Source organism: Heliconius melpomene, chromosome 18 (genome assembly GCF_056956725.1).
Source record: "Heliconius melpomene rosina isolate 202511_hmr_F chromosome 18, ASM5695672v1, whole genome shotgun sequence".
NCBI lineage: Eukaryota > Metazoa > Arthropoda > Insecta > Lepidoptera > Nymphalidae > Heliconius > Heliconius melpomene.
Window position 1 is genome coordinate 2,346,039 of NC_140406.1, and position 51,134 is coordinate 2,397,172.

At 32.3% G+C, this 51,134-nt stretch overlaps 6 protein-coding genes across 7 annotated transcripts; 4 read left to right on the plus strand and 2 right to left on the minus strand.

Annotated features, from left to right (window-relative positions):
• The first annotated feature begins 3,964 nt into the window (after positions 1-3,964).
• Positions 3,965-6,682, plus strand: LOC146529154 (uncharacterized). Its single transcript, XM_085202335.1, has 3 exons — positions 3,965-4,936; positions 5,254-5,546; positions 6,481-6,682. Exons 1-3 carry the CDS (start codon positions 4,156-4,158, stop codon positions 6,619-6,621), a joined length of 1,215 nt encoding a protein of 404 aa, XP_085058461.1. The 5' UTR covers positions 3,965-4,155; the 3' UTR covers positions 6,622-6,682.
• A 740-nt stretch (positions 6,683-7,422) lies between these two features.
• Positions 7,423-15,903, minus strand: LOC146529155 (zip homologous protein 2-like). 2 transcript variants are annotated; one of them, XM_085201892.1, is made up of 8 exons: positions 15,705-15,903; positions 15,563-15,627; positions 15,377-15,496; positions 13,883-14,012; positions 10,723-10,832; positions 9,736-9,804; positions 8,293-8,357; positions 7,423-7,627 (listed from the first exon to the last, which is right to left on the minus strand). In XM_085201892.1, exons 1-8 carry the CDS (start codon positions 15,808-15,810, stop codon positions 7,492-7,494), a joined length of 801 nt encoding a protein of 266 aa, XP_085058018.1. In that variant the 5' UTR covers positions 15,811-15,903; the 3' UTR covers positions 7,423-7,491. The 2 variants fall into 2 exon arrangements, with proteins under 2 accessions (XP_085058018.1, XP_085058019.1); XM_085201893.1 differs by lacking the exon at positions 9,736-9,804.
• Positions 15,904-16,169: 266 nt separating this feature from the next.
• Positions 16,170-37,716, plus strand: Tsf1 (Transferrin 1). Its single transcript, XM_085201620.1, has 14 exons — positions 16,170-16,325; positions 16,592-16,694; positions 19,164-19,303; positions 25,105-25,223; positions 28,574-28,733; positions 31,261-31,418; positions 31,629-31,833; positions 32,201-32,369; positions 32,639-32,765; positions 33,610-33,794; positions 35,673-35,836; positions 36,177-36,272; positions 36,356-36,615; positions 37,549-37,716. The coding sequence occupies exons 1-14, from the start codon at positions 16,241-16,243 to the stop codon at positions 37,636-37,638; spliced, it is 2,061 nt and encodes a 686-aa protein (XP_085057746.1). The 5' UTR covers positions 16,170-16,240; the 3' UTR covers positions 37,639-37,716.
• On the minus strand, positions 37,702-38,911 carry LOC146529157 (succinate dehydrogenase cytochrome b560 subunit, mitochondrial-like). The gene is made up of 3 exons (XM_085201622.1): positions 38,753-38,911; positions 38,431-38,663; positions 37,702-38,252 (listed from the first exon to the last, which is right to left on the minus strand). Exons 1-3 carry the CDS (start codon positions 38,773-38,775, stop codon positions 37,966-37,968), a joined length of 543 nt encoding a protein of 180 aa, XP_085057748.1. The 5' UTR covers positions 38,776-38,911; the 3' UTR covers positions 37,702-37,965.
• A 234-nt stretch (positions 38,912-39,145) lies between these two features.
• LOC146529158 (acylphosphatase-2-like) lies at positions 39,146-44,329 on the plus strand. Its single transcript, XM_085201623.1, has 3 exons — positions 39,146-39,353; positions 39,530-39,639; positions 44,079-44,329. Exons 1-3 carry the CDS (start codon positions 39,207-39,209, stop codon positions 44,197-44,199), a joined length of 378 nt encoding a protein of 125 aa, XP_085057749.1. The 5' UTR covers positions 39,146-39,206; the 3' UTR covers positions 44,200-44,329.
• Positions 44,330-45,802: 1,473 nt separating this feature from the next.
• Ktl (BTB/POZ domain-containing protein Ktl) lies at positions 45,803-47,940 on the plus strand. The gene has a single exon (XM_085201621.1). It carries the CDS (start codon positions 45,934-45,936, stop codon positions 46,735-46,737), a length of 804 nt encoding a protein of 267 aa, XP_085057747.1. The 5' UTR covers positions 45,803-45,933; the 3' UTR covers positions 46,738-47,940.
• Positions 47,941-51,134: the final 3,194 nt, after the last annotated feature.

The window sequence follows — 51,134 nt, forward strand, 5'->3', positions numbered from 1 at the left end:
AACGATACCCAATATAGAAACTTTAACTAAAATATCACAATACACGAACACAATTGAAAGTTAATTTTAAAGAAAAATAAATATTAGTTTTAAAAGTTTTGCACTTTCTATAGATCTCGGTGAACGTTACCAAAATATCATATTATGATCGATCGACAGCTTTCACTTTATACTAAGTGACAATCTGAGATGTTAAACAATACGAGAGGTTTTTGTTACAAGTTTTTTCTAAAGAAATTCAGTTAATCACGAAACTGGGTTCTTTGAAAAACGTGATTTAAATGAAATACCTACTATTTGTTTAGTATAATGTACGAACAAGTAAAAAGAAAGTGTTTTGCCAATTTCTATTGCAATAGAACGTCTGTATTTTTGTATTCAATTTAATGATTATTTACTAAAAGATCGTGCCAGATGATTGATTTGTTAATATAAATGAAACTATTCTAAGGCTACGTTTTTAATTTATTTGTAAAATATTTGTTGTAGGTGTTCTTTAACCTACATGTTATTGCAATTATTTGGTACGTATGTATTTTTTTATTTATAACAGCTTCACGCTGTATCCCGCATGAAGCAGGAAAGGCAGAGGGAGCCTAGTGGTGAGTCCCGATTCCTCTCCAACTTACCGCCAAATTCTGAAGACAGACATGTTGAGTGGCGGAACTAAACGCCGCGCTTCGCCTCTACACCAGAGCGAAGAAAAGAATATATTACATATTGCATTTCCTCGAATGGAAGTCGAACCCACAACTTATCGCGTTAACAGTCACACTGCGACACGACTGCGAACTATCTAGGCACTTTGAGTCTCGCAATATAAAAAAAGTGCAAATACGTGAATATTTCAGCAAATAAACTATACCTACAAATTTTATAATTATTTTAATAATTTTATTGGTTACTTAAAGATAGCTTCTTAGTAAAAGTTCGTCTTAAAAGCAAAATTAAATTTATAGGAAACTACTATATTATATTAAAGTATTTGTACGATCTCGTTAAATCTGCAAAAATCTGAATGTAGGTGCTCTTGAATTCCTACGGGACGTGGAAAGATGGGATTTTATGTAAAAGTTAAAGAAAATAAAGTTGTGTTTATATCCATACGCTCACACATGCAAATGATCACACACTCATTTGTGATCACACATCCAAAAATGTAATGACACATCCACACAAGTGTCTATACCCCCACACATTTGATGACACATTTACAAAGCTTCAGTTGAATACAAGCGTTCTGCAACAAACCAAAAAAGGCTCCACAACAGTAGAATAAAACAGAATAATACTCGTATATTCCGCAAATGTAATGTATTCAAATCTATATTTTTTACAATATTTTCTTCGCATTGTTATAAATGACAGATCTATATTATTCTAAAGCGCGTCGAAAGTCAATATCATTACGGGTTTATTGAGTCGTGCTGTTATTTGAATCTCGCGATTATTACTCGCAGAAATAATGAAAGTAAACATATCATTCTTTTAATACTTGTAGGTTGATTACATTTCAACCTATAACCGTTGGAATTAGTCTATCGAACCTACTACCCTCAATTTAACAGAGTTAGTCTAGTCAAACCATATATTTAAGATCACTTTTTATTTCTATGGATTTAAATCTAAAACTAAATTAACAAACATAAAAAAACATATATTACGTGTATAATTCTTAAAAATCTAAGGAAAGTTTAATTCATACTTTTTAAGTACATACTTGATTAAATTAAAAAGCCTTCTAATAGCATCTTCGGCTGTTTAAATAAATTAGCAATTGCTTTAGAAAACTTGTTGCTAAGAAGTTAGGGCAGGCGCCAGCTTGTAAAGTATTCACAAATGCCTCGTTCCGTTATTGAAAGTGAATAAATAAAATCTTTAAGTAGAAGGCTGATATTTTGTAACATTCGTCCCAGTTATAACATTATTTAATATATAAAGGAACACAGGATAAATAAAATTCTAATATGATAAACTTATTATTTTTTTTATTCATTAAAAGAAATCTCTAATATGTATTTCACAAGCAAATGCATATTAGCGCCACAAATATGATCTATTCAGCCTTCATTATAAGCTTCACGCGGTATCTTGCACGTTGCAGGGTAGGCAAAGGGAACCCTATGTTAGCCCTCTCCATTCCCCATTTTCTGGAAAAAAGGAACTCTGGAGACATTGTGTGTTGAGTGACAGAACTCAACACCGCGTGATACGTCGACATCAGAATGAAGAAAAGAAAATGGTAAATATTTCATTTGCCCGAGTGGAAATCGAACCCACAATCAGTCGTGTTTACAGTCACACACACACCTGCTCAGCGACTAACCTCATTACGAAACTATATATCTATATACATATAATAACTTTTAATTAAGCGTTAAACCAACTTTACAAAATTAAACAGCAATTAGCAAGCAAATATAGACTTGACGCGCTTGAAGCGGTCATACTTCCATCTCACCTGTACCTGAGTAACTTTAAAATTTATTTATCGTATATTCTTAAGTTAATTACTCGTGTAAACTAGTTCGGTTAGTACATTTATAACTATGATGAATTTATAATTTATTTTTGCGTTATAAATTTAAAAAAATTAAATCACCTTCACGCTGTGTCCCGCCCGCAGCAGGGTAGGCAGAAGAAACTTAGTGTTAAGACACTCCGTTCCCCACTTTCGGCCGAATTCTAGAGGCATTGCGTGTTGAGTGGCGGAATTCAACACCGCGTTTTACCTCTACACTAGAGCGAAGAAATGAAAATATAAATTTAAATAAATATTTCATTTCCTCGAGTGCTGCACTTTGTGCCCCTGCGCAACGACTGATCTCCACTGCTGCAACTGCGTTATGAAATGAATATAAACATCTATTAATAAATAACTATATCACTAACTCTAATAGCGGGATTTTATGTGTATACACGGGATCGTTGTGGGTTTGATCCTCATTTGCGGAATATAAGATTTAATCTGTCTTTACGAAATGATTCACAAATTCAATAAGTAAATGTTTTAAAACAAAACTCAATGGAATAATTATAATTAAATTGTTAGCTAATTATTAGAAGGTTATATAAACTTCATTGAATTGAAATAAATCTTAATTTTAACCCCTGGTTCAAAATCTCTGATTTCTGTGCAAGTATTAGAACAGTATAAAATATGATTGAATTAAGGCTCTAGCACTTTATCATTCAACTTTTTGCGTTCCTCCAATAAACACTACAGACAGACATGACAATAACAATTGTTTATATATGCAAAAACTAAATTAGTAATATGATACAATTATTGGAAAAATAATAATTAATTATGGCATTATTAATAAATTTAAAAATTCTTATAATTGAAGTAGCTATAACGCTTATAAAATATTTGTAATCTCCAATAGAGTGCCACTCAAATTACTCTCAAAGCTCGTCCTTAATCACGTGCTCAAATTTTCCAAAGATTAAATTTAGGTAAATTTAGGTTAAATAATACTTGGACGGTAACCTTTGTTGGAGCCCTCGACATATATTTTAAGCGTAAGAAAACAATTACGTGAAATCGCGAGGTGAAACAAGGTCACAATGTAGAGATATTTGACGCCAGTTAACTAATTTATTAATTAAATACTTATATTTTTTTTATTGAAATTGTAATATGCCAGTAATTACAAGCCCCCGCTAAACACACACAAATAGAATGATTTAATTTATTGAAGTCTTTGCTGCATAATTTCACCGTTCCTGAAGCAGAGGACAATAATAAATTGAAAAAAAATCTAACGTATTTTAAGTGTTTAAAACTTATGAATGCTAAAGAATATTTATGGATAAATTTATTTATTATTACCTAAGAACGGTAGTGTTTAAAGTCAGCGAGAAAACGTATGACCCATAACGGGTTGCGTAAACCATCGGCCCACTGCCGGCTCTAGTCAAGTGGAAAGCAAGGTCCCCGGCAACTTATTGTATTTGACAGTGTTCTCATTAGGTCCAGTAAAACAATAACACAGGAAGGAAACGAGCGGGCATGAGCTCTCATACCGCGTGAAAACTATCACGGCACAAAGAAACCACTTCGTTCCACTGAATTTAACATGACTATAAATGAACGTTGCAGTCGCAAAATGACATTAGTCGAACGCCGCCGGTGACAATTACATCAATAAGATGTTGACATCAGTTTTCACTCTCTTGCTTGCGTTAATCGGAACGCAAGCGATTAAAGTTGAACTATCTGACGAGAAGACTCCTTACGATTACGTAAAGGAACGTTTAGATGCGATCGGAACTGACCCCAAGTATGGCATACCGTTGTCTAACTCATATGAAGTTGAAGAAAGTGAAGATTATCCTGAGGAGATTGAGGGAGAAGCGTCTAATGTTTTGAATACTGTGACTGGTGTTGGTGGTATTGGATTGCAACAAGGTGTTGGACTGCAGCAGGGTATAGGATATGGTGGACTCAACGGATTAGGTGGAATCGGAATCGGTCAAGGTTTAGGCTTAGGATATGGCGGCTTAGTTAATGGAGCCGGTGGTGGTATTGGTGCAGGTATTGGAGGGATCGGAGGTGGGGTTGGACTTGCTAATGGTGTTGGCATTGGGAATGGAGTAGGTCTGATTAATACTGGCTTAGGAGGCGTTGGAGGAATAGGACTTGGCAACGGTTTATTGTATCATCCACTCTTGGGCGCTCAAGTAGGTGGCGGGTATGTAGATAAAAATGCTTATGACGCCGCACAAAAGAAAGGAGCTGATGAAAATATTGAAAAGGTAGAGAAAAAAGCCGGAGAAGAGGCAAAACATGGTCAAGAAGGTTACCAACAAGCCGCTGCAGCCGCTAAAGCTGAAAAAGGAGAATCAAGCTTTTATAAAGGCGAAGAAGCAAAGAAGAAAGCAGCCGGTGATGAGAAATTTTATGAAGGCGGTCAGAAACTTGACAAACAAGGTATTTATACATTTCTTTCCTATTTCTTTCGGCAGAAAGTGGGGAACGGAGTGCCTTAACACTAGGTTCCCTCTGCCTACACTGTTGTGTGCGGGATACAGCGAGAAGCTGATTATATTTTTTACTTCTAATAATGATAGTTATAAGTATTGTCCGCATAGTATGTATGGCAGAGATACTCTTTTGTAAATAAAATACAGAAAACACAAAATGATTACAAAACAAAAACGAAAATGTAGTGATTTATAATAATGGTGATTTATAATACAAATACCTCCTAAATATTAGCCTACTAAATATTTAATATTATTTTACAGGAGCAAACGAAGAACAATTGAAAAAAGCTAAGAGTCACAAGAAGGGCCATGTTAGCAAAGGATTTAAAACATCAAGCAGCAAGAATGAAGAAGAGAAATCAGAGAGTTTCTACGACGAAGCCCATGACGAATCTGACCATAAGGTTGCCGGACACAATGCTGGATCATTTGGAGAGAACTCGAAGCACGGATTTAAGGGAGCTCACGAGGAGAAGGTGCTTGATTCTAATGCACAAGGCAAGGAAGGACACCATGCGTCTGAACAAAAAGTCGATGACTCCAAAGCTAATAAGGTAAGAAGAGCTTTTTAGCATATTTATTTTGTGAAGTACTGTTTAACGATTTCCACAAATAAATAATAATATTAGGTATCAATTTTATACTAATATTATAACATTTATACATTGAATTGCTATATCAGAGGTTTGATAGTGGACATATGTACAAGTTTTTTAAACAGACATATTTCAGTTCTCTCGTTTCGAGGGTATACAGACATACTTATCACGTAGTTATTCTAATATCATGACAACCGCGAATTCAAATAATACAATATCTAATTGTATAACAAATAGATTAGTATTAATTTACAGATGGATACCAGCAAACAGAAAAATATAAAGTAAAAACAGAAAAATATAACTAAAACAATTAAAATTATCTGTTTATTCACATACACTCACGTTTCTGCAATGCAAATATTTATTATGCAAAATTTGTTATTTTTGCGCACTAACTTTAATGTCACTTCCATTAAAAATTACTTCCAGTTGACTTTTAAGAAAAAATTGCTGTTACATAATTAATGAGTGCTCTTTTGTAGAGAGCTAGGAGGAAATGGTATTCATTGTGCAGCACTTAAAATATGAGAAACGACTCTCATACTCTTTTTAAAAACGTGCATTTGAACGTAATACTCAGCAGAAAAAAGATTACTGTGAGAAAGAAGATTTTGATAGATTATCCGAATTAATATAATTATGTACATACATAAATATTTATATAAATGAATACGAACATTACACTTAATCTAGGGTACGTGCTTGGAAAAGCATTTAGCATTTACCTGACATTTCATCTCGCGTCAGACAATCTATTTGATGTTTTGATACCGTACTATTAAGAGATTTATTAAGTAAAATATATATTGATTTTCAGGAAACACATAACACTAAACTAAAACTTATATAATAAAAAAAAATAATATCAATATTTTACTTTTTACAGAGTGAATTCTTGCAAAAGGGCTTCAAAGAAGGCACGGAGTTGTTAGAAAAGTTCAACAATTTGGGTGCTCATGCAGTCCACGGTCACCAAGAAGCCAGCGGTGGATATCAACAAAATAAGGGCATTCTACCCATACATTGATTTCAAAACGATTGTTAACTCTCACCAACACTATCACGAAATACATATTATTCGAATCTTATCGTTATTTTTTTTGGTTCTAAACTCTTAATGAGTAAAGTTAGTCCAACTTTTATTGGTTTGGGAAAGTTTTTAATGACTTTCTCGTTTTCTTACCAATTCTCATTATCTTTTAACTCAACAGCATAATGTGAGAGGTATATTATTAATCAGAAGCTACAAATCTGTCTGTTCTACACTTTCGATCCGCTTAAAGAGACATTTTGCTTATTAAATGGCAACTAGCCATAGCTTAGCTCAGTGATTTGTCTAATATAATCGAGAAAACGGAAATAACTCGATGTAAATGTTCCTCTGAGTAGACTTTAATAAGCCCAATAACGCATCCTGGTAGCGTACAACATAGGTTATTATAATTGACGGCCTCATGGCATAGTACATAAATATGCTACTAATACTACAGCTCCTCTGTAGATTAGTGTTTGTCTTTTCAACTGTTTCAAAGTAGGTTCAAATGCGACGCTTACCGTGTGAAAAAGACCGGTCAAATATTTATATTATAAATATAAAACTTGCTATATAGGCAAAAAAACACATAATTAGTGTTAAAAAATTGTAACACTACTATAACTAATTATACGTTTGGCAAGTCTGCTGTAATTTTTCTATTAGTAAAATCAAGTACATATAATCAAGTATATAAGGTGAACCACAGATTATCTGAACACAATTTTGTTTTTCTTAAAAAGGGTGGATATATAAAAAAACATAAGCGATTAAAAATATAACAACGAAAATGAGACAAGACATTTAATCAAAACAAATTAATACATGCTAATGAATGAAATTTCTTAAATAACATTTATTTGTTCAATTATAATGCATTTTCTGAGATCTGTTCAAAGAACATTTCTTAGCATAACCATTACAATACAAGATATTTGGTGATCTCATTGAATTGTTAGACGAATATCCAGATTCAATGCTCGATTGACTAAAAACAGATCTAAAATAAAGAATATTATAGAATTATTATATTATATAATTATATATATACGAATCTTTAAGTACTTTGATTTTTTACTTCACGCTATATCCCACATATATCTCAGGGTAGACAGAGGGAACCTGGGAGCCAAATGCTAAGACACTTCGTTCCCATTGAGACATTTCCGTTCCTCACTTTATATCGCGCGGAACCCAACGCCGCCAATTGCGTCGTTACCGAAGAGAGTAAATGAAACTATATAAATACTTAATGTCTTGGAGTGGGAATCGGACACGCACTCACACGGCGCGCGCTTTTGCTCCTGCGCCCCGACTGGCCTCTAGTAGTTTGATTATTAATAAATATTAATAATTGTTGCATACTTATTATTATTATTATTTTATGTTTGATTGATGTTCTACGTTGATGGTATCATAAAATTTTTTGAGGCCAGTCGTGGCGCAGAGGCACTAAGTGTAACTGTAAACGCGATAGGTTTTGGATTCGATTCCCACTCAAGGAAAATAAAATATTTCCTCATATTAATTAATACTGTAGCTATTTTAGAACGAAATATGATAAGAAAAACATTTTTTATAACGTTCGCACCAGCAACGCAAGCAAAATCACTTCGTTACTAGAATACCGTTATATTTTAGAGATTCTTTAAAAAGTTGGAGTACCCGGCCGTGTCGGGAGTGGGGGGCGTGGACACTGTCGAAGATATCCTATTCGATGTGTTTGACCTCTGAAATTGAATAGTTGAAAAATATCAAGTTATCTATAGAATAAGAAAAAAAAACTGAATGTTCAGTCACTACACTCATTCTAGCATGTAGAAGTACATTTATATTTTAAAAAACATTATTATCAATAACAAAGAAAGCTCTTGCTCGCAGTTCTGCTGATAATAATTCTAGAATACCATAACAAAAACAAAATTTAAATTAAAATAACGCAACAAATAATAAGTTCTCTATTTCTTATGCCAATAAAAAACATTAAGTTAATTAATCAAAGTTAAACATTTTAAAGGTAGAGCTCATTAAAAAATAACACGGACCGAAAATTTTTAATTGAAAACTGGTGAAATCGAGAAAATAAATAGGATTAATTAATTCGAAACCATTTTTTTAACGTTTCATTGCGGTTTTAACAAGCCATCTCATTAGAAGAGCACGCTTTAATATTTTAAGCTTTGTTTCACGTTGAGTATTTAAACGTACCATTTAGTGGGAAAGTTGTTTTTGTGCGGACAAAAGAATAATTTCACAGAACTTTTGTTTATCTTACTTATAAAAAGAAAGATACGTATTTCTTTTTGTTTTCTTTGTCTTTTTTGTTCATTCATCTTAGGGGCTCGAGTAAGAAAAATATTGTGGGAAAATTTATATGCCGCGAGGAAATTTAAACTTATGGGTATACAAATCACAAGTTGAATCGTGGCTTAGTTTGAAATTTCTTGATGGAATTTTTAAAATAAAATTTTTAAGTATGTTTATATGAATGTGTATCAAATTTTTTTAAGACTTACTTCTTCAGAAGTATAGTAATTTTCTTTTAAAAAGTATATCAACCATATTTTTTTACTTTGAATATATTTTTAATTTACGAAACCGTTTGTAATGTAGTGACTATAATACTCCACTTTCAACAGAACATCTACTTACATATTTATAAATAAAGATACAAGTATCTATCGAACGGAATACTTCCATAGATTGCGCTGTATCCCGGGTAGGCAAAGGGAACCTAGTTAATACGCTCTGCTCTTCATGGGAATCGAACTGGTGATTTTAGCGTATGCTAAACGAACGGAGAGACAGCATAGTTACGAACGATTTTTATTTATTTCTTAAACTGAACTTCAAGGACTTTGTTATAATCTCATTACACTTACATAAACATGCAACTCGACTTAAGACACTCACAAAATTTTCGAGACATTGTGTGTTGTGTGATGGGACTCAAGGCCTCGCTTTGTCTTGTTACCAGAGGGAGAAAATAAAAAAAATATTTCCCTAAATGGGAATCAAACCAACGACCGTTTCGCTTACAGGTATGACATCCTGAAATACCTACTAGTAATAACAATACGAATATATAATATTTATTTATAATAATACCTGGCTACATGGATGAGAACGATGCATGCTTATCCTCGTAGGGGTCACGAGGTTGGATTGATACGGTTGCTGTGGTAAATATAATTTATATTTTTTAAGTGCATGAACCAAAACAAAGTTAGTTAAATAAAGTGAAATATCACTAAATTCTTTGATAGTGATTTAGTTTTTGATCGACACAAGAATACATTATTGCTATACGTACTTAGGATTTCTTAACCATACATTTCCCACATTTTGATTCAGCATTGATTTCATACGGGACTTTTTTATATAGATATGACATATGAGTACATACGTACATTGTATAGTTTATGGATTTAAATATATATTTTAATCATATTGTTTATGTAACAGAGTCAAAAGTCTTAAAGATATGGTTGCTAGTTTAAGTGGTATCAAAATTATCTTTTATGTAATATTGTTTACAAAACAAATCTCACTATTAATGGGAATACCCTAAACCTAAAACAGTTGTGTATCTATTTGTAAATAATCAAATAAAGCGGAAGTTTCCTTATTTATGGTGAAAGGTTATATAGATATTAGTACGAAAAAAATATTTTTTTAAATATTTTAAACATTTTTTTTTATCACAGTTTTATTTTTTACTTAGAATATACTTGTCACCGTTAGATTCTACTTTTTATTATCGATTTGATGTTTTAATGGAACGCGTCACAGTATACGAAATTAATATTTGATAATGTCTTGGAAATACGAAAATATATTTTCTACAATCTATAAACAAGAACTACTGTTGACACCTTCTCATTTTTTCTACGTAGCGGGATTTGAACCCGTGCCTCTTTGAAACCTAAGAAGTTTTATCATTTAACAATATCATTTTCTAAAAAAACATCTAATTTTAATCATAGGCAATTATTCCATTACCTAAAACTAATATAGTTATGTATAAATAATCTACTATGTCATAATGACCTCACATAGCTATTTCAAGTTATAGTAGAATAAAAGTAAGCTCACATTATAGGGAGTGCTTTTAGCCGGCCGCTTGTACGTGGGCGTAGTCTGAATGAAGCTGGGCGACAAATTGCTACCGGGCGATATGGGAACGCTGAATGGCGACGTTTGTTCTATAAAAAATATCTTAAAATATATCGAGAATACTGAAAAGGTTATAAAAATTATGTAGAAATAAGTTCTGGGGTTGTCGAGGAAGATTATTAATGGAATTGTGCGTTTATTCTATTTTTGCTGTTGTGAATGGGGGTGGAAAATCAAAAGGTTCTGGAAAATTGTTTAGTACTGAAGACATTTCGGAATTTTATACAATTTAAATATTTCATAAAAAAGGTAAATGATGTCAATTTAACCTTTAACTGTTAAAGTAAGCGTAAACTTGTATGAAATTATGTATTACGTAAAATTTGTCACGGTGAAACCTCAATATCATGCTTGATTGAACAGCGTGGTTATGAGTTTAATATAACAATTAAACTTTGACTAACGTCTCTGAGTGCAGCTGTAAGTAGCTTGAACTAATCTCAATCTTTCTAGAAAAAAATCTCTTTTTAAACTTATTAAGTAACTTTAAGGTATCCTCTTAAAGTTATTAAATAACTTCGCTACGAGTGTCCGTTATAAAAGGATTACGACTACGCTTCAAAGTTCGAAGTGCTTCTATCTAGTAAACTACTTAAGAACTTAACATACAGTATTGATTCTTGAACCAATTTAGACATAATCTAGTATAGATACTATTAACTACTTATAAGTTCTTGAAAATATTAATTCAACGAAATGGAGCATGCAATATCAATCAATTTACAATACTTATAAATCGAAAAATATCTTTAATCATGAAGACGATTTTATAATTTTACTGTAAATTCAAAGATACTCGTAAGAATCACTAATACAGATATTTTTTTACATATTTAGCATGGCAAGCAAGACGGAAAATGGACCAAATTATTCCATTGGTTACCAGAAATTGTCCATAGATAAGATAGAAGTAATTTGACTTGCAAGTTGGTAGTTGCATGTACATGTAAGTACAAAACTTAAGAAGCTCCAAAACACATTAAAATGTTAAAATATACAATTTATTAGGTATCTTAATTGAATAGCGTTGCATATTTAAGCGACGAGCGGACCCGGTTTGGCCGTGGACATAGCGTGAATAAAGATGAGGGGCAGATTACTGTTGAATGTGATGACATTTACCCAGCAAGCACTAACATTTTAGATAATTAAAAATTATATTTATCAATTTATATTTATCTAATAGGTCGCTTGTTACTGTAGTGCAGATTTGGGCAAATGTTAATTGCAATTAACTATTAAATATTAACAATTGAGCACTTATCTAGGGGAAATCACAATTAATTGTAAATTAGTTAATTGTTACACTAAAATTACTTTAGTGTACCTATGCCTATATAAACTCCTCCTTCATATACGTCCTTAGCATACAGTCACTCATTTATACAATTATTGAGTAGTGTATATACAGACAAATACACGTTATACTTCGATATTACGAGAGCCACCGGCGAGAGTAGAAGTCATGGTAGTCAGTCCATTGAGTGCGGCCTAGACCCTTTGAAACACATATTTATTGTATAGGACTGATATTACAGTTAACAATATCACTCCTCTTATGAGACCTTTTAGACTCATATTGTCTATACTAAATGTCAATAAAACTTCATTGACAATATTATACTAAGTACAAAAACATGTAATATAATTGCGTGACAAGAAAATACACATTATGGGGCCCACAAGCAACTAGAAGGGTGACGCTTAAATAAATATCTCAGAGAATTAAAGTCCTTATAAACTGTTTTTCAAATTTTTAAATATAACTATTTCAATATTTTCATCCCTCCAGTAATTGCCTAGTTCGCCGGTGCTTTGTGGTGTCGAGTTCACACAACACTTAATGCCCCCAGAAACGGCAGTAAGTGGGGATTCGCCTTAAAGAGTACGGAGTGTCTTACTCTTAACACTTGGTTCCGTAGCTTCGTCTACCCTGCTTTGTGCGGGATACAACGTGAAGGTAAAAAAATAATTAAAGTCGGTATTCTATGTTATAAAATCTACTCAAAATATTTAAAATATTACTAAGATAAGGTAGGTTTTTTTTTTAGGTAGAAATTCTTTAGTAATTTCAACAAGTCACTTGTGGGTGTACGATAAATCATTCACAAAAGAATGCCTGAATAGACCGTTGGCACGATAATTTCATATAAAGACCATATTTTATACCTTTTGTTACAATTTTGGTGAATTTATTACAAATATTGCCTACTATTACTTTTACATGTTTGTTTAAATTATAGAGTAAATCAGTATAGATACTATAATAAGACTTTTGTGTCCTACTCCTAAGAATCATATAAACAACAATTTTTGTGGAAATAAACATAAAACTTTTAATAAAAGTTGAACTCTTGTACAGTTTTATCATCTTTGCACGTCTCCTGCATATAACAGCCCTGTTAGACAAAGAGAACCCAGTGATAAAATACTTTGTACTCTCGTACTACGGATATCAACACCGTGATTTTTTTTTTATATTATACAACGTGGAAACAAAAATAATTCATTCAAAAAAGTCGCGTTTGCATGGCCTAAAGAAACATTAATAGAATTAAAAATTTTAATTATTTCGGCAATTTTTCATACAATTTACACGAGCCTCAATCAACGTATACACTATACAGCTAGAAACTTCCCTAAAGCACTATTGACATTGCTATTAACGTAAAACAGATATTATAATCATTTTCCATTGTAGGTCACAAAAGATTCTGTAATTTTCCCCCTTAAAATATATCATTTGTGATAATAATATAAGATAATTAGAATATTAATGATAATAACTTATAAACTCATTACCCTTTTCTGCCTTGAGGGAATAACTGCTGTCGAATATGCCTACGATTACTTAACCTCAAAGCCTAATATCAAAACTAAAATTTCAGATTAATTAATAAATATATCGATTACTTTATAATATTCTAAATAATAACAGAAATAAATAATAATAAAAAATCTAACTAAAAGTCACGCACCGAATTCTATCTATTGATTCAAAGTTGGTTTAAATAAACATATTTGATACTACTATAACAATTCGAAACATATTCCGACAAAATAAACCATTTAGGCTTACTTGATTGTGCATTTAACTGTGCTTCTAAATTTTTTACAATTTTCTGATATTCTTTTAGCTGTTTGTGTTGTTTTTGGCATATTTCCGTCATGCGTTTTATTTCATTTCGGGCTGCGTAGAATTTCTTTGCCTGTAAATTATTTTAATGTATGACTTATGGACACGTTTCTTTTTATTACGGTGCAGGACGAAAACCGAGTGTTAAAGCACTCTGTTCATTGATGATTTTTATCCGCAAACGTAAAAAAATAAAATTATTTGTATGATATTTTACAGTATCCTTATCGTACTCGTACACAAAAATCCCTTAAAGCTTTTACATTTTCGTTTAATCATCTAAATTAGAACATATTTAGAGAAGCTATTAAAATATTAATTTACTTAAATATCTGGCGGAATACGACACGAACAATTACTTATAACCCTTCTTACACAGAAATCGTTCAAGTATTATAACTACGGACGTTTAATGCTATACAAATTGCGCAAAATATTTTCTTTAGGTAGTAAGGTATTTAATAAGGTCGGGCATTAGAAAAGACCCCAAAAGATTAAAGGCAGAGTGTTAATTAGCAGAAGTTAATTAAGCTGGGGAGGCTACCTGCATAAAATTTTGCTGACTTTATCATGCTCGGTATGACAATTTAAATACAGGTAATTTAAATATTTATTATGAATTAAATATCTTTGCGTTAGTAAAAGTTCTTTCGGAATAATAACGGTGAGAAATTTCCTTTTGAATGTTTGGCCCAAATTGGAACGTAGCTATTAAAACTTAATAATGAAAATTGATATATTTTACATTAGTAGATACGAAAATAGACGAAACGTCTATTTTTATAACTTTTGCAAAACGATCTTGGAACGAAATTGGGGAACGGAAGCGGATAACGGCAAACGGAGTGTGTTGGCACTAGGTACCCAGGTTCCCTCAGCCTACTATGTGCTTAAAGATATAAAAAAACATATGAATATATAATAATATAATTTGCTAACTAAAATTACATTAAAAATCCTTGAGTTTCCCGCCTTCATACTACTCAATTGGTTCTTGTCGTTAGTTAAACAGATAAATTGACTGAATGTCAATGTCTAGCTAAATTAAGGATGTAATTAATTGATAGAGCTAACAATTATTGATTAAATGTTAGAAAACTCCCGTTGTGACAGTTTAGTAATTGTCAAAGGTACGTTTAGGCTTTGTTTACTGTTTTAATTTTGTTAGCCCATGGAGCTCAGGTTGTTTTATTGATTTCTGACATACAAATCGCGACACGTTGAATTTTTGAGAAGGAATTTGTTAAATTACAAAAATCCGAAGGTCCAAATGATCCGTACGTCACTTTGCTCTCTTGTCTCAATGTAATTTATAATAAGTAATTGCATTTAAAAAGTTTGCTTTCCAACAAAGATAAATAAATAATCTTACACTTATAGAAGCTGTTGTATTATGTTTAAAAATTTAAAGGAAATAAATTATTTAATTGATTTTACCGACTGCAATAAGTAAGATAATAATCTTCTTCTATGCTGTCTCTGAAATTGCAAAACTTCGCAGCTCTTTTTAATTAATTCTTCAGGGTCTGTAAAATACTCTTGAATTTCTTGGTTCATCTGCAAAACAAACGAAGTCGTATATTCTTATAGCTTAATTAAAAGTGACTTCAGAGTAATACTCACGTCAGGAACGAGTTTCATAATGGAACACGGTGCACGGCAAACCAAGCAAGTGCCTTCTTTGACACCTAAATATTTCAGAATTATTTCGTTAATTGTACTTAAATATTGAAAATATGAGCACAATAGGTTAAACAAAACGCACCATTGTTAAGACAATTATTACAAAACATATGACCGCAAGATGTCAAATGTAAGGTAATGCCTGGTTCCAGTTGAACATAACAATTATTACAATGAATCCAATCCATTTTAAGTTAAATAATTTATTTTACTAAATGATAAAAGAAAAAATGTGTTTTAGAACAGCACGTTATAAATCTGTTTGTTTTAATACATTGACAGCCGACCGCCATTTTGAAAATTTTTAGGTTCTTTTTAAGATACACTATAAGCTACAAAAAATAAATATGCACGTTCAATATACCAATCAATATCCCTTAATCAATGTCTTTTTTAAATTATTTTTTTATATATAAATATTTCGGTTTTTATTATTTAACTGTTTTTATCTTCATGTAATAACTATTTTTACTCACATACTAACATAATTTTACGAACGTCTGATTCAATATTTAATTAATGTTTATATATTATTAACAGCTACAGCAAGATAGCACAAGCACATGAATATATAAAAGAAGCTGTGTACTCTACGTCCAGTCGTGTTTACATTCGCGCATGGTCGCCCGCCTGACCATGACTTTGAAATATATAATAGTTTTGATAGCTTTGATCGGTGCAAATGTCAACGGCAAATCTTCTTGTATGTTTTTAATATAACATTTTTTTTTCTTTTTTTATTATTTAATATTATTTAATTCATGATAATTTGATGAATAAGACAATGTGGCTGTTTTTATTTCTACTTAAGTGTAAAATTATTAAAAAAAATAAGATGGCGCGCATTTTGTTGTCAATTAATTTAATAGTGCTAATTAGGAAAACAAAATACTATAATGAACGCGTTCAATATAGATATTATTCAGTGTAATTTTGCAATGTAAATTATTGTAAATTGACCATTTTTAGACAAAATATGCGTGCCCGCACCATATTTGAGGGCCTGCGAGGCAATGCTTGAAGTACCTACAAAGAGCAAGGCTGTCTTGGAATGTATTGCAGCAAGGGATAGGTAAGAAAATATTTTTATTTACTTGATTACATTTGTAAACAGTTATTTGATTTGCAAACTATAAGGTAATTAAAACTAATTGCTTTTTCATAGTTAAATGTTATATGAAAATCGATAAGAAATCTTCTGGAATGGAAATTTCGTTTCCATAAAAAAAGAATTAGATTTTTTTTCCAAAACCACAGCAAATGCAAAGAAAAGAAATTAAAAATAAAATTTTCTGAAAACAAGGAAAGCTATTTAACAACGAAGGAAAGACGAAGTTAGTTGGTTAACGTAATTTATCATTGTGACATTTATTGGGTGCCCACTAATTGTATTACCTTCAAGATTTGACGCCCTTTATTCCTCACCATCCATTAGTCATGTCCCAACGTCGTTAATCGAGTTTAGTGCTGGGAAGGTTTTAATGTATACCATTATATATATCCATAACAATATTATATATATTTACGTATACTTGTCTATATTAAAAAAATACTAATTAAAAAATATAATTTAATTTGTACTTTATCTTTGTTCATTACTTTAAAAAAATTCATTTACAATTATGCATGAAGCCCTAATGCGTGTAAATCAATATAGCGTGATATATTCATGTAAACTAATATAAGCTATATCTTAATTTGATGTAATGCTTCCTCTGCCTGTCTGCCGGTTACAGCGTGAAAAAAGAATCTTAATTTAAATAGCTTCTGGTAAAAAGTAATTATCAGAATTAAATAAGATAATTATACAATCAATCAAAACATAAAACAATACGAAAACATTATGTTTTCATTTTAATATTTATTATTTTTAAATTCTAACGTAAATAGGAACTACACCCGCATTGTCGCGACAATACTAGTAAGCAATTTTTATTGTACCTATATAAGCCTACGTGCTCTGAATATGAGAGCAGAAAACGTAAAACTCATATCTTTATAACAAAGCCTTTATTTATAGAGTAATAAGTGCCACAACGTTCATCATTCAAAGTCATACATAAAACATTCGTATTCGTATATACTGCAATCACGGATGGAAATAAATCTCACTTTATCTCAGAATCTGTCCTCGGAGGTTTCCGAATGTCCTAATCAATTGTATGGGAAAATTGAATCGTATAAACAAAACAATATCTGTGTACCATGCGTTCATGGTGCTTTTATAATGGACTCAGTAATGAGTTTCGATATTGAAGAAATTAAATGTACATATATGTGTGGCACAAAGGTGTGATTCTAAGCGCGGCGTTTATGGGTTCTATTCCCACTAGAAAAAATTAAATACATTTTCTTCGCTCTGCTGTCGCAACAAAGCGCGGCGTTGAGCTCCGCCACTCAATACGTAATGCTTCCAGAATTGCGCGGAAAATGAGGAGCGGAAGTGTCTTAATGAGATGGAAATATAAGTACGCTACAAACATACGTATAATATATTATATTAAGATATAAATGATTTTGCGAGCGAAGCCGCAAGAAGGCCTGTAGTTAATTAAAATCAAAGCAAAATCTAAAATCATTTTATCTAACAAGTGGAGGCAAATGCAGGGGCGCTCTTGGGAGTCAGATTGGGCCTCCAATTTCATAAAGCCCTGAATCAATTTGATGTTGAACACGTTCAATCCCCAATTTATCTAAATTGGATAAGATATTACGAACTACATGACTTCCTCTGACAGTTTCGTTTAGATTAAATTATTTTTTCTTTAGGTATGTCTTGATACTTGTAGAGTTTAGAGATATTCAGTTTCAGCTCGTTTTGTGTTAGATGGCGGAACCCAACGCTGCATTTTGCCAGACTGTTGTCAATAATTTTAAATGTTATTATTTCCTCAAGTAACGATAGATGCTGATAAACTCCACTTGCCGTCCATTTTAGAGAAGTTATGGTATACGTTAGGTGGAACCCAACGCTCTCTGTCTAACCAAGCCAATTCAAATACTTAAATATTATCATTTCCCATTGTAAGGATCTATCAACGTGGATATCTACCCCATGGTAGTATAATAAGAATTGTGGATTTATACTTATAAAATAAATTATGGTTTCGTCAATAATAAGCTTTTAATACTCTGATACTCGGCTTATCTTTTTCATTGTGGTTACTTCTTAACGATATCGTAGGTTCCACCTACATAAATGTATACATTTTGTACGCGGATATTTGCATCTGTGAGCAAAATTGGAATTTGAGAAGCGCCTTTCGCCCCCCAGTTATTTGCTAGTGTCTACAAACTCTGTTAAAAACAATAAAAAAGTTTCTGAAACTAATATAGGTAAAATAGCTAATGGAACAATTTTTTAAGTTATCGAAATATTTTTTTTTGTTTCTAGGCTTACTTAAAAATATTTATGAGTTCTGATTGTAATCATTGTAGGTTCAAATTTCACATGGCAAGACATTTTTTTTATTTCGTGTCGACAGTCATCTATTACAAATTATTTTAAAAGTGTGTGAATAAATCTTAATTTTATTTGCAGAATGGAATGTCTGTCGTACGTGCAGCAAAGACAGGCTGATTTCGTTCCAGTTGATCCTGAAGACATGTACGTGGCATCCAAAATACCTAACCAAGATTTCATTGTATTCCAAGAGTACAGGACCGATGATGAACCTGATGGTAAGTTTTTAGAAAAAAATCTATCAAAAGATAAATATAGGATTGAATTTATTTTAACGATTAATTTGATATAGTTACTTAATTACTATGTATTTTTAATTTCAAATGTGTTTGTAATTAAAATTAATATAAACCACTAACTTTCTCTATTACAAAACTATCCAACTTATATTGCCTTATAAAGTTTTTAAAAGCATAAACCTTATCAATAAAATACTATCAAATAGAATAATAAATATATTTGATAACTTCCAATATCTAAAGAAAAACACGTAAAGTCGTATAACCAGTACATTGACCGTACAAAGTTTCGTAACTAATTAGACACGCTGAGAAACTTAGATACGCGAATACACAGACATGTTTGAAATAATATATTGAATAAGAGATAGGAATAGATATTACACGAGACCGAGACGAGGAACTCGTAGAAACTTGTTTGACTAATAGATTGGAATTAATTCAATAGAATGCCTCTTGTTACCTACTTGTTATTCGTACTGTGCTTCAGCCGTGCGATGATAAGCGTTATTCGTAAATTAAGGTGTGAGATTTATCTCTTACTTTAATATCTATTTTATTCTTTTATTCTAATTTGTTGAATAAAACAAAAAAGAGGCTAGTCGTGGAGCAAGGGCACATGGGCGCGACTGTAAGCACGATAGGTTGTAGGTTCCATTTCCGCAAGGAAATGAAATATTTTATATATGCTTTTCCTCGCTCTGGTAACGAGAGAGCGCGTGGCGTAGGGTTCTGCGACTCAATACGCGATGCTTACTAAATTCGGCGGAAAGTGGAGAATGGAAATATCTCGATGGGAATGGAGTGTCCTAACAGTAGGTTCCTTCTGTTTACCCTGCTACGTGCGGAGCGTGAAGTTAAAGAAAGAGTTGAAAATTCTATCAAAATTGGTTAAGCTCTCTAAATGAGCTAGACAAATTAATGAAATGTATTTCGATTGGAACAATTCATAAGCAGTGCTTTGAATTTAATTATCTCAATTTTAAAGTTGCAAACACAATTAAATTTTATATAGAAGCATGATTTATTAAGGTTAATAAGATTCGTATCTAAAAGATTAATATTCCAAGTAGAAGTAGACGTAAACTTTTATTAAACATGAGAAACGCTTTATTATAGTAATAAGATCGATTATGTCAACCTGTCTGTTAAGTTTTAAATGTCATCTCCACTCTCCAGTCTTCAAATAATTTATTCTCTGATAAGCCTCCAAGAGCTTTCTCTTGAAGGTCAAAAGTGACGTTTAAAAGTACTTTAAATTACTTTAAAGGGCAAGGTAGGTGATTACGTAATTTTAATAGGTGAAAGTAATTTTGCTTGGCTATTCCGTGCTTCTGGATTAATTCACTTTTTATCAGATGTTAAAAATAATGGCCCTTATTTCAAATATACTGTATATAATGTGTACATTTATATGTAAATAGCATTTAGTTTAATGACAGTACTGTACTTACACATTATAATAGTGTAATTACATATTATGATTATGAGGTCGTCGTGGCGCAGCGGCACAAGGGTGTGACTGTAACGCGACGGTTGTGGGTTCGATTCCCACTCGAGGAAGTGAGTTCTGCTACTCAACACGCAATGCCTCCAGAATTCGGCAGCAAGTGGGGAACAGAGTGTCTTTATACTAGGTTCCCTCTGCCTACCCTGCTGTGTGCGGGTTACAGCTTGAAGCTGATTTTTTTTTTTAATAATAATGTCCTTATCAATTCTGCTTTCATAATATGATTTTTTTAGTCTCACACTGTATCCTGCACACAGCAGGCAGAAGTAACCTGGGAACCCAGTGTTCAGACACTCCGTTCCCATTTTCCGCCAAATTCTGAAGGCATTGTGTGCTGAGTGGCGGAACTCATTTCCGAATTTTTCTCGACATTAGAGCGAAGAAATAAAAATACAAAATATTTCATGATTTTTCAAACACGATATTTTTATATATCTGAATTGAAACCCGATCAAAGCAATTGCTACGTTCTATTTAAATTAAATAAAACTAGAACGAATTCGTTTTCGAACAATACCAGTGTGGATGATATGCTAAAAAAACAAACTATTGTACTTTTATAATAAAGAATCTGTGCATGTTGTTTATGCTTTTCGTCTTTTTTAAATTGGTAATATTGTTTTCGTAATCAATATAATATGAAATATACATGACCCAGATTTTTTTTTATATTTTTCTCATAACTGTCACGATTTGGTCTATCACCTGTTTTCGTTTTATCGTTGACTCCTGGGACACCCTGTATATATAGGAGAAAATAATTTTAAATGAATTCTCATAAGCTTACGTAAATTATGTTTAATACGAACAGCTGCTGCTTACATTACCCCTTATATTTTTAGTCGTATACATCTGTGTTGCCATATCAAGGGGTCGTGAAAAAAATATATTGCCCAAAATTTTATATATTTAAATATTAAGTAGCTTTATGAAGAAATAAAAATATACAAAGACATTTATAAACGTGCTACGTACCAAAAATGGTACGTTACGTCTAACCAGCTTATGGAAACCAATACTTAAATGTATCGTTGTATTACATGAAAGAGTTTTATGTGATTTTTATATTTTTTACGAATATTTATAAAGTGAGAATTGAACCTACAGCCTGTAGCGTTTGTGCACCTGCGCCACGACTGGCCTCAGTAATAAAGTATTTTAATTTCGTGAAGATTGAATAGAAATATTTAAGAATTTTTTTTCTTTATGTCAAACATAACAACAACGTAATTCAAATAATAGCTGTGTAGCTAGACGTGACATATAATTTTAGACCTTGAATTAGTTAATTAATACGCAAAAAATATATGCAACTATTTTAGAATCGACGTTATTTCTATATTATGTTCATTTAGCATTTTTAAACTTGTTTATTGGCGCTTAGAAGGAAATAATAGAAGTATCACCTACATATTATAGCGTCTCGTCTATGTTTCCTGTCGTGATATAAACATTCTTAAGACGTATTTTATTTATTAATATATTGGAGACAATCATATAAATATACATATATGTATTGCTATGTTAGAATAAATATAGTGTTTTATAATCCACATTTTTTCTGAAATAGCATTATTTCTATTGTTTTTTTTTAATCTATATACTTATATAAAAGGACTTGTCCTCACTGACTGAGGTAAGACGCACGCACAGCCGTATCCGCTGATGGTAGAAACGTGAAATTTGGACAGATGTTTACTTTCGTTATCTGGACATCCACTAAGAAGGGATTTTGAAAAATTTTAACCCTAAAGGGGTCAAATAGGGGTTCAAAGTTTGTATGGAAAAAAAATTAAATCTGTTTCGTCGTTTTCTAGAATTCTCCCCCTAAGGGTGCAAATAAGGGGTTGAAAGTTTGTATGGAAAAATCTTTAAAACGCCACCGATTATTATAAAATTTGAAATTTAAGACTCTTAAAAATATTTAATTGAACATGTTTCGTGGTTTATTACAATTCATCCCTAAATAAGCTAGCGAAGCTGCGCGCGTCCGCTAGTATGGTATAGTTATTTATGTTAACAAAATAACAATAAAATGACTGATTTTTGTTTTCTGTCTAGATTATATAAATAAACTTATCGTTAACACTCTTAATCGCGGAATTTTTCAATAAAATTAAGGATAAATAAAAGACTTTAACTTTTAAAAATAATTTTCAAAAAATAATTTTTAACGTATTTCAATATATATATGTACCAGGTACCTACCATAACATTGTTTACTAAATTAAATCAGATTATAATTTATAATAACTTTCGTGATTCTTTCTGAGTTAGATAATTAGATTTCCTTTTCCTTTTTCATAATCGGAAATAATAAAAACATTCGACAACGTTACCAGAAATTTTACCATCATGACTATAAATAAATTTCGCTTTTTAGACTGAAGTGGTTAAACGAGCCGGGCATTTCTCTCAAAGAGGACGGCTCTTTAGTCTTAATTATCATTTAACAAGAAACCTTATCTACTTCCTAGTAATTTTGGTACTTATTAATCTTAAGAACTCAGCCTTTTCCCTTTTTCTTGCCTTAACAAGTTTTAAAATATTAGCAATTAATTAAAAAATAAAATTTCATTGTGAAATTAATTAAATTTATTGAATAAACACCAACCGGCCTCTTTATTATTGTTCCTCACTTGAGGACAAAGGAGCCCAGTGAAATTGTTTTATACTGGCGATAATTAACAAAAGCAGGACCATTGTGGCTTTGGAAAAGTTATTTTCTAATTTTCTATTCGGGAACTGTCATAAACGATTTTACCTGTTTTCACAGTATTCGTTGCGTCCCTTTTCGTGTGAGATATAATTTGGTAGCAAAATACGCTTCTAATTTTATCTCTTTCAGTTTAAAGCGAGGGTTTTCAAACTTTATAATATAATATTTCTGTGAAGTGTGTATTGAAAAAAATATACGAGTACGTGGCATAATTTACTCTTGAAAATATTTTTACTGCGCTTCGCTTCTACCGAGTAGCATACAATGCGGAGAATTTAGTGTTAAAACACTTTCTTTCTTTACTTTCTTGCCAATATGAGCATGTGTGTTTGGTAGCAGAACCCAATGCCGCGCTTTATCTTAACTAAGTGTAATAAAAAAATAAGTAATTATTTATCTGAAAACGTGTATACATATTACATGTGAAAATATTTATTTTTCTTTTTATATTATTGTCGTCTCAATAGTCAATATTCTGTAACTAATTTATTAACAAATTATTTAATAAACAAAAAATCTAAATTAATGTATCCTAAATTATGTATAACACTTTAGCTATTAAGACAACCTCAACGACATATCATTTACAAAAATCGCTTCAATGGTTTAACAGTTACAATGGAACAAAAGAACATATATATACTCGTACATACATAGACACTAAAACATGACCCTCCTTTTGGACTTCGCCGCAGTCGAGTAAAAACAGTATCATTTTATTGTTATCACTTGTATTTATCTACTAAATTCACAAGATCTAAGACATTTTGCAAGAAAATTATCTAAGTATATACACATACCTAAGCTTTTAAGTCAATTTGTAACAAGTTGACGGCAACAAGGACGACTTCAAACAATGTAATGGTTTTACGTAAATTACTGAACACAAAGGCAGTGTTAGAACAGCAAACTTGAATAGATTTACTCTAAGTATGTATAAGAATTTTTTAATTTAAACTAACACATTTTTAAAGTAATAATTCAGCGGAAAGTGGGAAACGGAGTGTCGTAACACTAGGTTCCCTCTGTCTACCTTGCTGTATGCGGGATACAGAGTGAAGCTTATTTATTTTTAAAGTATAATTTAAATACAAAATGTTCATATTAGGTAATAGAAATGAATAAATAAAAGGATGAATAAAGAAAATAAATGCACTTCGTACTTAAATGTGACATAGGGGAATGCTTCCATAAAAAATATGGCCGCTTATGTTGGCTTTATAGAGATGAAGTACAGTGTACAGTTTTCTTACTTAATACATATTGTCCTCATATGAGAATAGCATTGTGGAAAATTTTTGCGAAATTCTTTAAAGTCAAAACATTTTCTTTTCCATATAGCAGATAATAAACCACAGACCACAAGGCAGAAAAAACGGAGTGTAAAGACTCTTTTCCGTTTTAGCATTCTGGATTTGAGAATTTAATGTGTTGAGTTGTGGAACTTAACGCCGCGTTTTGTGATACCAAAGCGGGGAATATTATCAATTACAAAAGAGTAAAACATCAATGTTTTATTTTAAAGAATTAAATAATATTTTTCTTTTGTAGCGGAGTTCCGTTACGAAGCTGTGATCGTCATTCACAAGGACCAAAACATTAACAATTTAGATCAATTGAAAGGATTGAAGTCGTGTCACACTGGTGTGAACAGAAATGTTGGATATAAGGTAAGTTTTGTGACCATTTATCACCTTGCTTAAACGTAGAAACGTAGATGTTGTTTATAAAGTTAACTTCAAATAGTTTTTGTTACTTTAGTAATATTACCTACAATAATAACAACAAGAAAAACGGTTGAAAATGAGGATAATTTTCTAATCTAACCGCGCAAGTACCTACCGCCCATATAGATATGAAATAATCAAACATTTTTCTTCGTTTGTAGAGTAACTAACCTTTACAAGTGCTTCTTAAGAGACTTCTTATGCCTCTTACACTCTATAAATAAATCTTTACAGAAAGATATTTTTATTCCTTCCATTTAGGATCCTTTGTCTCCCTAAGTAATATTTTTTCTTATTATTATATGTTAATCATTTTGTTGAAATCTATATATAAAAAACACTTCCATTACATGACAGACAACGTATGGATGAAACTACTTTACTTATAAGGTTGAAATTTGATATGTAGGGTTTCCCACTCGAGGAAATAAAATATTAAATATATTCATTGCCTTGCTTTGGTAACGATACGTCGTCTACTCGCGCCTTTACCAAGCCCGACGTTGAGTTGCGCCACTCAACACGCAATGCCTTGCCTTGGCGGAAAATGAGGAACGGAAGTATCTTAATGGTAACGAAGTGTCTTAACACTAGATTCCTATGTTCACTCTGCCTGCCCTGAAATGTGCTGGAAACAGCGTGAAGCTAAGAAAACGTGATTTTCAATTTTACGCCTTAACGTCCACGCAAACAAAGTAGCTGACGACTGATATAAAATAAACAAAGCCTATAAATGATCAAAGTTAGAACATCAGTGTTACTGAAGCGTACCAACAATTTCGAATGACCCCAAATATTAAATTTTGTTTGTACTTTAACCAGAACCGTCCCAAAAGTATTGTGGCCTGAAACTATTTCAATAACAACTTCGAAATACGCGAATTTATTATTACTTTGTAAGTCAATTTTTAAAATGAATGTTATGGAAATATGTACTTCTTTGTACTATATTTTTTTTATTTAATGTTGTTATATTGTGAATGTATCAACTAGACACAAGAAATGAAAATATTTAAATTATGAACATTATAACGGCGTTGAGTTCTGCCAATCGACCAAGCCAAAATTGGAGTATCTTGACACAAGCTTCTCTACCTAACCTGAATTGTGGAATAGAAGAGTAAAGCTACAGTTAGACACTATAAAAATACTATAAATATTAATAGCAACTTAAAACATTTCGACAATATATTACTATTAATAATACCTAGTTCGAATGTTCACATTGCCGTCTATATCTCGATATTCCTTTACTCTCATACCAATTATCCACTCGAGCTGGTGGTAGCAATATCTATTCCAACATGTACACAACAAAGGCGAGACCAAAACGAATCAATTCTTTCGGAATAGCGCCCATTCTGTGGAATATAATGTGTCTGGGTCTCTGCAAAATTTAATAAAAATGTTATTCACTTCAGAAATCGTGACAAACAAATTTAATTTTACAAATATAAAGTAAAACATCTTTTTTAGTATCTAATATTTCAATTCGGCTGATATCTTTGAATGTATGAAATATCTTTTGTCTGAATTCTGTACTAGAAATGTATTTTATTACGATGGTATTTTACAATAGAATGTTCTCGACTGATTTGTTTTAAACAATGTCGCGAACGAAAATACCTGCGATATCATTTTTGTCAGGGAGTTTTTGTTTAATTTAAATGCAAATAGGCCTGTGGGGACACTGTCACAATTAAAATGAAAAAGTAAAAACTTCAATGAATTATTTTTTTGTGTTTTAATCTTTAGGCATATCTTTTGTAGTTTTAAGTAGGGGTAAAAAAAATATATTTAAAAATCAGCTTCACACAATCGCAAGACAGACAAAGAAATCCTAGTGTTAATTCCATTTTCCGCCGAATTTTTCGAGGCATTGAGGCCGTGTTGAGTGGCAGGGCTCAACGCTGGACTTTTTCCTTGGTGCCAGAGTAAAGAAATGAAAATATTTATAAGTAATAATTAATTAACCCGAGTAGGGATCGAACCCACAACCGTCGCGTTACAGTGACACTTGCGTCCCTGCGCCACGACAACTTCGAGTAGTTATTATGAGTCTACGATGTTTTCATCAGTTAAAAATATTGCTTGTTATTAGTATTGAAAATGCTCATCGCGCATAATGTCATCGCGTGCACTCTGACATGTCCTTTTTGTGCCTAAAAGCTTTAATTTTACTATATTAATTTATAATCAAGAAGTTATACCACCTATTCTTGGATTCAAATACAAACTACATAATACCATATAATATTCTACCGCTAACTATAATTGCGAAATAATATATTTACTAATATTCTACGAGTATATAGTAATTTAAGATATTAATGGAGCACTCGGAATTAAACTTGTAACCCGCATACCCCCGAGTGTTTAAGTCAACACATGGCAAATGACATTTACTCTTTAACCACGTATTACATTAGAACGCTTTCATGTCGACTAAAGGATATTTGACGTCAAATAAACCATACATTTTGTTATTCTGTGATGAATTAATAGAACTGAAATGTGTTAATTAGCCTTGTTTTAATATTTGGTAAATTAAATAATTATTTTTTTTGTATTTAGTTATGTTAATACGGGTATTTGATTCTGTAGACCTATTAATAAACGACAATTATTTAAAAATATCAAGATGTGCGAAAAGTGAAGATCTAAATTTCGAACAGACCCTAGTCCCTCCCTCTGCAAATTTGTATTACAAAAGAAAGGAGTGATATAGACAACGACTTAAATAAATTATAATACTTTAATTACAATAAAAGTATAGATTTTTCTCGTATTCTCAACACCAAGAGAGAATTTAATATAGCTAACACAAAAATGAAAGCCCATTTCAGTATAACCACATACTTGTTGCGTACATTTCCGAGAGCCTCATATTCTAAATGCTTGCGAATCCACAAATGCAAGCTACATTTGCTTTTAACCTGCGGCGACCTACATGCATATTATTTTCTCTTCTCTACTTTTACCTTTGTTAATATAAATAAAATAAGTTTATACAATACAAATATATGAAATGAGGAAGGCGGTGTAAAAGGTTTTGTGTGTAGCTATTTAAGTAAGTATGTAGAATAGAGGCCTGTCGGGGCGCAGGGGCTCAAGTGGGTGACTGTAAACGCGATATGTTGTGGCTTCGATTCCCACTCGAGCAAGTATTTAATATTTTCATTTCTTCGCTTCGGTGACCAGGCAGTGCACAGCGTTCAGCTCCACCACACAACAGGCAATGCCTCCAGAATCACCTAAGAAATAAATTGAATGTAATTTATTTTTTCCAACAGATTCCCCTAACAATGCTGATGAAGCGTTCAGTGTTCCCGAAAATGACGGATCGCTCCATTTCTCCCAAAGAGAATGAACTACGAGCTCTGTCTACATTCTTTAAGAAATCATGCATTGTTGGCCAATGGTCGCCGGATCCGAAAACTACCTCTTTTTGGAGTAAGATATTTTTTACTTATTTCTTATTATTGTTAATTAAAAATGTAAAATGTTAAAAATAATGACTTACATTTAGATTTTATGATTAGGAATTAAGAAGATATATACGAATCTTTCGAATCTACCTACAGCTCTCACAATTCGAATTTTTCTATAAGTTTACCATTTCTCTAAATATCTCACATAATTCAACATAAAAAAGCAACAAAGTAATCTCTAGTTTTTTCTTATAAATATTACATTTAAACTTACGTAACTCCTCAACTTTATGTAAATCTGAAATATTTTCCAAATTATACTTACTTCAAGCAATTATGGAAATGAACAGCGTTAATCATCACAGAAGTCGGAAAACATTATAAATTACAATTTCCTTTTAACATTTCTTGAACAAAAACGATTTATTTTCCAAATACTGTACGTAATACTTCAGTCAGTTGTGTAACTTTGAAATTTTCGCTTCCGATTCAGTTGGTCGGGAAATATGAAAAACTTAAAGGAAGGCAACAGGTGGCTTACGATAACTGTTATTTTTTATCGTTTCGAAACTTTGAAAAGAAAAATAATTTTGCAAAGTCACTTTAACTTGGCAAATATATTAATTAAAAACGCAAACGCAATTGATAAGAAAATTATTTAGTTATTTATGTGTTTCGTATGTACTCATATATATATATGTGTATATATAACACAATAAATGCTTTCGGGCGGACCCAGAGTCATCAATCATAAGCAAACTATATAAATAAAAAAATATTTTTCATTTCATCAAATTCTCATGAAGAATCCCTGCGTTGCATGAAAAAACATTCATCATCTGAATTCAAATAAAGCCCACTATAAGTAACATTTGAATAAAACACGAACAATTTTGCCACAATATATATGAACGAAGTCAAAGCAAAAAGTAACAAAGCGCAAAAATGTTTAAATATGCAGTAACATAGCAATCTATTTACTTATTTATTTGAAAACCGATGTTTTAGCGTTCGGTGTTATGATACCAGCCATCCAGTGTAGAGGTTATGTTGGAGGTAGGGTTGGCGAGATTTTTTAAATAAAAAAAAAGTATTTAGATTTGAAAATGAAAATTGGCAGGATTTTAAAAAAATACAGTACTTTTTTATGTTTTTAAGATATCACTTGTAGCTTATAAAAGTTTTATAGGCCTCGTCAATTAAAACTAATTTAAAAATAAATGATAGCTTATTTTTGTCAAGTTTATTAAAACTCAACTATTGTGACTGCGTTACATTGACTAATCTTATTATTGATGCTTTAAAATAGTACAATAGTGCTTTTAATAGTCTAGTTGGGAACCCTATTTAGAAGCAATATTCGAAGTTTAGACGGATATTAACCCGCCCAAGGGCTCTTAAGAGTAAATGTTTCCAAAACATGACTATGATAGTAATATCCCGGACTTTAAACTCTAAAGTCGCTGTTATTGAATCATAAACACTAAAAGTTAACACAAATAGAAGTTATATTTAGGTTTGATGTCAATATAAGCTTTGCAACGACGGTCTCAAGTTTTAAACAATAGCTTTCGTAATAATGTGTTATTTAGATTTAGTACTTATCCAAACGAACGTTAAAATATTTAATATGTAAATTAAGTATTAGTAGCCAAATACTGAGGATACTTTTGGCATCAGTATTTGAAATTCAAATACAACACATTTTTATGGTAATAATAATATAAAGGAAGGAAAACAGACAAAAATATAGAGAAATATGTTTTTAAACTATACATACTTATGTAGACCTGCCATAGATAGAAGAACCTTTCATTTTAATAAATAGTGTCATTTCAGAGCAACGGATTTTAGGTCGCCTCGAGAGCCATTTGATTTTCTGACTCAAATGTTTGCAAGAGGATATAATGGATATCTAGTAGTTTGTACTGCGTTGCTAGACTAGCAAAAAATTGAAAGCTTTGCACTAAACTTCCATAAATAGAAAGTAGGCCGGAGCTTTTTTCAATATTAAAAAGGCAAAGTTTAAATAATGTTGTTCATTCATATCATGGTTTTCTATATGATACTGTAAAAAGCTACGGGTAAAGTTATAAAAATGGGTCATATGATTCGTTTTCTGGTGGATTTATTAAAAAGCTTATTGTATTATTAAAAGTAGATTTAGTATAATAAGTTTATTTTAAAAAAATAAACTCATTATACTAAATTAATCGTTGTACTAAATTTAATATCCAATTTAAAAATGGTGAATTTCTTATTAGTTTCCCTAGAACGAAACGAATTTCTTAGTGGCTAGATGAACTTTAGGTTCTTAAGAATAAGTTTCAATTTCATTAAGTAGTGGTTTTTGATCGACACCTATAATTTACCTCTGAAGATGTTTTATGCCGCGACATATCTCATACATAATTTTAGCTAATATAAAAATAACTATTTCGAAAAAATAAATTCCTCAAACAAAAAATAAATTCTAGAACACCAAATTATTTACTTACATTTGCAAAAAGCTTTTCTTCTATAAATCTCACAAGGCTCTCTAATTACAGAGGGTCAGTATAGCCAATTATGTGCTTTATGCGAGCATCCAGAAAAATGCGATTATCCTGATAACTTTAGCGGTTACGACGGGACTCTAAGATGCTTAGCGCATAATGGCGGGGAGGTCGCCTTCACTAAAGTCATCTATGTACGGAAGTTCTTTGGGGTGTGTATAGTATTTAATTAATAGAATATTCCCACCTATTTTCATATAACTAAGTGCCATAAAATTAAGCTTCACAATTTGTTGATTCATTGTTGTACTATTAATTTTCTTTAACCTACTGACATATCTTTTAATCAGTTATTACTTACCTTGATTAAAATAACTGTTATATTTTCTAATAGTATATTTTTTCGAACAATTAATTTTTAGCTACCAGTAGGAACTATCCCAGCTAGTGAATCTTCCGAAAAACCAGATGAATATGCGTACTTGTGTGTGGACGGGTCTAAAGTACCTGTAAGGGAAAAGGCGTGTTCCTGGGCGGCGAGGCCTTGGCAGGGGTTGTTGGGCCATAACGACGTGTTGGCTAAATTGTCTCCTTTGAGAGAGAAAATCAAGCAATTGGCTGACGCTGGTGAGTACCCTCCAATATGTATAAGCATAATATATCGGTTTTTTTTAGACTTATCGTAGCACAAGGGAACAAGCGTGTGAATGTGAATGCGACAAGTTGTGGCTTCAATTCCCACTCGAGGAAGTTAAATGCTTGGTATATTCATTTCTTCGCTCTGGTGTCGTTCGCTCTGGCAAAATGTGGCGTTGAGTTCCGCCTCTCAACACGCAATGCCTTCAGAATTTAGCGGAAAACAGGGAACAGCGTGTCTTAACATTATTTTCCCCTTGCCTACCCTGCTGTGTGGGGGATGCAATCGGTGGTTCATTTGTCTGTTCGTTCATTTGTTGATTCTTCATTCATATTTTTTTTAATATTTACATTTTAGGCGCAGCTATTAAAGACGAACCAGAATGGTTTTCTAAAGTACTAGGTCTTTCACAAAAAATACATCATGTTGCTGATAATATTCCTATTAGACCTGTCAATTATTTAAGTAAAGCTAACTACACCGATGTCATTGAGAGAGGTCATGGTCCACCGGAACCTGTCGTTAGGTAATTACGAATAATAGTTTCAAAATTAATATTTGGACATAGAAGTAATGAAATATAAAAATAGTAATGGGAATTTGGAGTATGAACCTAGCTTTAGTTTACTGGCTTTATATTTACTTCTTTACTTTCTTTAACATACCTATAAGATATTATGTTCTCACGTAATCCTTCTGTTTTGACATGTCTGTTTATCAGTAGGGAAAAGTCGATTAAAGCAATGTTTATTTATTTGTTTTTACATGTAATATTTTTTTGTGTACATTGAATAGAATGTGTGTAACGTCTAACGTGGCGCTGGCCAAGTGCCGTGCGATGTCGGTGTTCGCGTTCAGCCGCGACATACGGCCCAAGCTGGACTGCGTGCAGGAGGCTAGTGAAGAAGCATGTTTGAAGAGTGTACGTATCTACTATTATCTTTATAGCTCTATTATATACTTGTGTTGGAATATTCGTTCGCAACTTAGCTAACTTTAGGAACCTAGTGTCCAGACACTACGCTCCCATTTTCCGCGGAATAGTTGAGGCATTACGTTTTGCTTTGCCTCCTTACTGAGGAAATGGTTAAAGGTTAAAACTTTAATCAGAAAAATTTATAAATCATTTTACATTTAGTTACCTATAGGTACAACGGCACCCAACAATGCCTCCATTTAATTCTACGAAACCCTCTTATTTCAAATATAAATTAAATATAAACATCCCCCTCGAGTAAGATTTAAATTACTGATAGCATAACACTCTGACAAGCTATTTTAATAAAATATTAATTAAAATATCGCCGTTATGGGGCACATGGGTATAGGAATGGTAGGGGGGAGATGAGCCGTTTCCGGTCCCTGAATTTTTACTAAAAAAATTAACCCTGGAAAATAAAAAAAACATTACACAAAAATATCAATTCAAATCTAAATAGGAATTCAATTTCCACTCTAGGGAGAGAATTATTTTAATTTCGTCGTTCTGGGTACAAGACAAAGCGAGTTCCACCACTCAACACAAGTTTCAAAAATTGGACACCGTGCTTGAAATGGAGTGTCTTAACACTAGGTTCTTTCTTTGTATCAGCTGTTTTTTTATTTCAATGGTTTGAAAATAAAACGCATTGCGGCTATTTTAAAAATGAGTGAAAAGTGGAGAATGGAACTTCTTAAGACTATTCTGATTCGGCTAAATACTTAAGGAGAAAAGGATACATGAAATAATATTATAATGTAAAAAAAAAACTTATAACAATTTTAAGGTACAAGACAATGGTTCAGATTTAGCAGCAGTTGATGATATGAGGGTGGCGGCTGCTTCGAAGCAGTATAACTTGCATCCGGTGTTCCACGAAGTGTATGGAAAAGATAAAACACCTAATTACGCTGTGGCTGTTGTTAAAAAGAACTCCGGTATAAATAATGTTGAGGATTTAAGAGGAAAATTGTAAGTAAATGTATTTTTTTTATTTAGCGTGATTAATAGCGCTTATAAGGATATTTTTGATAATGAATTTTGTATATCTTTTATTTTAAATGCTTAATTGAGACTATTTTTTTCTTTAGGTAATACATTGTTAATCTAGTTATTTATGTTAATCTTAATAAGATGTATAAAATTAGAATAATACATTTCTCAATTACATCTTATTTAGAAACAATTTAATAATATATTTTAAATTTTATCAAACAAATTATTTTTTGACTGAATTTTTACTTAATATATTATTTATATAATACAATATAAAAAATGTTACACTAACTATTTTAATTTGTTAAAAAAAATTCAAATTATAACCGTCCTTGTGTGTAATTTGTCAAGTGTCAGTTACACCCATGTTCAACGATAATGACAAAATGCTTTAGCCTTTAAAATGTCTATGAAGCTGACCTACTTCCATCCTGACAGGATAAAATTCTCGTAGGTATATTACATAACTAGTGGGCCCGGACGCGGCTACGCCCGCGAAAATATGAGCCTAAATAATTAAAATAAGTTAAACAATAATAATAAGTGGAGATTTATTATTAGAAAAAATATCTGAGTAACCGAAATGAACAAACAAAAGAAGTAAAAGTAACTAAAGGAAATTCTTAATATTAGAAAAAGTACCTAAAGTTTGCCGTGCGCGCGTACTAAACATTTTTTTATATTAAATAATTAATAATTTTTGCGAACAATATTAAATAAAATCCCAAATGATTAAAATTACGATATTTTAAGTGTATAACATCGGCATGGATAACCGAACTGAGATAAATTAATTATAAGCAGCAAATAATTACATAAAAAATAATAGTAATTCGAAAATATATAAAAATTTACAAAATCATCAGTCTGCCCGTTCGCGTCGGTCATACTATACCACTCGTAGGCTAGGTCATTTGGAATCAGTGACATCTTAATTATTTATTAGAATGTTATACAGTAAACTATAATTTCCATCAAGATGAAATGTTAAAAGTGACTATTATATTTATTTTCATAAGGATGAATATCAAATTATAGAAATCATCTAATTTTTGTTAATGTATACAAATCTATATTGGCGCGCGCCATGTATGCATTAAGCAAACTCACTTTGGGTGACGTTTTCTTAAAACAACAAACTTTGCAAGCCGTTGCTTAGCAACGCGTAGCGACGATTGTTATTAACATGGCGGAATAAATTGCTTGTCAAATTAATTATTTTATTATATTGGTATATATCGAAAATATTACAAATATGAGAAAAAAAAAGTATCCTATGTTCATCCCGGGACCCTCAAGTATCTCTATATGAGTATTTTATCACAATTAAATTAGCGGTTTGGCCCTGATTGCGTAAAAGACAGACAGACAGACAGACAGACAGACAGAGTTACTTTCGAATTTATAATATAGGTATGGATACCGTTAACGCAAAACCTTGGTAAATGGTTGTTGTATATTTATATATTAATTAAATAATTATATAAACAAATAAATTTATGACAGTAACGTTCGGCGCTCCATTCTCCCGAACTACACCGCTTTAGGGATAAAGCTTGAAGCTAAAAAGAAAAACAATCTATGCTGTTTCTTTCGCATACTGTAATATTATTTTTTTTAAATAAATGGGTGATGATAAAAAACAAATTCCCTAACATAGGCAAAAATTAATATCGTTTACTTACAAAAAATATTCAACCGTTTATGTCGATTTCGAGATTTTTATACGAATCTTTTCATTCCAATTTTATAATATTCCTGCATTTTGTAAAAAAAAATATTATAATATTTTTGAAAAAAATAATTCAGTTATAATATTAATTCAGTTATTAATATTTATTACTAAATTTTTAGGTCGTGTCACAATTCGTTCGGTAGCTTCAGTGGTCTAACGGCGCCATTATATTACCTTATTAATAAAGGTAAAATTAATTCTGACCACTGTGTTAAGAATTTGGGCGACTATTTCGCTGGTTTATGTATTCCCGGCGTCGACAAACCTGAGAATAATCCTAGTGGTAATTATGACATGTATATTTTATATTTTAGGCTGTCAATGAACTCACTGTAAAAGCGACGTGTTTGATTTCCATTATGAAGATGAATAATTTTCACTACTCTGGTAACAAGACACGTCTATCACTCGACAAACAATGCCGTGAAAAAATAATTATATAATATGTTAATTTTTTCCTTCTCATATTTTTTCGATGGTTTTAAATTGATTATGTATCCTTAAAAATTAAATTGTGTGTAGAAATTAATATGAATAACAATGTTTTGTTCTGAATTTATTTTAAATGAATGAGAACTTTTTAATTTAGTTATATTATTGTTAAAAATAATAATATTTCATAGGTGAAGACGTATCTAAATTCAAAAAACAATGCTCAAGTAACAACAGCCCGTGGAAGTGTTTAGAAGAAAATAGAGCAAATGTGGCGTTTGTATCAAGTGAGTTCTTATTACATTATCATAATAAAAACTAATAATATATTTTTTCAATAGAACTTTCTCTAATACAACAATGTTTCCAGGTGCCGACCTATCAAACTTCGATTCGTCGCAATACGAACTGCTGTGCCTAAACCAAGATGGCGGCCGCAAGGAACTGTCAGAATACGCCTCTTGCAACGTCGCGCTAGCACCTTCTAGAACATGGCTGTCCGCTAAAGACTTCCTCTCCGACGTCTCTATAGCTCACACGCCATTGAGCCTGGCACAGTTATTAGATGATAGAAAAGATTTGTTCAACATTTATGGCGAATTTTTGAAGAATAATAATGTTATTTTCAATGTAAGTACCTACTTATAAATCATAATAAATCATATATTTATTTGCGAATTTTGAGATAGTCCTGGCGCAATAGCATATGCTATAAACACGACGGCAGCGTGTTCCGCTCACACATCATTACACGTTAAGCACATGTGTACCATATCACATTGCTTCTTGGATGGTATGAAATATCTATTGTTTTATCAGTTATTGTGACATATCTTAACTTACCCATTGTCCAGTGTTCGACTGTTTGCAATGAAGAAACAAATGAAGTATGCAGATACTCAATTCGATATATTTGTGTATGACAGGGGTCTAGAGATGATATTGTAAAAAATGAGCAATTTTAATTTAAGATGTATCGAGATGGTGATATTGTATAGAGATAGAAAGAATCCTATAAAAAAATAAGGCACAGACGTCGCGGAAAAGTCGAGTATAATTACGTAGTAGGTCGGGTTTTGTATGTTTGACTTCCGATACCCGCTGAATGCCATTAATAATATTGCCATAAATATTTATAGTACACATAGGGTAAGATGTATATTTTTTAAATATATTACTTATTTTATTTCAAAAATGTAAACCAGATCTACAAACTCTTAAAAAATTAAACTTTAAGTCAACCCAATCGCTTATTATGCTCCATTTTCGCATTCGGTAAGAAATGAAAACTTATAGTGCAAATAAATAAAAAATGGTAAATTAGAAATTTATAGGATTAGAGCAGAAAAAAATCTAAATTTCTGCATTCAAATATAAGTTTTCGACTTTTTTTAATTGTACCCGTTGTACTCTTCAATAATAAAATTTTATATATGACATTGACCTTTGGTACGAGATTAAGAATAAATAAAATAATTTATGACTATACATTTTATGTTATTAAGTTAATAGTAAAAAATAAAATTAGTTATAAAAATTTAAGATTTAATATTTTTATTCCAGAATGCAGCAAAAGGATTAGCCACTACTGAGAAGATGGACTTTGAAAAATTCAAATCTATTCATGATGTTATCAATTCTTGTGGAGTCTAATAATATATTTGAAATTCTTTAATAAAATTAGTTTGTGTACCTTATTGAAATGAAACAAATAAATTAAATTATTTTCAATTTATTGCATTGCTTATTGAAAACAAATAAATAATACCAACATTAACACTTATTACAAAAGGTGGTTATTATAGATGTATTGAAAAAAACCAGTAAGTACTATAATAAGAATAGAATAGGTTCCCTCTTAATAGGGTAAAAATAAAAAATATATATTTTTAGATTAACACACAGTACATTTCAATAGTAAGAAGAAACACTAATAATAACCAACCTTTGCTTTTATCTATTTCATCTATTTGCATAAAATTATAACGCTGCAAGTAACAAAGTAAAGGCAATAGTACCAGCCAACATGGCGTAACCTGTGGCATATACTTCCTTCATAGACAATCCTCTCGCCGTATCCCAATATAAATGTCTCATACCGTTTGCAAAATGATATCCAAATGGTGTAGCGAGTACTGCTTTTGCCAAAAATATGGTCGCTGGAGATAAATTCAAACTTTCAATCATAGTAATGTAGTGGGATACATCATGAGGTAGCATTAAAGCTCCCAGGCCCAGAGCTGTGGCATAACTAGATAGAATAATACCTGCAAAAATGTTTTTATAGTAATATTAAGATTATAGGGGTTTGTAGATTTTAGGGACTAGTTGTGGTGCAGCAGCAGAGCATCGGACTGTAATTTGTACTCAAGAGAATAAACTATATTCATTTTAATACTTCAGTAACAAAACAATTGTGTGAAAACAAATACAAATTTAACATACCTGTGGTTCTATGAGTAATGGACAAAACACTGGGAAACGGGAACTTGTAGATAGTTAAATGAGGTGACAGAGGTCTATTAAGTTTAGCATTTCGTATATCATGGTGTTCTTCTTGTGGGGCTTCGAATTTTTTGAAAGTAATTTTGGGAATTGACGCGGCTTGGGCATATGTAGCAGTGCCCAAAGCACTTCGACATTTGGCCAAATTTGCCAACATTGAGTTGCTGGCTAACCTGTTTTTAAATGATTATTACAACATTTGAGACATACGTAAAATAGCACTCATATTATATAATATGATGATAGTCAAATGACAACTTACCTGCTGCAACTAAATAAGGCCATTTTATCTTAATGGAAATTTTAACAGAACTAAGGAATAAGTTATTGAATATTTCTTTTAATGAGATGATTAATTTTAGAAACAATTATTCCTAACACACCACGATAACGATATCCGTAATATGTCAAAATATTTGACAGATACGCATTTGACATAAACGAGCATTCATGAAGAAAGCTCAAAATATAATTATAAGTTATATTTTAGATTAAATTTCTGCTGTATTTAAAATTTATACACATATTTAAAACAAAATTTACAATTTAATATCAAAAACAATACTCTAATGCTGATACAGTACAGTTTTCTGATAAATTATTTTCATAATTACTTCAGTTAGCTTACGCCATAAATGCTTGTTTAGAGTAAAATGTCAAATTGTCAAAATATAAAATTTTTACGAGTGTCGGCTGTTTATTTTGATCGATATTAAATGGTGCGTTTCTTATTTTTCACCGTACTTACCGGGGTATTAAAAACAAGGTATTGCACAGTGGCCACCAGTGGTGCAGCTACTATGGCTCTTAGAAGTGTGGATTTTGAAGTTTTTGGACGAGTGCAAGGAGTATTCTTCCGGAAGGTATTTTTTATGGACTGGAATTTTTTTAAATTTTAATATGATTTATTAGCGGCAGACTTGCTTTTTCAGTTACTTGTTGAAGCTCATTTCAAATATCAAATACCTACGTACTAACACTTTGCTGATTTACTTATAACTTATATATAAATTATTAATATTATCCAAAAATATTGTAGTTCACCAAACAGCAAGCAGATAAGCTTGATTTGAAAGGCTGGTGTAGAAACACTTCACGTGGAACTGTTGAGGGACAAATGCAGGGTTCTTCTGATAAAATTCAAGAAATGTAAGCATTAGCTTATTTATTTACATACACTATGAAATACCATTGATTTTATAAATCCTGGTTGCCTTTCGTTGCATATACAAATTATTTGTTAAAAATCTTTCCTCCTATGGGTTTACTGAAGAACTTTCTTTCCTTTTTTATTTCAATTTCCTTCATAAGCTTTTCAAAAAAAATATTTCTTAATACATATAACATAAACAATTATCTTCAAACTCTCATTTTATGCTAATTTTAATAATGTAATATCTAAGTCTTATCGTCATATTGTCTGGGACTATGCCAACTGAGTAAGAGTACTGAAACTGTAGGGAACATTTCATATTATCTTTTATAACACAAAATTAATATACTTGAACACGAGGCAAAGAAAGCGTCCGGGAGATCAGCGATATACCATCTTTTCGTACGCAGCGCTTTGCCTCCACTTTCCTAATGCGAACGGCTAAGGAGTGGAACTCCCTGCCTGCTGAACTGTTCCCCGTTAAGTATAACCTGGCCCTATTTAAGGAACGAGTGAATAGGTACTACCTAGACAAGCATGCTCCACCTTCGTCCGCATCGTCACTTACCACCAGGTGAGATAGCGGACAAATGCTTGCCTATCAACAATAAAAAAAAAATTAAAAAAAAAAAAGCTTTTTCTTTTGCCGTATGGACCAAGATATCATATCCTGTGCGTAATGGCGGATGAGTGAAGGCTGGCTAAAGTTGTTAAGTGCAGCCATTGAGAGGAGCCACAACTGATGAGTTCCGGATTGATAATTCTCCAACTTCCCGTCGGTATGCGTCTCGGACCTAGCTCTGCCAATGTATAAAATGTACGCATCATATCCCAATCCCTTGGCTTTTAGTGCGAGACGCGGCGAGTTGCGGACGTGGGCGGACGACAACCTGATACTGTTCCGAATGTGAAGTCAATAAAAGGTCCAATAAGGAGCATTGCGATTGTCCACGTCCGTGCGTCGCCTACGCGACTAACCGACGTACGACTAATTGGAACAATCCATTCGCCATAGCAAGGACAAATCACTCAGTCCTCCCCGCGTGGTCGGTGCCGCGTGATCCAAGCCAACTGGCATTGTGTGCATTAAAATCACCAAGCATCACGACCCCAGCAGAAGGGATCTGTGAGAGATAGCTATTACATGTGCTCCATGAGCCGATCCGTTAATTCAGCAATAAATGTGTTTGTATACGCAATGTCTTGATTTCGGGTGCAAATTCAAATTCATAGAGACTTTGACATTACATTGTCTGCCTATAAAAATATATAATAAAACATTAAAATAGTTATCCTAGTTGCATTGATTTATTTTGAATCTATCTGTGGATGTATACAAATGTTTTTTTTATTATATTATTTAAATAGTTTCACTGTCTATTCAGTACTATAAAAAGCTTTGGATGATTACGTACGTACGGTATATGTATGTACATTCAAATCTTTTTAATTACGAACATGAAATACGGCATATACCAGTGTTTTGTAAGCTTTTCAAATCAAATTCAATGCTGTGAATGCTTATTGAATCTCTTTGTATGTATATTTTATCACTGTCAATCAGGTTTTTTTTTTAATTATTCAAATTGATCAAAGTTTTGATGAAACGAGATGAGAAATGTGAAAGTTTGTTTTATTTGATTTATAGAATATATATAATAATGATAAAGAATAATGAATTATAAAATGTGGGGAACAGATGTGTCTTAATAGGAACGAAGTGTCTAGGTCTCTACACTAGGTAGGTACACTAGGTCTCCAGATTCTCTCTACCTGCCCTGCAATGTAGAGGGTACAGCGTGAAGATAAAAGGTGAAATCCATTAAACATAGAAAATTCGATATAATATAATAATCATTATTACTGGAATCAACGATTTCGCTTCACCGATTTTACCAACCGCGCCATGATGCTCTGTCTCAAATATCTTTACTTAAAATTAATAGTAATACAAATAAAAAACTAGTAGGTAAATACCTTTTCTGGTGTTGAAGATTTTATAGAGCTTAGGCATCATGCATGTATTACTAGCACTTTCTGGCAAAATTCCACAAGAAAATATGTTTTTGTTATACGACTTTTACAAAGCTTTGTGACAAGACTTCGTTTCTTTGCCAATTTCGTATCCCAAGATGATCCGGTTTACTTTTAGCTTATTTGATTAAGTTGCTTTCATTCATCTCACAGGACTTTGAAGATTTTTATCTAACATTCTATTCTACGAAAAAGCTTAGAATGCAACTTATGTAAAAATCTATAGATACTAATATTATAACACAGAAGTTTTTTTAACGCGCCTCTAATCTCGGGAACTAATGATTCGAATGGAAAAATCTTTTATATGGCTTATAATTAATGGTTTATGCGATATTAATTATCGTGCTACAATGAATTTTGTCACGTTCCGTGTTCCGTGTATAATGTTGCAGTCTATTCTTTAATTAGAAGTTACTTTTTTGAAATATCTCATTCTTTTTTTCTTCTTTTCACTGATTTTAAGTCACAACGTGTTGATGAAAATTTAACACTTTTTGTAACGAGACTGAAACGTAAATATGTAGTTATTTAAAATTTAAACAACTATCAATCAAACCCATGATTATTGCGTGTAGATAAACACTTTCCAAGTGCCTCACGCTGGCGCTATGTTGACATTAAATAAACATTTATAACATGTATTAGTATCAATTAAAATAGTTCAATTAAATGAAGAGGAAAACTAATAAAATGATTTAAAAGAAAACTAGAGGCCCGTCGTGCAGCGGTATATGTGTGTAACTGTACCGCGATAGGTTGTGGGTTCGATTTCCACTTGAGAATATGAAATATTAATATTTCCATTAGCTTAGCTCTGGTGTCGAGGCAAAGCGCAGCGTTAAGTTCCGCCACTCAACACGCAATGCCTCTAGAATTTGGCAAAAGTTTGTGGACCGAAGCGTAGCACTAAGCTCTGAAAAAAAAAGAAAAAACTAGTAAACAAAGCATTTTGAAGTCAATTTATTTTATTAATTTATTAATATGTATAGGTTAGTATTATCATGCAAAACTGTCGTGGTGGTAGGTACTCGGACGTCTTCGCATTGACACCCGGTTGAACACGTCGAGTGTGGGTTCATCTTTAATTCAATGTGTTTTAGGAGAATGTTGTCTGTATCCAATATCTGTACATTGTATAAGTAATTACGAGGATGGAATTTTAAATGTAGACTCATATTTTTGTTTTAGACTACTGATACATTTGTTTATATTTTATTATCTATGGTATAAAATTTATGTATTGTAGCAAGCTTAAAATAACCAACCTAGAAAGAATTTAAAATTGATAATAACAATTTTACGTCACCCAAAAAATATCAAATCGTCCGCCAAAATGTTCATATCTCCAACACAATTCTTACGGTCTCGCACATAAATTAAATAGAAAAGAATTTTCTTCGCCACCCTCGCCCTCTTTCATTATGAAAACGCCTTAATAGCCGACATTACGCTTAACGCTCAAGGCTGACTGAAAAGAGCTTTTTATTCTTATTTTAAATTTGCCGTTCCGAAATGCAAGTATAGCTAAATGTTCACATTTGTTAAATATATTTTTCGTCAATACATATTAATAGAGACGTAATTAACTGATCGTTGTCTGTGTAAAAAAAGATATATGTATGAGAAAACCTATAATTGGAAGCATTTATTAACTTAACAGAATCCAAAGCAATGATTTAAAAAAAATGACAGTTTATTTGTATGTGCGTTTGCAGTTTTCAATGTTACAATTTGGCAATTTTTTTTAATATTTATTTTTATATCGACTAAATTGCTGTAAAATAACTGATTTATTGAATTGGCTGAAACTTTGGATTTCAATATATTGATATTGTCATTAAAGTGATAATGATAGTGGTATTAGAACCGAAAGTAAATCAGATTAGTAAATTAATATTTATATAGTTTAAGCAGCCGCAAGCGGGTCAACCGTTTTTTTGTATAATTTGAAATAACGTTAAATAATTCATTATTTCAAGTTATTTCAAATAATTCTCCAAGTATAGTTAAAGTTAAACTTTTCAGATTTCAATTCAATTTAACTGTTGACTGTTCTTGTTTTGTTTTAGTTTGCAACTCTCGTTTATTTTTAAATAGTCTAAGGAAAACTTTTCGAATGTTATTACTTTATAATTTTTTTTGCAAATCGGAACATTTTTATTTACAGCATTTTTTAAATTATATTCTGATGATAACATTTTCAAAGATTTACAATTTCAAAGTGTTATTCCACACTTAAGAAAGAAAAATACTATTTACAAAACATATAAAAAAATCCCGCTACGTTCAAATTTTTATTTTCTAAAAAGTAAAACCTATGTTTTTTCTCTGGTAGAAAAGACGTAAAATTATAACAAAATATATTTAAACCACATTGTTAAAAGTTCACCATTTTCAGGATTCATTGGCTGAAAACAACAGGTAGCCCCAGCAGCAAGATCGACAAGGCTGATTTCTCCAACGATAAGGAAATACCCGAAATTACATTCAGCAACTTCGATATTAGACGCGACAACTAATTTATTATAGGTACGTAATGTCTCATAACAGAGTTAGTTAGTAAAGGCTTCCAAAGTCCCTTTGTGATATTAATTTATATTCCACCTGTTATGTTTTCCAGTATTCTGAATATAGAATGTTAATTTATAAGCTTGTTTTATTTCGCACATCGTATTTAATAGGTTTTTATTTTTACATCATTCTGTCGCTGTAAAAGCCAATAGGGCTAACAGCATTATCCACATGTTCGAAAAAAAAAATCATTCTGTCTCTACTCCACCGAGACATATTTGAGAGACAACTTTATTTCCCAGGGCTGTCATAAAACGCCCTCGTTCTGTATGTAATGAACATGTAAAAATTCTGACGCACTGAAGTCCATTACGGAGCTCTGGTGATACTCTGAGACCACAAAACTCAAAGCACCTATAAAATGTAAGCGAATGGTGCTTGTAGTATTCTATTTGATGTTCTGTATACGGCCGAACGTATTCCAGTAAGAGCTAACATTAAATCATGATTTCCATCTTTATGATGCAAAGTAAAATCCTGGTATTACTTTGGGAATCATTTTTTTGGTGATGCCTATGAACGCGGGACGGTCATTTTGTTTAAATATTTTTGTTTGTTTTGCTGATATTTAGTAATATTTTCCAAGTTACGTTCATAGTTTAATGTTTATGTTACATTAAAATAGTACAATAATTTTCTTTAGTTACTTTAAATAAAGAAAGACTTTTAAAGGACTCGTGGTTAGATAAGATCTTTATTTTATTGCTAATTTCGGTTTGCGATTCAGCTGGTGTCTAGATTTAACGAGACTGCAAAGTACTCGGAATAAATTTATCCACTCTTTTAAATAAGACGCCAACAACAACAAACAAACTAAACAAGAAAGTCCGCTCTCGCAAATAGTTTTCTTTCACAAAATTAAATCAACGAACAGTTTCAAGGAAAGTTAAATCGACTCGCAGGTACCTGTTACGTAAATGAAAATATAGACTTTAGATTAAAAGAATTTCAAGAAATTGTGTTTGCTTTGAACTAAATACGGTCACTGGGGGTCTGGCTCGTCTCATCGCTGACGTTTATGTCGTTAGCGGACGTTTACGAAGAACAATTGAGAATTGATTATGAACAAACAATTAGAAGCTTAGAAACGACTATATTCTACTAACATTTAACCCAATTTACATACAAAGAATCTACTTAAGCAACTTTAGAGGACTGTTGTAAGATTTGAGACAATAGGGCGCGAGCTTTTCATAAAGTTATAATTGTAATTGTTCATTCATCACGAACTTATATGTACTGCGACACAAATGATACCGGCGTGTATTAACTTTACAAAGCTTTGGGAAACTAAAGACTAAGTGTACGCTGACAAAGTGCGACCTTCAAAAGTTTGACTAAAAGTCGTCCCGTTGAAGCACGAAATTGAAATTATTCTGAAATATAAATCGGGGTTGTAGACCTAAAACGCAAAACAGCTGTACTAAGCCGAGTTGAAAACTCCATAACAGAAAAGTTTGAACGTATCGCGGGCTCGTTATCTATGTATGTAGAAACTCTTCATTATTTTCATACATAGAACATAAGATTTTATTAACTATGTGAAATTTTGAGCGATGATAAACCATCTGTTAGCTGAAAATGGTCGTCGACCTTGAAGGCTTTTACGAAGAGTTCGACTCGAAGGGGTAGGAAATGATTACGTCCAAGTCAGTAACCCGGGCGTGTGTTATTGATGGGAGATGTGGCGGGGCCGGTGGGGGGCGGCGAGGGGCGAGGGTGGAGCGCGAAGTGGGTCAGGAGGGGCGCGCAGTCGCGCGGCATTGCGCCCTCAGCCTCCAGCCATGGCGGACGCGCCGCCCGACGTGCTCGAGCTCAACGTAGGCGGCGTGCACTACGCCACCACTCGCGACACGCTGGCACGCGAGCCGGACTCGCTGCCGGCCGCGGCGGCGCGCGACGACCAGCACCCGCGGGACGCGCGCGGCCGTCTCTTCTTCGACCGCGACGGTGTGCTGTTCCGCTACGTGTTGGACTACCTCCGCGACGGCGGTCTCGTGCTGCCGGACTGCTTCCGCGAGCACAAACGCTTGGCGCGGGAGGCGAGGCACTATAGGTTAGTGGGCCTCGAGGCCGCCGTGCGAGACGCCGACCCCAAGCCTCCCAATCGAGAGCGTGGATGTATCACCGTGGGATATCGCGGAAGCTTCGCTTTCGGACGCGACGGCCTCGCCGACGTCAAGTTCCGCAAGTTGTCGCGTATCCTTGTTTGTGGAAAAGTAACACTATGTCGCGATGTCTTCGGAGAAACTTTGAATGAATCCCGCGACCCCGACCACGGCCTGGCCGACAGGTACACGTCACGATTTTTCCTTAAGCACTCGTTTATCGAGCAAGCGTTTGATATGCTGCAAGAACAAGGGTTTAAGCTGACTGCCAGCTGTGGCAGTGGCACCGCCGGGGGCGCCGCCGAACTGAAACCAGGCGTAGATTCTGAGGAAAATCGCTGGAACCACTACAATGAATTTGTTTTCGTACGTGAGTAACAACTCTGCCAAATGTGATACTGAAATTCCTCGCGCTTGTCCCGAGCAATGAGCTTGACTGACATCGTGATCAAAGAAACTTTGAAAATACTCGGCAATGAAATAAGAAAAGGGTAGATGGATTGGAACTAGAACTTCTTATATTAACATCAAGCCTTCACATACCTAATAGACATGTATCATTTACTCTTCTGCATAAATTTTCCCACTAACCAATTATTTTTTACATTTAAATAGAATACAAATAATAATGTATCTTATATGTAACAGATAATGTAATATCAAATGAAAAATGATTATAAAGACATGTTTAAATAGGAATAGATGTAGATAAAGCGAACTTAACTGTATTCATGTATTGAATAAGTAGTTAAATGTAATAGACTAATGTATAAATATTATAGTAGTTAACATAGATCTTAACTTGTCTACTGTTATAGAACTATTTCTAATGTATCCCCTATTTTTTAAATATTTTTTATCTTACGATGTATTTTGGAGTCTCGTAATATTTTCAAATAAAACGTCGAAATTTTCTATTAAACTCGAGTAAATTGTATATTTCATACATTTAGCCCCACTGTACTATACTTAGTTTTGTAAATCAAATTTACTTTAGACGAAATCCGATTTCTATATGTACTGACCGATGTGTTGTGATCAATCCATTTTCTACTCTTTAGTCATTTATACCTCTTTATAGATATAAGGAAATTTTGATTTTTTTCAGAAATTTTTTATTGCAATTTTTAAAACGCGCGAAAACAGAGTACCTAAATAATTAATAGTGAATGCAGCGAGCGCTGCGCCGTAGGCCGTAATTTAAAAGTTTCCTAAAGAGATAAGAGCCGTTTAATGATCAGTCGAGTGTCAGTAGAGAAAGAAAAAGTTAAAAATTATAGCTTTTCTCGTCTAACTTTCGTATTTTAGATAAGAGTTTGTGTATCCATTCTCAGCGGTAGCGATTTAATCTGCTACTTCAAAACTTACCGGCTATTTGCATAGGCGTGAGGCCAACATCGAATTTACGATCGTAGCCATATCATTAGACTACGAAATAGTGTTAAGCTTCCATTTTCGCATATTACGTTTTCACTCGGTATATCGTGGTGGGGTTTGCAAAAATTGAAATGCTATATTTTTCTTCTATGTAATATTTATTAGTTTCTGTTTTAAAATATCAAGATAACTTTGGAGTTTTTACTTTTCATAGATAAAGAAAAAAACTATCATTTTACTTTAAAATAAATAAATTATTCTTATTTAGTTTATTAAACAAGATATACTTAAATATTAATTATGTTTTAACATGGAATATGGCCGCGATCTCCGCTTCAAATACATTTCATCTTGTAATAGTGGTTTTAGATAAGAAATCTGTACGAACATTTAACTGGATCCATGGGCATGGGCATGGGCGTAGGATTACGAGGGGCCGGAAGGTCCGTGTCCACCCCCGAAATTTTACTAACAAACATGAAATCCTCAAAAAAATAAAAAATATACGAACAGATCTGTTCAAAGCTGAATTTCGGGCCCCCTTGGAAAATATCTCTAGATACGCCCATGGTTGGTTCTACAGATATATCGCTATGAATATTATATAGTAGATGATGTCTACTCAAGCCATTAGGGACTGTTACGCTCTTCGCATTTATAATGAACTTAGAATATACCTTCAGTGTGTCACGCAAAGGAATTTCCTTTGCTGAAATTTACTGCCTACTTTAGTTTTAGCATATATATAAAGTTTCCACAACTTGTTGAAAAACACAGGGACGCGAAGTTTGTAATTTACGTTCTTATTACACGCCAGCCAGGTTGGCTTTGAGGCCTTCGTGGTACAGTGGGTCAGCGTTGGACTGTAATCGCGGTGATTGTGGGCTCGATCCCCACTCGGAGAATGATTTTATTTAGATTATTTCCATTTTTCTGCTCTAGCAGACATGCAATGTTTCGGAAATTGAGTGGGTAGTTTGTGCGGGAAAAAACGTGAAGCCGCTGTTAAACTAACAAAGCTGACTGCCTCTAATGTAGGTGGCCTTTATTTGTTAATGAAAATGAAAGTCATTCTTTAACTTAATGAAATTGTGGATAGACACTTGTGAATTTGTTTAACTACGATTTTAGTTTTTATTATAATGTTGTTATATTCATAACTAATTGGATCTTGCAAATGTTTAAAAGTGAGATTTTCTTTTGTATTTTATTATAAGAGACTACTCCTACTGTACATTTACTATTTGTGATATAATTTTTAAATAGAAAAGAATTTTGAGAATTCATACGCGACTTATTAAAATTTACATTCAAATATTCTTTTCTATATTGTTATAATAATATAATTAATTCCATAGGTCCAATGGGTATCAAATTATTTTTTTATACATAGTCTATGTTTTTACATAATTTCTATCAGAAACCAAGCAATAAATGCATAAAGTGATAAATTTAATCAAGGTTAAGTTTTAAAACGAATTATTTTTTGTACAAATTAGATTTTACAGTTGCGCTCAAAGATTTTAATTGGCGGTAACAGGTTATCGGTCAAATACTTAAATACACCGTTGCGTCGTCGATTATAATATTAACTTAATTGTTATCTCTGAGTTTAGCTGTCAAATTTACACTTTTCTTTACAATAAGTAATAAGGAATAAGATATTTAAAAAAAATGATTAGAGAGTAGGCCATTTTCTGTCGAGAGCTCGAAATTTCGTTACAACTAAGATTTCTGTATATTACACTGAAAGATTATACTGAACCAAAGAAAATTATGTATATGTATTATTGTATGGTATTTATTATCTCTTTATAGCAAATACATAGGAATCTGTTAGAGAATACGAAATAAGAATAATATATGAAAAGTTATTACTAATGTTAATTTTATTTGAATTCTTGTCTAGGTAAAATGTTTAAGCTGGTCTTGACAACTATCGTAGAAATTTTTAATTGATAGTTCCGAGAATAAATTTAGTTATAAAAAATGTATTTGTTTTATTTTTCACCTATATAATAATTATTCAAAGGCTATTACATTTTCTGCTGCTTTCTATTATAATAAATATATGTCACATTTTATTTTTACTCCTGAACTTTGTAATAAAAATGCGCACAAAAAAGTAGAGGTCGTCGTAGCGCAGTGAAATCGCGACTGATTGTAAACGCAGAGGTTTTGGATTCGATCCCCACTCGGGGAAACGATTTTGACATTGATTTTCATTTCCCCGCTCTTATTGACGAAGCGGGAGTTTGAGTTTCGCTACTTAACTCGTAATATCTCAAAAAAATTGGCGGAAAGTCGGGAACGAAGCATTTATTCCTTCTGCCTACTCTGCAATACGGGAAAATGCGTGAATCTTCACGCATAAATATGACGTCTTAAATTATTAAAAATAAAGGTCTCAATCACGTAACAGTATCAGTAATCAGTAAGAATTGTTTATATATTTTAAAAAGTAGTTTCAGTCCTTATATTATTAAAACACGAAAAAGGTTTTAGTCGTACAACAACAGAAAAGTTAGACAAGCATTCTTTATTTATTTACATTGTTCGAGCGTGCCTGTTGATCATAAAACACTGACTTCGCGAATGTCACAATCATTGGAGTAAAAAGTGTAAGTAAAAAAGATATACTTACGAATATTGAGGAGGATGAGGATTTAGATATCATTTAAAAAGTTTAAAAAGAGAAATTTCAATAAATAAGATATCGATATAAAGTATGTTTTGGACGCAATGTTAAATATCAATTTTAGATAAGTATTTATAAATCAATTCAATCAGCTTCACGCTGTATCCCGCACACAGCAGGGTAGGTAGCGGGAACCGTTCCCCACTTTCGGCCGAATTCAGAGGTCGAGGCATTGCGTGTTAAGTGGCAGAACTTAACGCTGCGCTTTGTCTCGACAGCAGACCGAAGAAATGAAAATATAAACGTAAATAAATATTTTACTTCCTCGAGGGGGGTCAAACCCACAACCTTCGCGTTACACTCACACCCTTGTGCCGCTGCGCCAATTGCGTAATTTAATGCCCTTTCTCCCTAGTACATTTAGGGATACGGCCAAAATCGATTTTGGCTTATCAGGCTATAATTAAGAAGTCCTACGTACATATTTATATCTGCGAACTTTTTTCTCAACAATTAGTAACATCGATCCCTTATACAAATTTGTAGCGGAAAAGTTGGAAGCTATAATTACAGTTGAAATATTTTTTGTAAAAAAAAATATTTTTTATAAAAACTTGACGTGTGGGAGAGAATATTTTATTATTCAACTTGATATTTAATGGTATGTCCAAATAACTTGAACTGCAGATTCAAATATTTGAAAATTAAGTGAAGGAATTTAGATATTTTTGATAAAAAACGTTAGAACGAATGAAAAGAT

Excerpts from the sequence above, each read along its gene's own strand:
- LOC146529154 (XM_085202335.1), top strand. The coding sequence starts at position 4,156 with ATGTTGACATCAGTTTTCACTCTCTTGCTTGCGTTAATCGGAACGCAA. Across the intron at positions 4,937-5,253 it reads TCAGAAACTTGACAAACAAG|GAGCAAACGAAGAACAATTG; the intron begins GTATTTATACAT and ends ATTATTTTACAG. Across the intron at positions 5,547-6,480 it reads ATGACTCCAAAGCTAATAAG|AGTGAATTCTTGCAAAAGGG; the intron begins GTAAGAAGAGCT and ends TACTTTTTACAG.
- LOC146529155 (XM_085201892.1), bottom strand. The coding sequence starts at position 15,810 with ATGGATTGGATTCATTGTAATAATTGTTATGTTCAACTGGAACCAGGC. Across the intron at positions 10,833-13,882 it reads ACAGTTAAATGCACAATCAA|AACAAACGTCGCCATTCAGC; the intron begins GTAAGCCTAAAT and ends TATTTTTTATAG. Across the intron at positions 8,358-9,735 it reads GTTCTCATCCATGTAGCCAG|AGGTCAAACACATCGAATAG; the intron begins GTATTATTATAA and ends ATTCAATTTCAG.
- Tsf1 (XM_085201620.1), top strand. The coding sequence starts at position 16,241 with ATGGTCGCCCGCCTGACCATGACTTTGAAATATATAATAGTTTTGATA. Across the intron at positions 16,326-16,591 it reads TGTCAACGGCAAATCTTCTT|ACAAAATATGCGTGCCCGCA; the intron begins GTATGTTTTTAA and ends GACCATTTTTAG. Across the intron at positions 36,273-36,355 it reads AAATGTGGCGTTTGTATCAA|GTGCCGACCTATCAAACTTC; the intron begins GTGAGTTCTTAT and ends CAATGTTTCCAG.
- LOC146529157 (XM_085201622.1), bottom strand. The coding sequence starts at position 38,775 with ATGGCCTTATTTAGTTGCAGCAG. Across the intron at positions 38,664-38,752 it reads GCCTTATTTAGTTGCAGCAG|GTTAGCCAGCAACTCAATGT; the intron begins GTAAGTTGTCAT and ends ATTTAAAAACAG. Across the intron at positions 38,253-38,430 it reads CATTACTCATAGAACCACAG|GTATTATTCTATCTAGTTAT; the intron begins GTATGTTAAATT and ends ACATTTTTGCAG.
- LOC146529158 (XM_085201623.1), top strand. The coding sequence starts at position 39,207 with ATGGTGCGTTTCTTATTTTTCACCGTACTTACCGGGGTATTAAAAACA. Across the intron at positions 39,354-39,529 it reads AAGGAGTATTCTTCCGGAAG|TTCACCAAACAGCAAGCAGA; the intron begins GTATTTTTTATG and ends AAAATATTGTAG. Across the intron at positions 39,640-44,078 it reads TCTGATAAAATTCAAGAAAT|GATTCATTGGCTGAAAACAA; the intron begins GTAAGCATTAGC and ends CACCATTTTCAG.
- Ktl (XM_085201621.1), top strand. The coding sequence starts at position 45,934 with ATGTGGCGGGGCCGGTGGGGGGCGGCGAGGGGCGAGGGTGGAGCGCGA.